The sequence below is a fragment of the Dama dama genome, chromosome 1 (genome assembly GCF_033118175.1).
Source record: "Dama dama isolate Ldn47 chromosome 1, ASM3311817v1, whole genome shotgun sequence".
Classification (NCBI taxonomy): domain Eukaryota; kingdom Metazoa; phylum Chordata; class Mammalia; order Artiodactyla; family Cervidae; genus Dama; species Dama dama.
Window position 1 is genome coordinate 37,200,219 of NC_083681.1, and position 72,089 is coordinate 37,272,307.

Below are 72,089 nucleotides of genomic sequence, written 5' to 3' on the forward strand. Positions count from 1 at the left end.
ATAAGCGTGAGCTTGGATTGCTGCAGCTTTGCCTTTGGCCTTTGGCAGGGCAGATGGTATGAGAGACATGGAAGGAACATTTCTTGGGATTCCCTGTTTGAGCTGACCCAATAGCAGCAAACATGGTCTCAGCAGAGTGTAGAAATCAATGTATGTTGAACCCAAATCAAAAGCATCTGAGGAGCAAAGACAGAAATAAGGACAGCACCTCTTAGTCAGTCATCCAGAGAAGGGTGCAAACCCAAGACCAAAGCTCACCTCCCATTCTTCCATGAGACAAGGGAACTGAGTCACTAATATAGTGGTGTGATTCTCAGTTATTTCCAACAAGTACAGAGAAAGAAAGCAAAGCCAGAATTCTCTAATTGTGGTTACACAAAACTCAAGCTCCTTGTCCACACCCTTTGGACACTTGTGTGACTGGAGAGAAAAAAAAAAAAATAGCCAGTGCTTCAGCTCATATTCCAAGGAAAAGATTTACACAGAGCTCAGGGCAGTAGTAAATCCACAGCTTGGAAAACGAACAGCTTGAGATACAATGGCTCTGTTCAAAGATGAGTAAAAAGAACTCCCTACAATAGGAAACCACAATAAGAATTAGCAAAAATAAATACATGAGTAAATGGAACATAACATGAAAAAATACAAGTAAGTTTTGAAAAATGTATTCCAGGAAATAGAAAATCAGTTGCTACTACTTTCTGCTCTCAAGGCAAATATAGACTTTATGGAATGAAAGACATATTGATAATTATGCAACTAGCTAAAATAAAAAGGAAGCTGATAAATTTAAGAAAATAAGTTAGAGTGAAAAAAATATGTTGGGAACATTAAAATATACTTTCAAAGACCAAAATAAATATTTGAAAATATTAAGTCAATGGTGTGTGGACACAGCACTGAGAAAAAAAAAACAGGATGTAGAACAAATAGGAAAAGATTAAAATATTTACAAATATAATAACATGATAGAACACACTGGAGAGCAGCATAGGACATTTGCAGAAAGGAAACACTGTAAATAAAACAGAACACCTAAGAGAATGAAATGCTTCAGATTTGAAGGAATGACTGATTTTCTAATTGGAAGTGTTTACTCTATTCCAGGAAACTTAACAGATAGCAAAAATTCCTCAAATATAATCTAGTGAAGCAACTAGATTTCAAAGAAAATGAAAAAAAAAAAAAAAAAGTAGCTTTTAAACTTCAAGTCATGTTACCTAAAGGGGAAAAATTAGGTTGAGCTCAGAATGCTGGAAAGCAATTGCACAAGAATTCTATAACTAGTTAAATGTGTAAGTAAAATCAACAGAAAGTTGTTCTCAAATACAAAAGGTCTTGGGAAATATTTTATCCATGAGAAATGGATTTCTCCTCCTGAGAAATGAACCAAAAATACAACTTAGCCAAGAAATTTTTAGGAATAGTAAAAGAGTTGAAGAATGGGAAAATCTGAGTATGAAAGGAAATTGAGAATTAAATATGATAGACATATAATTATACCTAAAGAACTGTGATAATTATAGTTAAAATGGTTTATAAATGTTATAATTTAAAAATAGAGCAATGTTGAATTAAAAACAAAGTGACAATAACAAGATCTTGAAAATAGCATGATAACAGATGTGGGGGGGGGGGATCCCAGAGTGATTATGTATTATATTTTATTTCATCATGAGGGTAGGGGTAGAACTAATGACTGTCAATAGATTTGGCTTGGAAGAACATACAGTTTGATCTAATTTACAAATATTGATATAAAAATCCAAAACGAATTGAATACTAACAAGATCTCTTCAAGAAAATTGGAGATACAAAGGGAACATTTCATGCAAAGGTGGGCACAATAAAGAACAGAAATGACAAGGACCTGACAGAAGCAGAAGAGTTTAAAAAGAGGCGGCAAGAATACACAGAAGAACTGTATAGGAAAGGTCTTCATGACCCAGATAACCACAGTGGTGTCATCACTCACCCAGAGCCAGACATCCTGGAGTGTTATGTCAAGGGGGCCTTAGGAAGCATTACTACAAACAAAGCTAGTGGAGGTGATGGAATTCCAGCTGAGCTATTTCAAATCCTAAAAGATGGTGCTGTTACAAGTACTGCAGTCAATATGCCAGCAAATTTGGAAAACTCAGCAGTGACCACAGGGCTGGAAAATGTCAGTTTTCATTCCAATCCCAAATAAAGGCAATGCAAAGAATGTTAAACTACCATACAATTGCACTCATTTCATATGCTAGAAAGATTACGCTCAAAATCCTTCAAGTTAGGCTTCAGTAGTACATGAACCAAGAATTTTCAGATGTACAAGCTGGATTTAGAAAAGGCAGAGGAGCCAGAGATCAAATTGCCCATATCTGTTGGATCATAGAAAAAGCAAGGGGATTCCAGAAAAAATACCTACTTCTGCTTCATCGACTTTGTGAAAGCCTTTGACTGTGTGGATCATAATAAACTGGAAAATTCTTAGAGATGGGAATATCAGCCCACTTTACCTGTCTCCTGAGAAAGCTGTATGCAGATCAGGAAGCAACAGTTAGAACCGGACATGGAAAAACAGACAGGTTCCAAATTGGGAAAGGAGTACATCAAGGCTGAATATCGTCACCCTGCTTACTTTACGTATATGCAGAGTACATCATGCGAAATGCTGGGCTGGATGAATCACAAGCTGGAATCAAGATTGTTCATCAATATCAATAACCTCATATATGCAGATGATACCACTCTAATGGCGGAAAATGAAGAGGAATTAAAAAGCCTCTTGATGAGGGTGAAAAAGGAGAGTGAAAAAACTGGCTTAAAACTCAACATTCAAAAAAACTTAAGATCAAGGCATCACGTCCCATCACTTCATTGCAAACAAATAGGGGAAAAGTGACAGATTTTCTTTTCTTGGTCTCCAAAATCACTGGGGACAGTGACTGCAGCCTTGAAATTAAAAGATTCTTGTTCCTTGGAAGAAAAGCTATGACAAACCTAGACAGCATATTAAAAAGCAGAGACATAACTTTGCTGACAAAGGTCTGTGTAGTCAAAGCTATGTTTTTTCCAGTAGTCATTATGGATGTGAGAGTTGGACCATAAAAAAGGCTGAGCGTTGAAGAATTTATGCTTTTGAATTGTGCTGGAGAAGACTTGAGGGTCTCTTGGATTTCAAGGCAATCAAATCACTCAGTCCTCATGGAAATCAACCCTGAATATTCCTTGGAAGGACTTATACTGAAGCTGAAGCTCCAATACTTTGGCTATCTGATGTGAAGAGCTGACTCATTGGAAAAAACCCTGATGCTGGGAAAGATTGAGTGCAGAAGGAGAAGGGGATGACAGAGGATGAGATAGTTGGATGGCATCATTGACACAATGACATGTGTTTGAGCACACTCTGGGAGATAGCGAAGGACAAGAAAGCCTGATGTGCTGCAGTCCATGGGGTCACAAAGAGTCAGACATGACTTAGGGACTGAATAACAACAAACTCAATTAGTTTAATTTATGAAATATTTATTGAGCTTCCATTGTAATTTTGTTCTAGAGATTTAACAATGATTATAAGATAAAAGGGCTTCCCAGGTGGTGCTAGTGGTAAAGAACCTACTTGGCAACGCAGGAGACTAAAAGAAGCAGGTGTATCTCTGGGTCAGGAAGATCCCCTGGAGGAGAGCACGGAAAAACCCACTCTAGTATTCTTGCCTGGAGAATCCCATGGACAGAGGAGCCTGGTGGGCTATGGTCCATACTGTAGTGGGTCACAAAGAGTCAGATATGACTGAAGCGACTTAGCACACACGCATGCCTGTAAGCATAAGATAAAATTCCTGTCTCTCCTGGATGTTACATTCTACACAATGATTAATAACGATTGATCCCAGGAAAGCAAATATGAGTTGGCACTACAGTATCTATTAATACAATTCAGAATCTTGGAAAGGTTTCTAGTTCCACATGCAAGAATTTCCAAAATCATCAACCTGTCCTAAGAATAAGGACAAAGCTGAACAGACTGAAAAATTTAAAAAATCTCCTAGAGTTTAAGAGAGGTGGGGACATAGGGCAAGCCACTATTTCCAAGATTGGATAGACAGACTGGGAAATATTAATACAAGAAATGACAGCTTACTGGAGCACAGACTCACAAGAGTAAGCCTCAGTGGGAACCAGCTTCAGGAACCAGTGCCAGGGAGGAAAACTCCAGTTGTAATTGATGAATTGCTAGAGGCTCACTGTGGACAGCTCTGAGAGTTAAAAACTAGGGGAATTAATCACAAGGGGCTCCCACAATTTTATGAGTTTTACCTCTAGGAGCTCAACCAGGTTCCCACAGTAAATATCACAGAAAAATCCCTTCGGCTGGGGAATAGGAAAAGGAAACAGCATTCTGTTCTGAACAGGGCCTGTCCTCAGAAGAAACTGGTTAATGAGAGCCTAGTCTATTGAGATATGATCAGAGCCTAACTGACCAGGGGGAGGGAAAATATCCACTCCAGGACACTCTAGCAATCATATCTCATCTAAGGAAGGAGGGGAAAAAATACTAGAAACTCCTGTGAAATCCACAGTTTGGAGACTCACTAAGTTGTTATTCAGTTGCCAATTCATGTCCGACTCTTCTTGACCCCTTGGACTGCAGCACATCAGGCCTCCCTGTGCCTCACCATCTCCCAGACTTTGCCCAAGTTCATGTCCATTACATCAGTGATGCCATCCAAGCTCTCATCCTTTAGACTCACTAAAAGACTAGCCGAAATCATAGGACTGTAGAACATTTCCCCTCTCCCACACCTCACCATCACATTACTAAAGGCCTACTTTTAGCACGTATTTTTATCTGGTACATCAAGTCTGCCTCTCAAGAAAAACTTACAATATATACTAAAAGGCAAAAAAACACAACATAAGTTATCAGAGCGAGCATCAGAAGCATACATGGCAGGGATATTGGAGTTATCAGACTGGGAATTAAAAACAACTATGGTACATATGCTAAGGGCTCTAATGGGTAAAGTGAATAGCATGCAAGAACAGGTGGACAATGTAAGCAGAGAGGTGGAAATCCTAAGAAAGAACCAAGAAAATCTGCTAGAGATCAAAAACACTAAGAGAAATGAAAACTGCCTTTGTTGCACCAACACCTTAAGTTTTTCCCCAGGAATACCACCTTTGGAAGTCTTACTTACAGATCTGTAAGGCAGCACATTTGTATAGTTTAAGTCACTGATGGTTATGGCAACCACAGGATACTAACACATCTACCATCTCCACAGTGATTATTGAATACTGTCAACATGAAAGGGAACAGCAAACATTGCTTGCAGATCATATGGTTGTATAGCTGGAAGACTTGAAATAATCAACAAACTATTGGAAAACAGCAAGTGTTCAGTCAAGAAGATCATTTAAAGATTAATGTAAAAAAAAAGACAATAGATTTCTTATATTTCAGCAACAAATAGCACATATAATCTGGTAAAGATTCCATTTATTGTAGAAAAAGTCTATGAAATACATAGCAAATTCATCAAGAAATGTGTTTGAAGAAAACTGATACACAATAATGAACAATATTAAAAAAATGAAAAAATGAAGTTAATTCGTTTTTCTGGTATTAGCAGTCTTAATATTGTAGTCTCTTTAAATTTAACAAAATCCAAAATAATTTATACACTGTCTTGGTAATAAAATGCTAAAATTACTCTAAAATTATTGGGAATCAAATATGCAAGATTAGGAAGAACAAAACCACACAAAATATTTTTTTAAATTATAAGCTCTATTATTAAAACAATGTAATATTACTTTAGGCTAGAAAGATAATTCAGCTGACTATAATTGATCAATTCTAAAGTAGATTTAAATAAATATGGGACTGTATTATATGACAGGATGCTATTGCAGATGTGTGATAAGAAATATAGATGTTTAATAAATAGTGTTAAGAATGGAAATAATAAATAGTGAAAACAATGAAGATCAATTAATACTTTGTTTTATACAAAAATAAATTTCAAATAGCTATAACATTGAAATGTAAAAAGTAGAGGCATGATTACTAAAAAATGGTGATGAATATTTTATATTCTTAAGGCTATGGAGGCCATAACTCATAAACCATAAAGGAAGAGACCAAAACATTTCTATATAAAGAAAAATACACAAAGTAAAAATTTTGAAATAAAAATATGAAAGTTTTTCAAGTAAGAAAAACATCATATAATCCAATGGCAATTTGGGTAAAAATTATAGGAAATAATAAATATGAACAGCCCATAAACATCAGAAGATATATTCAACTTAGCCTCCAATAAAGTAAATGCATGTATACCTGATGACTCGTTTCTGCTGTACCATATCAGATTGGTACAGAAAGAAAAGAGAGATAATATCCAGGGTTGTAAGGTTATAGGGAAACAGAAACATTAAATACAAGTTGATAGACGTGAAAGTTAGTACAGTCTTCCTGGATGACAGGATGCAGAGAGATTTAAAATGTATGTCCTGAGACCCTTTTAATATAACTTTAAAAAGATGGAGATAATTAAAAATGAATTTGATCACACAGGCATGTTCATTAAAGTGCTGTGTATAATAGTGAGATAGTAGAAACAGTCACAGACAATGGAATTGTTGTTAGTAGCTAAGTTGTGTTCAACTCTGCAACCCCATGAACTGCAGCCACACCAGGCTTCCATGTCCTCCACTATCTCCCGGAGTTTGCTCCAGTTCATGTCCGCTGAGTTGGTGATGCCATCCAACCGTCTCATCCTGTGTCACCCTCTTCTTCTCTTGCCCTAAATCTTTCCCAGCATCAGGGTCTTATCCAATGAGTCAGTTCTTCGCATCAGGTAGCCAGAGTATTGGAGCTTCAGCTTTAGCCTCAGTCTTCCCAATGGATATTCAGGGTTGACTTTCTTGAGGACTGGTGGGTTTCATCTCCTTGCTGTCCAAGGGACTTTCAAGAGTGTTCTCCAGCACCACACTTTGAAAGCATCAATTTTTTAGCACTCAGCCTTCTGGTCCAACTCTCACATCCCTACATGACTACTGGAAAAACCATAGCTTCAACTATATGGACTTTTGTCCACAAAGTGATGTCACTGATTTTAATATGCTCTCTAGATCTGTCATAGCTTTTCTTCTCAGAAGCAAACTGTCTGTTAATTTTGTGACTGCAGTCACTGTCTACAAGGATTTTGTAGCCCAAGAAAAGAAAAATCTGTCAGTTTCCACTTTTTTTCCATCTATCTGCCATGAAGAGGTGGGACCAGATTCCATGAACTTAGTTTTTTGAATGTTGGGTTTAAGTCAGCTGTTTCACTCTTCTCTTTCACCCTTGTCAAGAACTAAAGAGTTCCTCTTCACTTTCTGCCATTAAAGTACTATCATCTGCATATTTCAGATTGTTGATATTTCTCCCAGCAATCTTCATTCCAGCTTGTGCTTCATCCAGCCCAGCATTTTTCATGATGTACTCTGCATACAAGTTATGGTGACAATATTCAGCCTTGATGTACTCCTTTCCCAATTTTGATCCAATCAGTTGCTTCATGTCAGGTTCTAATTGTTGCTTCTTGTCCTGCATACAGGCTTCTGAGGAAACAGGTAAAGTCACCTGCTATTCCTATTTCTTTAAGAATTTCCCACAGTTTGTTGTGATCCACACGGTCAGAGGCTTTCACTGAGTCGAAGAAGCAGTAGATGTTTTTCTCAGATTCCCTTTCTTGCCTTCTCTATGATCCAATGGATGTTGGTGATTTGATCTTTGGCTCCTTTGCCTTTTCTAAATCCAGCTAGTACATATGAAAGTTCTCAGTTCACATACTCTTGAAGCTTAGCTTGAAGGATTTTGAGTGTAATCTTGTTAGCATGTGAAATGAGTGCAATTGTGAGGTAGTTTGTATATTCTTGGCTTTGAAGCCATTCTTTGGGATTGGAATGAAAACTGACTGACCTTTTCCAGTCCTATGGCCACTGCTGAGTTTTCCAAATTTGCTGGCATATTGACTGCAGCACTTTAACAGCATCATCTTTTAGGATTTGAAATAGCTCAGCTGGAATTCATTCACCTCCACTAGCTTTGTTCATAGTAATGCTTCCTAAGGTCCACTTAGGAAATTGGAGTGTATAAGTAAAATTTTGTATATCTGTACTATGGAATATAGATGAAAGATCCTGATACAGATTTATATCTATTTAATTCTCAAATTCCATTAAAACCTATATTATCCTTAAAACATATAAATGTCCATATGTTATTGTTGAATGAAAAATAGAGATTAGATATCGAGGGGCCTAATAAAATACTTATCAAAAGCCTGATGGTGATTTTTCTGGATAATGATGAATTTTGTTGCTTTGTCATATTTTTGTTGTCTGTTTATATTTTTATGTAATGTTGAATTTTCCACAATGAAGGTGCACTTCTTTGTGTAGACATACAATACAAGAACAACAAACTCATACCAAGTTTAATAAATTTGGTGAACATACAAAAATAAAATCTTCAGATGCCTTATTGCAAAATAATGATTCTGTTCAAATTATTTTGGAAGAAAACATTTCACTTACTTGTAATTCACTTAACAAGAAAAATGCTTAATTTTCCCCTAACAGATCCTATTATGCAAAGATTTTAAAGTAGAAACAATTGCTTCAAGTTGAGTTGTGTAAAGAATTCTTCCTTGGGCTGGTAAGATTGCTATGTAATTGAGAATCATCTGTTCTTTTTTTGTCCTTCTCAAATATTCTCATTGATATTATGGTGGTGAGATCATTCTGGTGGCCCCAAGTAATCACAAAAGGGTTAGTAGATGTAGTGATATAAGAAGGCATAGTGTTGTTGAGATGAAACAAGACGTATTTCTATTAACTTCACTTTATACTTCAGAAAAAAATCATGCTCAGAAGTATACATATAGCACATGCAACTCAATACACAACAAACAAACAACCCAATCACAAAATGGGCAGCAGATCTGAATAGACATTTCTTCAGAGAAGACATACAGATAACCAAAAAGCACATGAAAATATGCTCCACATCACTAATTATTACAGAAATGCAAATCAAAACTACAATGCGGTATCATCTCACACTGTTCAGTATGGCCATCATCAAGAAATCTACAAACAGTAAATGCTGGATAGAGTGTGGAGAAAAGGGAACCCTCCTGCACTGTTGGTGGGAATGTTAATTGGTACAGCCACTGTGAAGAACAGTATGGAGGTTCCTTAAAAAAACAACTAAGAACAGAGCTACCATATGATCCAGCAATCCTATTCATGGGCATATATCCAGAGAAAACATACTTTGAAAAGATACATACATCCCAATGTTATTGCAGCACTATTTACAATAACCAGGATGTGGAAGCAACCTAAATGTCCATTAATAGAGGAATATGGATAAAGAAGAGGTGGTATATGTATATAATGAAATACTATTCAGCAATTAAAAAAAAAAGAATGAAATAATGTCATTCTCAGCAACATGGATGGACCTATCTATGGATTAACACAGTGTGTGTGTGTGCGCTTAGTCACTCACTCATGTCCCACTCTGCGACCACATGGACTGTAGTCTGCCAGGCTCCTTTGTCCATCAGGATTCTCCAGGCAAGAATACTGGAGTGGGTTGCCTTGCCCCTCTTCAGGGGATCTTCCCAACCCAGGGATCAAACTCAGGTCTCTGTCATTGCGAGTGGATTCTTTTAGCATCTGAGCCACACAGGAAGCCCATGAATACTGGAGTGGGTAGCTTATCCCTTCTCCAGGGGAGGATTAACACACTACTACATATACAATAGGTCATCAGCAAGAATCTACTATATAGCACAGGGAACTCTACTCAAAATTCTGTAGTAACTTAAATGGGAAAAGAATCTGAAAAAGAATAAAACTTTTCTTTTTTTCAGTAAAACTGAATCACTTTGTTGTACGCCTAAAACTAATACAACATTGCAGATCAACTCTAAGACAAATAAAAATTGTTTAAAAAGTAATGTGACTTGAGCAGAGGCAGACAATGAGTCAATAGCAGCCCTGAGACTTGTCTGGCAGCCATGATTTGCAAATTGCTCCCTGATATGTTTCTCCTAGAGTGTCTCTGATTTGCTTAAGGTGCCTCATGGGTAGGGAGGGGTCCATGTAGATGGAATTCAATCAGAGCAGCTCTGCCTCAGTCTATTTTATATATCAGGCTCCCAGCCAAGTTTGAAAATCAATCTACTAGGTCACAGTATTTTTCCACAGCAATTTGTTGTATGAATATAAACTAATCCCACTAGTGATCCAGCCCAGAGCACTTTCAGACTGAGACTTATTGCTACCATTTGTCTATGGCCTGATTTCCTCGGAATCCAGCCTGAAGTCTTAGGCTGGTTGGCCAGTGCCAAATGATTAAATCTCCTTTTTTCTCTTAGTCTTTTTGAGTTGTTTGGGGAGATGCTGCTTCTGGGTATGGTATAATTCACAGATCTTTAGGAAGCATGCCCTGTGTATGTACATGAATTTCATACCTGGGTGAATTATTATACCCAAAGTGGCAGGAGGAGAGTGAGGGCAGGCAACAGACTCTGTCCATGGTTACTATTCAGGCTCATATTTTTGTTGAGGTCACTGATAAAGTCACAGATGTTGTGCTACTCAATTTGTGGATAATTAGAGATGGAAGTAATAGTAAATAGCTTGGTTTAACAAGAATCAGGGACTTAAAGGACTTTAACAGCATGGGCAATGGAAATGAACTACATAATTATCAACACTGTTCAAAACTGCTGATTTTTAAGGTAGTAAAGGAAAGCTATGACAAGCCTAGACAGCGTATTTAAAAGCAAAGACATCACTTTGCTGACAAAGGTCCATCTAGTCAAAGCTATGGCTTTTCCAGTAGTCATGTATGGATGTGAGAGTTGGACTACAAAGAAAGCTGAGCGCTGAAGAATTGATGCTTTCAAATTGTGGTACTAGAGAAGACTCTTGAGAGTCCCTTGGACTGCAAGGAGATCAAACCAGTCATTCCTAAAGGAAATCAATCCTGAATATTCATTGGAAGGACTGATGCTGAAGCTGAAACTCTAATGTTTTGGCCACTTGATGTGAAGAGCTGACTCACTGGAAAAGACCCTGATGCAGGGAAAAATTGAGGACAGGAAGAGAAGGGGTGACAGAGGATGAGATGGTTGGATGGAATCATCGATACAGTGGACATGAGTTTGAGCAGACTCTGGGCGATAGTAAAGAATAGGGAAGCCTGGTGTGCTGTAGTCCATGGGGTCCCAAAGATTTGGACGCTACTTAGCAACTGAACAACAACAACAAAGTAGTAAAGTTCCCACTGCTACAAATGTTAAGTCAGTGCCTATTTGTCATTTTCAGAGGAATTCTTGGACCTCTATCTCTAGTATTCTCCCCAACTATTGTATTCTAGTCCAGTATGTACAGTGAATTCTTCCTCAACATAACAGATGCTCTTCCATGTTGTTCCTAACAAAGAACCAATAGGAAAATTGTTGGTAAGATATTTTTGTGACTAAGGGCACTAGATTGATCTAAAGGAAACTTTTAAGGACCTTGCAAGCTATTACTTGGTGCATAGCCAAGCCCCTGGTTTGACAATCAGACCCCAGGCTTGTAGTGCAGTTATGGAGCTAGGTATGAAGAAAAGGAAGTCAGATCTTCTAAGAAGCCAGGGGGAGAGTCAGAGAGAAGTGACAGACTTGTGACAGTCAGGGTGACTGCAGGCCAGTTTCTCATCTTCCCACTTCTTACAACAGGCATCTTCAGGCTTCTTGAAAATTGCCCAGAAGTAAAGCAGCCACCATTTCCAGTTCACAGATCAGTCAAAATAGAGATGTGGGAGGCAGATTTTATACTTTTTGAACTTTGATTATGTGTCTGGTATATGCTAGATTCCCATATTAAAGAGATGGGAATACCAGACCACCTGACCTGCCTCCTGATAAATCTGTATGCAGGTCAAGAAGCAACAGTTAGAACTGGACATGGAACAACAGAGTGGTTCCAAATCAGGAACAGTACATCAAGGCTTTATATTGTCACCCTGCTTATTTAACTTATATGCAGAGTACATCATGAGAAATGCTGGAATGAATGAACCACAAGCTGGAATCAAGATTGCTGGGAGAAATATCAATAACCTTAGATATGCAGATGACACCACACTTATGGCTGAAAGCAAAGAAGAACTAAAGAGCCTCTTGATGAAAGTGAAAGAGGAGAGTGAATAAGTTCGCTTAAAACTCAACATTCAAAAAACTAAGATCATGGCATCTGGTCCCATCACTTCATGGCAAGTAGTTGGGGAAAAAGTGGAAACAGTGACAGACTATTTTTTTTTGGCTCCAAAATCACTGCACTGATTGCAGCCATGAAATTAAAAGATGCTTGCTCCTTGAAAGGTAAGTTATGACCAACCCAGACAGCATATTAAAAAACAGAGACATTACTTTGCCAACAAAGGTCCATCTAGTCAAGGCTATGGTTTTTCCAGTGGTCATGCATGGATGTGAGAGTTGGACTGTGAAGAAAGCTGAGTGCCAAAGAATTGATGCTTTTGAACTGTGGTACTGGAGAAGACTCTTGAGAGTCCCTCCGACAGCAAGGAGATCCAACAAGTCCATCTCAAAGGAAATCAGTCCTGAATATTCATTGGAGGGACTGATGCTGAAGCTGAAACTCCAATACTTTGCCCACCTGATGCAAAGAGCTGACTCATTTGAAAAGACCCTGATGCTGGGAAAGATCGAAGGAGGGAGGAGAAGGGGATGACAGAGGATGAGATGGTTGGATGGCATCGCCGACTTGATGGACATGAGTTTGAGAAAGCTCTTGGAGTTGGTGATGGACAGGGAAGCCTGACATGCTGCAGTCCATGAGGTCACAAAGAGTAAGACATGACTGAGTGACTGAATTGACTGACTGACATGCTAGATGTGTTATTTCATTTAACTTCTTATATTTTCATTCTTATTTGACACAAAAAGAAATTAAGACTCAGCAAATGTAGTAAAAATCCCCAGGACCCACAAACAATTAAGTGGCAGAACTTGAATCCTGATTTGTTTGATTTATTTTTATCTGAAATCAAAGACTATCAGAGGAGCATATAAATATATAAAGTAAATGTTAACAGACTTGAAGTGTGAAATAGACAATAATACAATAATATTAAGGGACTTTAATATTGTACTTTTGACAATAAATAGATCATCCAGACAGAAAACCAATAAGTAAATATTAAACTATGTTAGATCAGATAAACTTAACAGACTTTGACAGAATAAATCTTTCCAACAGCAGTAGAATATATATTTTTTCTCAAGCATACCTCAAGCATAACTGGAGCATTCTCCAAAATAGATTGTAGTCAGGCCACAAAATATGTCTTAATAAACTTAAGAAGACTAAAATAATATCATATTTTTGACTACCATGGTATGAAACTAGAAATCAGCTATAAGAAGAAAACTGGAAAATTCACAAGTATATGGAGATTAAAAAACATGCTACTGAACAACCAATGAGTAAGAAGAAATAAAAAATGTTTTGAGGCATGTGAAAATAGAAAAACTACATACCAAAACTTGTGGGATGCAGCAAAAAGCAGTTCTAAGAGGGAAATTCATAGTGATAAATGCCTATATTAAGAAGAAAGAAAGAGCACAAATAAACAACCAAAATTTATGCCTCAAGGAACTAGAGAAAAGAACAAATTAAGCCCAAAATTATTAGAAGGAAGGAAATGACAGAGATTAGAATGGAAGTTAATGAAATAGAGACCAGAAAAAAAATAGGGAAAAAATTTATAAAACTAAGAGCTGTTTTTTTAAAGACAAAAATCAACAAACCTTTACCAAGAAAAGAGAGAGAGGATTCAAATAAATAAAATTAGAAGTGAAAGAGGAGACATTACAACTGAAAGTACACTAATATAAGTGATCATTAAGAGACTATATGAGCAATTATACACCAATAAAAAGGACTACCTAGGAGAAATGGGTAACTTTCTAGAAACATACAGCCTACAAGACTGAATCATGAAGCAACAGAAAATCTGAGATCAATACTAGTAAGGATATTGAGTCAGTAATCCAAAACTTCCCAACAAAGAAAAGCCCAGGATCAGATGGCATCACAGGTAAATTCTACCAAACATTTAAAGAAGAATAAATAAAAATTCTTCTCAAAATCTTCCAAAAAAGAGGAGATGACACTTACAAACTCATTTTATGAGGCCAGCATTATTCTGACACCCAAACCAGATAAGGACGCTAAAAGAGAAGACACTTACAAGCCAATGTCTCTGATGTACATAGATGCAAACATCAATAACATATTAGCAAATCAAGTTCAACAACACTTTAAAAGGATCATACACCATGATCAAGTGAGATTTATTCAAGAGATTCCCTATAAAAATCTCAGTAACATTTTCCACAGAAATTGAAAAACAATACTAAAATTTATATGGAACTACAAAAGAATTTGAACAGCCAAAACAATCTTGAAAAAGAAGGGCGAAGCTGGAGACATCACACTTCCTGATTTTAAATTATATTACAAAGAAAATTGCCATAATCAAAACAGTATGGTATTGGCATAAAAACAGACACACAGATCAATGGAACAGAATAGAGAGCCCAGAAATAAATCTATACATATATGATTAATTTACGACAAAGGAATTAAGAATACATAATGGGGAAAGGATAGTCTCTTCAATAGAAGATGATGGGAAAACTAGACAGTCACATGCAAAAAATAAAACTGGCCTCCTATATTATACTGTACACAAAATCAACTCAAAATAGATTGAAGATGTGAATGTAAGAAGACCTGAAAGTATAAAACTCCTAGAAGAAAATGGGATAAATCCTTGATATTGGTATTGGCAAAGTATTTTTTAATTTGACACAGAAGCACAGTTAACAGAAGCAAAAATAAACAAACTACATCAAACTAAAGGCTTCTGCCAAACAAAGGAAACTGTCAATGAAATGAAAATGCAGTCTACAGAATGGGAGAAAATATTTGCCAACTATATATTAATAAGGGGTTAATACCCAAGATATATAAAGAATTCATAGAACTCAATATAAAAATAAAAATTCAAGCCATCATATTAAAAATAGGCAGAGAAACTGAATACACATTTTTCCAAAGATATAGGCTGACATGTACTTGAAAAGATACTCAACATCATAACCATCAGGGAAATGCAAATCAAACCCACAAAAAAATATCATCTCACAGCCTGGTAGAATGGTTGTCATTAAAGAGACATGGGATAACAAGTGTTGGAGAGGATGTAGAGAAAAAGAAACCCTTGTGCATGCTGGTGGGAATGTAAATTGGTGCAGCCACCATGGACAACACATGGAGGCTTCCCCCCAAATTAAAATAGATCCACCATATAAATAGCAATTCCACTTCTGAGTATATATCTAAAGGAAGTAAGAACAGGACCTCAAAGAAATGTCTATACTCCAGGTTTGTTGCAGCACTATTCACAATAGCGAAGATACGGAAACAACCTAAGTCTGTCAACAGATGAATGGACAAAGGAGATGTGGTACATATATACGGTAGGATACTATTCAGTCATGAGAAAGAAGGAAATTCTGCCATTTGTGACAATGTGGATGAAACTTGAGGGCATTATGCTTAGTGAAATAAGCCAGACAGTGAAAGATACTGCATGGTAATGCTTTTGTTGAAATCTAAACTCAAAAGCAAAATAAAAAATGTCAAAAACAGAGAATAGAAAAGTGGTTGTCAGGGGCTGGGGACTGAGGTGTGGGAAATAGAGTTTGGTTAAAAAGGTACAAACTTTTATTATAAGGTGCATAAGATTTCGGGATTTAGTGTAAAACATGATGACTGTAGTTAATAACACTGTATTGTATTAAAGAATGTTTTTAATTAAAAAATTGAGTGACATGCCCAAGATCAGACGCAGGGCTGATAACCCGATGAAGATAATCATGTTCTCCCTCCCCCAAATGGAATCAGCATTTTTTAAAAGATCTGTGAGAGATCAATAGATGAAGCACCTACTGTGTGTCAGGCAGTGTTCACAAAATTACGTATGTTTCATAACTCTCCATTTATGTGCAGCAAATCAAACATCAGATCTAGTGCCTTTGGAAGAAGCTTGAAAAGAAGTAAAACGAGAGATGCATCCTCAGGTTGCATGTGCCAGAAACTCTAAGAGTCTAAGAAACAGCAAACAGAGTCTTTAATGCATGGCAGCTTGTAAAGTTGTTTTTTTAGGGTCATTGTTCAAAGGTATAGCATGTCATTTCTGCTTCCATTTATAGCAGGGGTCCCCCAACCACAGTCTGTGGGCCAAATGCAGCCCTTGACCTGTTTTTGTAAATAAAAATTTTATTGGAATGTAGCCACATCCACTCATTTGCATATTATCTATGTCTGCTTTTGCATCACAATGAGTTTAATATTTGTGATGGAAAAATATGGCTTGCAAATCCTAAAATATTTACTATCTACAAGACTTTATAGAAAACGTTTGCTGACCCTGGTTTACTGTATTTTTCAGCTCACTTCAGCACTTTTTATTGAAATTTCTCACTTTCCCAAAGCCCAGGAATGAATATTAATTCTATTGCTGGTTTTTTAAACTTCTGGCAAGTTGGTTATTTGTAGACGTAAATATTCTGGCACGGTTTCTAGCACATGTGAACCCCTATGTATATACACCACAGTGATGGAATGATTTCTTAAGTTTCACACCCTTTTTATAAGATTTGCCTGTGGCTATGGGGGAGGGGTGGCATCCCGTTCCCTCACTACAAATTCTAATGTAGGGGAGAAAACAGAGCTGTGTGGTCCAGGGTCTGTTTCCTTTGCTTTAACTACTGGTGGACTCATTAAGGACTTGTTAGGCTGGGGAGCAGGTGCCCAGACAAGAATGAATCTTTGACTTTATTGTGTAGAAGCCCTGAGGTCTGAAAATATTAGGTTAAAGCAAAAGTCTTAGGCCTATATTAAGTGTTGCAAAAAGTTCCACATGAGTCTCCTTTTTAAATAGTGAAAACCAAAGACCTAGCTTTGTTTTCATTTTTGCCCTGGGTTGCAGGACAGTCTTGGTGAAATAAGATGCCCTTTCACGGCACTCATGTTGATCCTGATTGCATGTGTGTGCTTAGTTCAGTTCAGTTCAGTTCAGTTGCTGAGTAGTGTCCGACTCTGCGACCCCATGAATCGCAACATGCCAGGCCTCCCTGTCCATCACCAACTCCCGGAGTTTACTCAAACTCATGTCCATCAAGTCAGTGATGCCATTCAGCCATCTCATCCTCTGTTGTCCCCTTCTCCTCCTGCCCCCAATCCCTCCCAGCATCAGGGTCTTTTCCAGTGAGTCAACTCTTCGCATGAGGTGGCCAAAGTACTGGAGTTTCAGCTTCAGCATCAGTCCTTCCAATGAACACCCAGGACTGATCTCCTTCAGGATGGACTGGTTGGATCTCCTTGCAGTCCAAGGGACTCTCAAGAGTCTTCTCCAACACGACAGTTCAAAAGCATCAATTTTTCGGTGCTCAGCTCTCTTCACAGTTCAACTCTCACATCCATACATGACCACTGGTAAAACCATAGCCTTCACTAGACAGACCTTTGTTGGCAAAGTAATGTCTCTGCTTTTTAATATGCTATCTTAGGTTGGTCATAACTTTCCTTCCAGGGAGTAAACGTCTTTTAATTTCATGGCTGCAGTCACCATCTGCAGTGATTTTGGAGCCCCCCAAAATAAAGTCTGACACTGTTTCCTCTGTTTCCCCTCAGTTGTGTCCAAATCTTTGTGATCTATGGACTGTAGCCTGCCAGGCTTCTCTGTCCATGGGATTTTCCCAGCAAGAATACTGAAGTGGAGCGCCATTTCCTTCTCCAGTTGTTACATATTTCCAGTCTTTTTTTCTTGGTCTTGATTTTCCATGTATACTTGCATTTCCCAACTTTTTCATTTCATTTTATTTTTATTTCAATGTTTGTATTTTTGTTATACAGTCACTTCAGACACTTAGTGGGTAGAAATGGGGCATCAATATATACAAATATTCAGATAAATAAGGCTAATGGAAAAGGCACACTTGCCCCCAGTGAAGTCAAAGAGCCTATAAATATGTAAAGTGTCTGTGCTTTGGGATGGAATTTCTTTGACTGTGTCTGGTAATCCTGGATATCTCATGTGGAGAAGAAGTTCTGATTGTCTGCTGCTGCCATTGTAGGACTTTCTGAGGTCCCTGGGGGGAAACATGAAAGTGGTCGTTGGCAATGAAAAGCTTGAAAACCATGGTGTTAAAACACGTCTTCCAGACCCTGATGGTGACCACATTGTGGGTGTATTTTCTTTGGCACCGTCTATGAGCAATAACTTTGCAAATGCATGCAGGTGAGTGATACGGTTCCTTGGAGGAGTGAGCCAAGGCTCATGGAGAAAATTGGAGAGCTGAAAGGTCCTATTTAAGATTCGGGGCAGAAGAACATAGATCTAAAAATTACACATAGAACCGGCTTTGGGAAACAGGTGTGATGTTAACAAAGATGGTCCACAGTGCTCCTTGTTTCTTCATTAGCACTTTGTCCCTCTTCATTCTCTGGGTTTCTTGTCTAAATTGACTTCTTGTAGCTTTGACTTGTCCCTCCTTCTGTCCCCCTAATGAAAGCTTATCAATCCTTAGAATTTTGCTTTTTGCTAAGGCTAATCTGATAAATGAATTTAAGTCAGAAAGAAATGGGTTTCAATTGTATTAAACCAAGCCCTTTAATAGGGATCTACCCAGAGGTAACCCTTGGGATGTTGGGTTCCATTCCGAGAACCAAAATAAACGAGTGGAGTAAAAGTAAGAGGACAAAATCAGTCATCATAAGACCTGGGTTTTGTGCCAGCTCAGTCATTGATTATGTGGCTTTGAGCAAGTCCTCAGAACTCTTCAGATATTAGGTCTCTAATCTGTAATGTACGGTTAGGAATCCTAATGGACTGAGTTGCTGTGAGTAACAGAAGACTTGATTATGCATGCCAAAGGATAAGAATTCCCCAAATCTGCATGAATATAAGATGCCATTATTATTACAAATAGTTACATTTTAAACTCCACACCACTATGACAGTTGACACAGAGCCATTGTGAAAAAGTAAAGGACAGTTCACAGTGGTGTTTCAAGTATGTCTCTGAAGGGCATCCTATTACCCAGTATTTTGGGAGACTCTGAGCAGGGACCACAGGCAGGGCAGAGGAGCTTTCCTGCCAGACTTTTAGTCAAGTGTGGGTTACATTATGATATGGTTACATCGGTTCCCAACTATTTAAGCAATTCTACCAATGTGGAAAGTGAAGCTAATAATAAAGTGCACCTGTATGTGACAGATGTCTTTCAAGGCATCATCTTAAACTTACTTAATACTCACAACAATCCTGAAAAGAAGAAATTAAAAATCACAAAATGAGAAGACAGAGATTTTGATATGCTAATGGGCATCTCCTCTTGGTGTTTTGTTCCAGCATGGTCAGAATCACCTGTTGGCTTACAGGCCAGTCCCTCCAAGCGGTGAGTCTCCTCGCTCATCTTAGGCTCATTAGTTCACGAGCACCACATTCACAGGTGACATACAGCATAGAATGATCACTGAGGCTTACATAGTAGGACCAGGAATCAGAATAACATTGAAGGGTTAAAATAATGAGCCCAAAGTATAATAGGTAGTGTGACAAGATGGACGCAATGTCTTTTATTTAGCTTTGAAAAATCAACTGTTCAGTTTAAAGATAAAAAAAAAATTGGTTCATGAGTATGTGTTGGGAATGCCCTAAGCATTTTAGATGAATAAAAAGCCAATAGAAACCAAAAGTGTGTTACGATTGAAACTAAAAAGGCTGTATTTATAGAAGTAGTTGGCTCAAATTAAAGGAGATGATACTGCACTGATTTCTGCATTGAATAAAAGCACACTAGCTATACTTCATTCAGATCTAAACCACTATTAAACACTGCTGGTAGGCTAGAGACAATTCAGTATCTGACCAGGTTGGAGAAGGAATCAGAAACTATACGAAATGGGGAGCAGACCAAATGGTTACTTTTAGAAAGAACAGAATCAAGAACGTACTTGATACTTCAAGGTATATAAAGGGTTGTCACAGGAAGAGGAATTAGGCTCATTGATCAGATGTCAGAACAAAACCTATGAGGGAAAATGTTAGGGATGCAGAATTTGGCTTATATAGGAAATAACTTTCTTTTTCCTATTTTTAAAACAATTTAGCTTACTTCTTAAATTAAATTAAAATAAATTAAATTTGCTCATTGAAGAATTTTTATAACATACAAAAATAAAAGTATTAAGACAATGTAAAAATCAGCCACGACTCTACCATCTAGAGATGATTACTGTTAACACCAGGACTGATTTTGTAAGAAACAGAACTATGCAAAGCAGATGAGTTTTCCTTGGGGATTATGGTTATTTGAGCAGATAGAGCAAGCTACTCTGAGAGCCTGTTCTAAATGCTGAGATTCCATTCTTTACAATTCTATGTAAAACAATTTCAAGCTAATGCACATTTCCAGAAAGCTTACCTGCATCATTTTCACAAAGACCTTCCACAGGGTGAGCCAGGGTCAGAACAAGCGTTGAGGGTTCCAGACTCTAGGACATGATTAGTATTGGGGGGGAAGAGAGAAGAGAGGGCTATTTTGTGTCTTTCCAACCACACATGGTGATTGATGTCATCTGTCAACTTGTTTATAATATATAACACCCAAGATAAGCATCCTATGTCATTCTGGCTTAAGCAAAAATTGTGTACTTCTCTCTTAACATCAAAAGACTGAGAACTCCTGATGTTCCACCCTGACTAGAGCTGAGCATGGCTTCATAGGAAAAGTGGATTCTGAAGTCACAGCAGATGAATGGCACGGCTACTCAGGAGGGGCTGGGGAGGCAGCAGGAGAAGATACATCTGATGAACAACTTTAGGATCTGACAGTGCAGACCTGAGCTAGTGTTTGCATGAGAGCTGAGGCTGAAAACTAGTAGGAACTTAATAAAGCAGTAGCAAAAGACAGGGACTGGAGGAGAATATCGGGGCAGACCAGTTAGATTCCTACAGAATATGTTTTGTTAACATGAGACTGTTTTTTTTCTCCCTTCTCTCCCAATAACAGGACTTTCCATTAGGATCCCACATTCTAGTACTAATCTATAAATAGTAGATATGAAATGGGGAAACATGACTTGGAACAAGGATAGAAGACAGAAGTCCTTGTAAGTTGAACTGGTTTCACATGGCATTTTAATGATACAGGAACATATGTGCTCACCCCATCTGCTTGGGTGCCAAGCAAGAGTCTGACCTTTTATTAACTGAAGTTAATCCAGGTGCTGGGAGATCAGTTCAGTTCAGTTCAGTTGCTGAGTCATGTCCGACTCTTTGCGATCCCATGAATTGCAGCACGCCAGGCCTCCCTGTCCATCACCAACTCCCAGGGTCTACCCAAACCCATGCCCATCGAGTCGGTGATGCCATTCAGCCATCTCATCCTCTGTCGTCCCCTTCTCCTCCTGCCCCCAATCCCTCCCAGCATCAGGGTCTTTTCCAATGAGTCAATTCTTCGCATGAGGTGGCCAAAGTACTGGAGTTTCAGCTTCAGCATCAGTCCTTCCAATGAACACCCAGGACTGATCTCCTTCAGGATGGACTGGTTGGATCTCCTTGCAGTCCAAGGGACTCAAGAGTCTTCTCCAACACCATAGTTCAAAAGCATCAATTTTTCGACACTCAGCTTTTTTCAACAGTCCAACTCTCACATCCATACATGACCACTGGAAAAGCCATAGCCTTGACCAGACGGACCTTAGTTGTGCTGGGAGATGGTGGGCACTATATACCACTTTCCTCCTCCAAGACATACCATCATCAGTATCCAAACAGCCAGACAATCATGCTCATCCCAATTCAGTTTTCAAGCAGTAGTGAAGCTGACTAATTCAAACTAAAAGAAAAACAAAAGGAAAGACATTGGGAGAAGGGAAAGATCACCAAGGTTCTTTCTAGAGTTTAGAGTTTAAACCTTGACATGGCCTTGTTTTTACTGTTGCTGTTTACTTATAAGCAATTTGGGGTCAGAAATCCTTATAAGTGCTTCTCATTATACCTTTGATTTCCCCAGGAGTTGGCAGGATCACGGTCAATATTTGGATGCCTGCTTTGAAGGGGAAGTGACATTCACCCTGGTTCTCTGCTTCATCATGACCTGTTGGTTAGGAGTGCACCATAGGCAGTGCGCCCCAGTGACCTGCCATGACGTCTGACAGATAGGTAGGCAGAGAATTAGAGAAGTTCAGGTTTGCTGATTCAGAGTAGTTTCAGAATTAAGAAGTCCTGAAATCGTAGATTGGGAAGGGCATTGAAGGTCATGCAGTAACCACCTCCAGCCCCTTGCCTGAAAGGATTATAGTAGAAAAGAAAGGGACAGGGAGTCTAGCCAAATTGCAGTAGCTCTACTGAGAGAGATTTAATCCATTTCACTTAAATTTAATTTACGACTGCTTTAGATTGGTAACATTGTCAGTACAGAAAGCCTACAATATGACTTAGTCTTTGATTCCAAATAATATCAGATTTCTTTATCCTGCAGAGGCGTGGGTTTATTTTTGTTGTTGTTGAACTTTGTTCTAATGGCTAAAACAAAACATAGACCAAAAAAAAAAAGAGAAACATAGCTTTTTTTTCATTTTTAAACATCAATTGAAGGTTCAAAACACTTATGATAGATTTTAATAATGAAGAGAAAACTTCAGTAAGGTAGACTACTTAGCAACTCACTGGGAGCCACATGCCATTATAAAGAAGCACGTCTGGTTTGGCCGAAATCCTGCCTTTGTCTCCAGAGCTATTTTGCTGTAAATTTAGAACAGAAATACCCTTTCTGGAATAAAAATGTAGCTTTGTTGGCTACAAGTGCATGTTTGCTGCCTCACAATTTTAGAATTAGACGATGGACTTATTTAGTAGACATCGGAGGGTAAAAAGCAAAAGCCCATAATTTAAAACATTCCACTCCACCACAGTCCAAGAAAAACATGGACCGGTGAACAAAACCAGCAGTATTGTAATAAGAAAACAACTAGGTGCATTTTTTCCAAAACCTAAAAACCAAGAATCTAAATGTATGAGTTACTGGCTAAAAATTCCATTTTCATGTCTCAGTTTTGAGCTGGAAAAACAACGTAGACCCGATAAACATCGTTTTAAAAAATGCACAAGTTCGCCTGCAGCCCGAGGTGTGGACAGCAGCCTCACATCCATCTTTATGTACTCAAGGGCACTTTCTGTGGCCTGGAGGGAGCCTGGGCTAAAAGGATTTTACTTTGCAAAGATTCATAGGCTTCCAGTCAGGCCCGTGGTGACTTCTGAGGCTCCCTCCCCACAAGTTATTTGGCAATGCTGTTAAGGTATTTTATTTTCCCCCTAAACACTTTGAATATCTGTTCAAGGTCCATGGAGTTTTCCAGGGCAAATGATGTGGTAACTGTTAGTAATGCAGGTGGACTTACCCAGGCTGAAAGGCAGGAGGGATTGGCATTTCTTCAAGAAGAGAGCGGAGCAGGCCTCTGTTCTAAGAGAATTATAAAATGCCAGTCAACCAATCAGTGGCATGAATGGCATTTGTATTTGAGTGTGTGCGTGTGTGTGTGTGAGAGAGAGACAGAGAGAGAACGAGAGAGAGAGAGAAAGAGAGGAGAGTGCGCACAATTCCTGAAGATGGCTGAAAGTTACTTGGAAACCATCAATGACGAATACAGAAGTCTATTGGCAAGAAAGCAACCTACTTGAGAGTTAAAACTTCAATTCAGTCAAAACTGGTCTTAAGAGTTTTAGATGAGGCTGCAGTCAGTGAAGACAGAGGGGGTCTGGCTCTACTATAATGTGAAACATGGTAACGTTAAATGCTGAGGATGATAAAACTTTTGTGAGAGAAGAGGAACTTTCCAGAAGGAGCAAAACTTTCCCTCATCAGTGGTTGGTCACCCACCTGTGGTTGGTCACCCACCTGTGGGTACCTCAGGTCTCATCATGCAAGCAACAGGTGTGACACCTGAGTGGACACATCTATCATTTGAGTGTATGTGATGTCAGAACAAATGTACATGGTCCCTGAAGGTGTACACATATGGAGTTCAAGTCTATAAATTTTAACAGCAGAATCACTTAGCAATCATAATTTTGGTCACGTTCCCCTAAAGAAAATCTCCCGCTTAAAATTTTTGACAGGAGGAATGTGTAGGGACAATGAAAGTGAGGGGACCCGTTTGGGGACCTATCAATGGACTCTGTGTAAACATAGGCTGTCTCTTCTAATTCTTGCATCACTGCTCAAGGAACAAGTCGGGGTTATTTTTTTTTCCTTTTGAATCCTTTTCTTTTACACTTTTGTTGAAAGCAAAAATGAACAGTCCTAGTCACTTGCCATTTAAACGAGAGGGGGTTTATTACCTTTAACCAGTTGTTATGGCAAGAATGCTGTACATGTCAGTGGTGGCTAAGTTCCCAGGTGCCCGTTTGGCTTTTCTGGCCTCCAGAGAATTCCTTTTCTGTCTACGCTGCCTACATGTCTGGAGTCTGGCCCTCTGGAGCACGGCCAACTGAGAACCACAGGCTGACACGCTGCTGCCCAGAGATGTTTGCCGAGTCACGTGCTTCCTGACTCCGGGGTCCCCTACTGTTTTCTTCATCACTCAGCTATGGCTTCTTCAGGACTGAGTGTTGCATGCAGAGTAAGTCCTCTTCCTCTGTTAGCCACAGGCTGGTTTAGGTAGGGCTACACTCACTCCTTTGACTATTGTTATGCAGGAAAAATGGAGGAAGATCACCATTGGCTGAATTTAGGCAACTGGTACAGTCTTGGGCTACCTGATGATGTCATAAGCATGAGGGAGATGTAGGGATGTTGATGTATCATGTTCCCTCAAGATCTCCACCTTATCTCTTTTATTTGAAGACCAACCACAGCAATTTCTCTGCTTAAGGGCCAACCTACCAGGACATCATGTGGGCAACGTGCCATTCCGGGCATTCAGATAGGTGTACAGCAATTATTTTGGAATGTGTTTGTATGTAGTAAGGGCTTGAAAGTATTCTGCTAGACACTGCCTTCATACTCTTTTGAAAAGTTATAAAGAGACTTGGCAACTTCCACAGTTTTATTAAAACTGGTGATAAGAAAAGGAAATGCATCCAGAGAATAAACTAGAAAATGATCGTATCTGGCTGACCAAAGTTTTCTCAGAGACCTGCACCATTCTACTTCCAGACCTGCCTCCTTGTGACAAAAGCCATTTCCCCATCTAACTCCTATGGTGAAACATCCAGCAATCATTTTTCACATCTATATCCCCTAAAGAAAGTGGGGAGCCTTCTCCCACTTGCAAAAGAGTTCTTGTTTACTGCCTGAGGACCTGACTTTTCGCAGGAACCCTGATGACTGCTAGGCCACACCCACTGCCTGGTTTTCCAAACTTCAGGAAGATACCTTTGAGCACATTCACACTAGAGATGCATACAAACAGTAGTGGAGACAGGAGAGTTCTTTACTTGAAGTGAGTTACTTCTTTCGGCGTCTGATTGAATTGGACTTAGGATTGTGTAAGCACCTGTATTCTAGGGAGCTCATAAACTATTCTGCAAAGATTGTTTATCTGGATGCCTTAACAAATGGAGTTTATTTTTGTATTTTACTCACTTACCTTTACTGTAAAGAATAAAACAGTAAAATAATAAAATAATTTTATATGCACATCCCATTTACTCTTTTTTATTATGAAGAGAAGCTATTAATTATCCCTACATAGATTATGGAACTGAAGCTTGAAGCAATGGAGTGACTTGTTACAACTTACACAGCTAGCATTCAATATGTATATAAACCTGGGACTGGTTTTAATAGACAGGTGTGATCTGCTACCTCACACAAAACTTGTTGAAAGGATGGCAAGTGGACTATTCGCTATGACTATGACATGTGTGTGTGTGTATGTGTGTGTGTCTGTTGTTCAGCCTTGTCTGACTCTTTGCTACCCCATGGACTGTAGCCCACCAGGCTCCTCTGTCCATGGAATTCTCCAGGCAAGAATACTGGAGTGGGTAGCCCTTCTCTTCTCCAGGAAGCCATGATTATTATTGTGTTAATATACTGCTTCTTAGACTATAAGTTTCATGAGGGCAAGGGTTAGAATTGATTCATCACTGTATCCTCGGTGCCCAGAACAGTACCTAAAACAGAATAAGCAGATAAACTATCTACTGAATTGGTGAGCAAACAAATATTTGGCCTGGTATATCAATACATAAATTATATTTTATAGTGTTGTTCATAATTATGGACTTTCATGTTTCTATAGCACTTAAACTTTGTAAAGGCTTTCCTATTTCTTAATAAAGTTTGCCTTAGGAGGACAAAGTGAAAGTTAAGGACTCAGATACTGGGGATACACACTGGATTTCTAACCCATGAATAAGAAGATTAATTGTGAAGGAGACAAGCTTCACAAAATTGCTGCTGCAGCCTGTCTTTCTGGACCATATGTTCCAGGTTCTCTGGAACGGATCTGGTTGCTATATCTATTCCATTGTCCCCTTAAGGATATTCTTACTTGTCAACCATGTGTCCTGATTTTCCATTTAGAAAATATGGTCACCATATGCATGTTATAAAACTTGAGTCCCTAGACTAACTTCACCCTTCTGTGCAAGTATTACCAAATCCCATATTCGGCTAAATTTTCTACATGTGCTTCATATGAGTGCTGATTCCAGCTCTTTGCATTGATCATAAATAGATACATTAATAAGCCTATTTAAATTAATAACTTAGTTTTCCATAGAAAGATGCTTTCGATGACTAGAAAAATGCATTTTTCAAAATGTATTGAATTATTTATCTAATGTAATTAACTTATTCTTTTTAGTCAACTTGAGCATTTTCTAATTTTCCTAAAATAAAAGATTCTCATAGGGGTCCAATAAAATTTATTAAATATGTTGATTCTCATAGGTATCCAGTGAAATTTAATAATATATGGTTTGCCATTATATTGCATTTGTTATTTTACATATTGCTGAAATAAGATGGATCAAGTCAAATGGATATGTTTGAACAACTTCATTATTTGATTCCATGGATATCCTGGATAGATTTTAGAGAGAGAGAGAATACAGAAGCCTCCATGTATAAAGTCTGAGCAGACATTGTGTCTGGTTTAGTCTCTACACCAATTTATTCTGTGACTCTGGGCAAAATCCTTCCACTCTGAGGATTCAATGTGCCCTTTTGTAAATTAAGTAACTTAGTCTAGGTTAATGGCTCTCCTCCTTTGCTCTGGTAGCCCTGGAGTCTCTTGGAGGCTTAAGAATTTGCCTTGGAAGACCCCTTCCCCTGCCTTTCGTTCATTTGGAGCAGCTCAGCACATATCTGTTAAGTGCATAATGCCATTCCACTGTGGAAATATGGTTTGGAAAGAAAAAAATTACAACTAAAATACTTTTATGGTCCTTTGGTGTCTGTTTTAGAGAAGGAAATGGCAACCCACTCCAGTATTCTTGCCTGGAGAATCCCATGGACAGAGGAGCCTGGTGGTCTACAGTCCACGGGGTCACAAAGAGTCGGACAGTGTCTGTTTAGTCTGTACTTCTACCTCACTTTGTTCAAATATATCACTGTGAGGGATATGGGGTTTATCTGTGTGGAAAAAAGGTCTAGGTATGTATATAAGCAGTGAATAGAATAAGACATCTTTTTATGTAACTTGCTAGGGTAGAGTAAGGAGGGAATCATTGACCGGCTTGGACCCTCAAGGGGAGGATCAATGTAGTGAAGGAAAAGTTTCAATCTTGGAAGGGGTCTTTGGATCAAGCACTGGCCGCAGAGAGATGTTGGGTCATTAGCCACAGCACTGAAGTGGAATTTAAAGTGTATTAAATACAGAGATGTATATGTACAGAGAGCTGGTCACCATGGGTATGAGCCAAGCTTTGATACGGTTATATATATGCAGGGATTGAATGGGTCTAATAGGGAAATTTCCAGAAAACTGGAGGAAAAGAAGAGCACTCTCCATCACTGACACGATCAGTCCTTGACTTTCCAAGTTGTAGGTACTGGTGTTTTCCATCAAGCCCATGCTCCTGGTGAAATTCTGACCAAGACTTGGCAGAGCAATTGTAGGGTCAGCCCCTCTATTGAGTGGAGCCTAGAATTAGCCTTGTTGCATTTAGCCCATTAGTCAGGGGGCCTGGAAGTCCTTCATGGCCCCATGTGCTCTCTGCATTGCTGATTTCCTATTATTCCTGATACATGGATCCATTCCAGCTGGGTTTCTTGTTGTTATACTGACCCACTCAGTACACTTTCTTTGATAGGAATTCCAGCCTAAGTCAAGCCTGGGCTCACCACACTGATTTGGGTACCCTTCAATGTTCCTCTTGGAGCAGTTGGGGTTTTTCTTTCATATCCCATCAGTCTGCACTGCTGAGGTCCCAGAATGTCTTAAGATATGTCTGTTCAACCATGAGTACCACATGCTGAAAGCCTTAGAGAGCAGCCAGGTTTTGGCTAGAACCTTAAAGCTCTGCTTTCTTAGAATCCTGTGTGTCTAGAGGAGGACTGTTTCATAGAGCGGGGTCAACCACATGGGGCAGGGGTGGGGGGTGGGGGTGGTAGGGAATGACAAAGAATGCAGCCCAGGTTCAGCCCTGGCAGGTGTCCAGGACCCAGTTTAGTCGTTCTGGCGGCTTGTGGATCTGCCCTAATGCTGCTGTGGCCACTATAACTGAGAGTGAATTTGACTTAAGCTTATTTCCTTTCTAGTTCCTGGCCCCACACATGTTGAATCCATGGTGCTGTCTCCCTATTAGTGTGTCCCTCATCTTGCCCCTGTTGTGGCTCTTTTCCAGGAATTTTTGATCTCTCACCAAGGACTAGAAGGCATTTCCAAGAGCTGCAGTCTAATTCAGAGGGCAATTGGCTTCCAAAAGTTCCCTGTATTTCCCAGAGCAGGGTCGACCACAATTCCAGGACCTTGGGGACAGGGCTCCATCTTGTTTCTTTCTCCCCTCTAAGGTCCTGTGTCAAAATGAAGTTTCACCAGAGGAGGCCATGACAAGTTACTTGATTTCCCCAGAATGTGCCATGACTAATCTGCCTCCCCAAGGAGAGGAGGTGTGACTGTTCATTATGTGTTCTGACCTTCAGAGGCACATATCCTTCCACCCTGTCACCCACCAGTCGTCTTTGCTTTCCTCCCATCCCTGTGGCTCTGACAAGGGCTGAGAAGAATGTCTGAGCACACAGTGTCATCTTTGCTCACAAGTTTGTTTTGTTGTCTCCAGTGGAGGGTTCTCCAGGATAGGCTTGAAATCCCCTTCCCTATGCCACCCACCATAGTCTGGCTGAATTCAGTGCTCAGTGCACACTTACGGTTGATTGAATGTGTGATAACACAAACCTGTGTGCTCACGCAGAGATTAGACAGCACCTTTCCAACCATTTCTTCATCTGACCTTTCACCACGGCTGTGGAAATCAGGAAAGCTTGACTAGAAGGCTGAACTTAGCTGGGATGCTGAGATGGCTGAGTCTTTCTTTCTGTCTTCACGTAATCTGGGACCTTCTCTTCTCTGAGTGGCCTCTCCATCTGGTTTCTGCAAGTGTACCTTTCAACAGCTAGCATGCTTTCTTACATAGCAGCTCAGGGCTCCTAAAAGTGCAAAAGTAGTCATCAGGCATTCTTAAAGTCTATGATCAGAATTGGCACATTGTAATAATGTATTCTAGGCCTCCCTGGTGGCTCAGTGGTAAGGAATCCACCTGTCAATACAGGAGACATGGGTTCAATCCCTGGGTTGGGAATCTCCTGGAGGAGGGCATGGTTCAGTATTCTTGCCTAGAGAATTCCACTGAGAGAGGAGCCTGGTGGGCTACAGTACATGGGGTTGCAAAGAGTCGGACATGACTGAGTGAGCAAGCAACAACAAAAATACTGCATTCTACCCATAAAAGTAAGTTATAGACCAAGCCAGATCTAATGTGGGAGGAGGCTATATCAGGGCATGAATACTGGGATTACTGGGGTGGGGGGTCTTCTTATCTTTGAAGACTAGTTACTATGATTTTGTAATCATTTTCTTAGATATGATGCTCTCAGTGCTGTGTTTCTCTCATAATTTCCTAGCTAGTGAGAAGAATGACCAGGTAATTAAAGCAGCAACATAAAGCTCTCCCTCCTAGATAATCCTAGAGTTTACAGGGAGGTACTAATACTTCATGAAAAGATTCCCTTAAATAAAAGAAGTGCTCTGAAGTCTTTTGGATAAAGATAAATGTGACCCTGGACATGTATTGCCTTTTAGCCTTAATGAATAAGTAAGCCATGTTGCCTCTTGTAGACAGCATGTTTGAATGCACAGAGATAAGACAATGGCAAATGAGGATCTGCCTATGCTTGTTTTTATGAACCTCCAGTTAGCCCCAAAACAATGACTGTTGGAGGCAAAATTATAAGAGCAGAGGCATTTCAGTGAGACAGGCCTGGGTTTGGTTCCTTGTATTATCACTTACCAGCTATGGGAGTGATAGGCCCTACTTCAGAGTAGGAGTTTAATAAATATTAGATTTTCTTTTAATCAGATAATTTTGTATATTAACATAAACAACAACATTTAGAGATACCATACAATAAGTCAGGCAATGTTTTAGTTGCCAAGAATACTTGGAGGATGCAGGGGGTGAAGGAGAGGGAGAAGCAGAAGATTACTCATTTGTCTATTTGTAGCTTCAGGAAGCCAGATAGATGGTGAAGTCATTCACTGTATTAAGGAATACAGCAGGAGGAGGCAGTTTTCCCCCTCTTGCAGAACTTCTTATTACACCATCTCTGAAGCTTTGGAGCTTTTCCTTTGAGCCCACATTTCTAGTATAGAAGTATATAAGTCAATCTTCACTGGGTGTGAGGCTCACATTACACATGAACAAAAATAAACCACTGTTTTTGGAAGTCACTGAGATTTTGGGCTGTTACCATGGTCTTACCCAGTGAAAGCTGACTAATACAGAAATTGGTACCAGAAGTGGGGTGTTACCATAACAAAGCAAAATGAAACAAAAACAACCAAATTATGTGGCACTGGCTTCAGAGTCAAGCAGTGGGCAGGGAGGGAACTATTATTGAAGTTGACAACAAAGTGAGTCATGTTAGGCTGTGGCTAAACACTTTGGTAAAACCATTTCCTGAGATAACTTGGAAGATAATTTACCTAAGAAAGGTGCGGCTCTAGGTGAAGCTTTAGGCAAACAGAATGAGGCCTGTGGGCTTGTTTGTTCTTGGTTGTATGTGACAAGGTATTATAAGAAAGAGATGAGTTCAGAAGTAATTGTCCAGTTTTCAAGCATGAATAAAAAGGAAAAGAGAGAATTCAGAACTTTCAGGCATTGTAGGATTCAAGTGATTCTCATATACAAGCTATAAAAGTTAAACTGAAAAATATGTTGAACAACAAAAGCTAATTATATTATGGCCCCAGGCAAAGTCCAAATCAAGGGTGTAGCCTCCATACCCTTTGTTAAAACCTGTAAATGAATTAAGGTGATCCTGAGTAAATAATTTAAATTAGACAAAATGGTTCAAGGAAAGGAAGTGTTTGCTCTCTCATAAAAGCATGATAAGTTTGAAGCACCTCTAATTAATTCTAGAACAAGAAGCATATCTTCAAAGGAATTCTGGGTGTGGCTGTTGGCACATAATGTTTGTTGGTGAAGAGCCAAATGAGGGTTTGAGAGATTTATACTCCCAAAACAGCCACCAGCATGAATTAAGAGATTGTAACTGTTACATACATAACTAAATTTAAGGCCCCCAAATTTCTGCCATTCAGTTCCCAAGGATAGAATATCCCCTAATGTTCTCTATAGATATATCCAAAGTGGACAATGGCAAAGGGAGAAATTATCAAAGTATGAAGGCAAGAGCCATGGAGAGCAATGACTGCACCCAGGGAGCAGACCTGGTATCTAATCGAAGAATATTTCTTACACTAGGTTATGGGTTTGACAGAATTTGCCCATCTATATTTCAGAATTGCTATGGACCAGTGATCACCTGCTGCTTCCCCTTTACAAATGGAGAGTTCATTACAGTTATTCTGGCCTTGTTCTACCAACACATGTTGAATTTGGAGAAAGAAAAGGTAACTGTCTTTTGGTTTGATTTGGTTTTGGTTCATGGCTCTCTGGATCAAGAGAAGCCACAGTTTGACCACCTTTAATGTAGAGACTTTCCATTTACTATCATATCTCATTGGACTTTTGGCCTTCTCATTTGGGGAGTGGTATATATTGTGTGCAGAAGGGAGGGAGCAAATATTTATGAACAAGATACTTATCGTGGAATATTGTATCATTGTTTCCAACATTTGCTTCCTCTTTTCCAAGAAGATTATATATTCCTGCCTCTTATGGTGTGATTTGAAGAGCTTCCCTATGGGATGAGTATAGTTCTCTGCCCCATTTTCCACTTGGTCATGCAATTTCTCAGATTAATGAAATATGAGCAAAATTTTCACATGCCATGAGTGAACAGAAGTTTTCAGAACCACTGTGCTTTTCCAGTAGCTCTCTTGACCTTTTTTCTTTGCCATGATAACAGTATAGAGAATGCTTTTTCCAGTCTGATCTCCAGGGTAGGAAGACCATACGCAGAATGAAGTCAATCAACAGTCCACGGGTAACATGAGTAAGGAATAAGTTCAATAGGATATTATGTTTCTGTTGTAAGAAATCTTGGAAATTTGAGGATTTTTGTATTTGTAGGCTTACTGAAGTCACAAAGCTGACTGATACATCTGGTATCAGGGCCCAGCATGATCATGTCCCAGGCCTCTGGGTTACATCCTCAGAATTTCACTAAACAGTTTTTATCTGATTATAAATCATAACTTACCTTCACTGTTCAGAAGCTCAAGAAAGTGATGTTATTTTTCTGAAGGAAACAGTCATAATCTGTAGTACACGGGATATGTATTGCAGTTCAATGCATTAATGCACAATAATGTATAGCAGTACAAAAGATACAAAGTAAAATGAGAGTAGTATTAATAATATAAAAATCTTATTTCACATATGTATGAATGCACATATGTATCTATTTCACATATTAACTATAGAACATATGAGAATTACATGTGTGCATGCTGAATTGCTAAGTCATATTTAACTCTTTGTGACCATGTGGACTGCAGCCCTCCAGGTTCCTCTGTCCATGGAATTTTCCCAGTCAGGAATACTGGAAGGGGTTGCCTTTTCCTTCTCCAGAGGATCTTCTTGATCCAGGGATCAAACCTGCATCTTCTGCATTGACAGGCAGATCCTCTACTGCTGAGCCACTAGGGAAGCCCATTGTCTAATATATAATCTTAATCAAATATCTCTAATTGTCTCAAAAATGCCTTTTGTGGCAAAAGAAAAAAAATCTGCTCCAAGATCTAATCTATCATCATGCATTATATTTAGTTTTCATGCCTCTTTATTGTCTCAAACTGGAACAGTTAGCTTCCTCAGTCTTTATTTTCCTCCTTTTATAATCTGACATTCTTGAAGAGTGCAGGTCAGTTTTGTACACTATTCCTCAATTTGGTGTGACTTTTTTCACAATCAGGTTCAAATTATGCATTTTTGTCATGAACTTCAGAAAAATAAAATATAGTGTTCTTATCATTATATTATATCAGCCAAAGGATGTAGATTTGTCCCATTACTATGGATGTTAAGGTCTTCCCTGGTGGCTCAGTCGGTAAAGAGCCTGCCTGCAATGTGGGAGACCTGGGTTCCAATCCCTGGGTTGGGAAGACCCCCTGGAGAAGGAAATGGCAAACCACTCCAGTGTTCTTGCCTGGAAAATTCCATGGACAGAGGAGCCTGGTGGGCTACAATCCATGGGGTCACAAAGAGTCTGACATGACTGAGTGACTACACTTTCACTTTATGGATGTTAACTTAGGTCACTTGGCTAAGGTGATATCTGCAGGATACTTCATATATAGTTATTCTTTTTTGCTTTGAAATTAGAGGATATTTTGTGGGAAGATGGTTTGAGACAAAGTAGATACCATGTTTCTTATCAAAGTTTTGTTAGTTTTAGCATATACTGATAACTCTTGCTTGAGTAACTTAGTACTTTGGTTAGCAAACAGTTATATCTAATTTTATGACTTTTTATTCATTGATCAACAACAAATTCATTGTTGAAATTCTACCTAAGGAAGAACTTTCCATTCTTTTCAATTTTCATATTTAATTAAATTCATTAATTAACATATTTCCCTTATATATTATTTTTATAAACTTAAAACTGTCCCATGCTGAGATTAATTAATTTAAGCATGAGTTCATGGACTCTTACTTTATTTCATGGGTGATAATCCATTGTTACTGTTTTTCAGTTGCTAAGTCATGTTCAACTCTTTTCAATCCCATGGACTGCAGCATGTGAGGCTCCTCTGTCCTCCACTATCTCCCAGAGTTTGCTCAAATTCATGTCCATTGAGTCAGTGATGTTATCTAACCATTTTCACTCTCTGTTGCCCCCTTCTCCGTTTGCCTTCAGTCTTTTCTGGCATCAGGGTATTTTACAAGGAATAGGCTCTTTGCATCAAGTGGCCAAAGTATTGGAGCTTTAGCTTCAGCATCAGTCCTTCCAATGATTAGTCAGGGTTGATTTCCTTTAGGACTGACTGGTTTGATCTCCTTGCTGTCCAAGGGACTCTCAAGAGTCTTCTCCAGAACCACAATTTGAAAGTATCAGTTTTTCAGGGCTCAGCCCTCTTTATGGACCAACTCTCACATCAGTACATGACTACTGGAAAAACCATAGCTTTTACTATATGGACTTTTGTCAGCAAAGTGATGTCTCTGCTTTTTAATATGCTGTCTAGGTTTCTGTTAACTTTTCTTCTAAGCAAGCATCTTTTAATTTTATGGCTGCAGGTACCATCTGCAATGTTTTTGGAGTCCAAGAAGATAAAATCTGTCACTGCTTCCTCTTTTCCACCTTCTATTTGCCATGAAGTGATGGAACCAGATGACACGATCTTAATTTTTTGAATATTGAGTTTTAAGCCAACTTTTCCACTCTCCTCTTTCACTTTCATCAAGAGGCTCTTTAGTCCCTCTTCACTTTCTGCCATCAGAGTGGTATCATGTGCATATCTGAGGTTGTTGATATTTCTCCCAGCAATCTAGATTCCAGCTTGTGATTCATCCAGCCTGGCATTTCTCATGATGTATTCTGCATATAAGTTAAATAAGCAGGGCAACAATATACACCTTTCCCATTTTTGAAGCAGTTAGTTGTTTCATGTCCAGTTCTACTTATTGCTTCTTGACCCACATATAGGTTTCTCAGGAGGCAGGGAGGGTGGTCTGCTATTCTCATCTCTTTAGGAATTTTTCCAGTTTGTTGTGATCCATACAAAGGGTTTAGCATAGTCAATGAAGCAGAAGAATAATCTATTACCATCATTTATTCAGATTCTCAAACTATCCTCGACTTGGCCAGTGGGAGTTACTTCAATACGGGTTCTTTGTCCTTTTGAAACTCTCCTATCAGTCTTTGAGCACTTCATATTGTTTGAGATGAGACAATATTCCAAGCACATCTTAGGCTTTTCCAGTTTCAACCCTGAAACCAGCCATTTTTCTAAGGATTTCTGGTTCCTTCTAGTGGGGAATCGTATTTGGAAACTAAGATCTGGATGCTAGGCTGTCTTTTTGCTCCCAAAGAAGATGTCTAACATTTTGGTGTTTCTCTTTGCATTTTCCCCTATATATTAGTTTTACAAACTTGAAGTTCATCCATCCTGAAATTCTTGTTCCTGATTTTCATAACAGCATAACATGAATATTTTCTGGTTATTCCAAACATCTTTGTAGATGCTTAAAAAGTTTTCATGAATGCTGCTGCTGCTACTGCTGCTAAGTCACTTCAGTTGTGTCTGACTCTATCTGACCCCATAGATGGCAGCCCACCAGGCTCCCCTGTCGCTGGGATTCTCCAGGCAAGAATGCTGGAGTGGGTTGCCATTTCCTCCTCCAATGCATGAAAGTGAAAAGTGAAAGTGATGTTGCTCAGTCGTGTCCGACTCGTAGTGACCCCATGGACTGCAGCCTACCAGGCTCCTCCGTCCAGGGGATTTTCCAGGCAGGAGCACTGGAGTGGGGTGCCATTGCCTTCTCCTTTCATGAATAGTTAATGCCAAAAGTTACTTTTGCACTTGGTATCATTGGAAAATTAAGTTACTTCCAATTTACTTTTGTAAATCACAGTAAGTGATAGTAATAATGGATACATTTATTTTTAAGATGCTTTCCCAAGCAATCTCTATCTTAATTCTCACAATAGTCCTATGATGCCCTTTTACAGCGGAAGGTCGTGGCTCAGAGATATTCCGTGATCCTAAGCTCAGTGGAGCTGGAATGAAGCCTAGATCCTCTGGTTTGCACGCATTGTTGGTCACCTGCTTAAGTGTATGCATTCATCTTCCAGACTTAAGTCTAAGCTACTAGATGGCAGAGGCTGTGTTTTAATGAGCATTGTGTCCCCACAACTCCATATACCACTATTCCGTATGCCACTATAGAAGTTTAACACTTGCTTCAGGAAAGTCTGAAAAGTCTTTGACCCAAGCAAATTCTTGGGAAGCTATTCCACTGGGAGTTAGCTATTAAAGCACATCTCCCTCCTTTTTGGACACTGGTGACCAGATGTCTTAATTATTGCAGTTCTTTGCAGGGAATGTCATCAGTGAGGGAGGAAGAGAAGAGCAATCTGTTTGGATAGGGAGGGGTAAATCCAATATATTTGCCAGCTGCATTTGCTATCCTAGCAGTAAAACACACCATCCCACACTGCCTTCAACCTCAACAGGAGACAGAGGACATGGTGATAAACTATCCCGTGGTAGGGATCCTTATCTGCAGCAGATTAAGAGGCCCATAGATCACATGGGGACAAATGTGTAGTTAATGATATTGTTCCTATTAGGAACTGGTTCAGCTGAAAACTAAAAGCACAAAATCCCAAATCCCTCCATCCTTAGTCACTTCCTTGCAGACTTCCGGACCAAGAGGCTTTTTGATGTTGATTGTCTCCTTGTAGCTTTCAGTTGAGGATGAACCAAATTGCAGCACTTGTGCTAATTATCCCTCTCCTGAGATTGCAAATTCCTGGTTAATAGGGGAATCAGTCCAGCCTACTTACTGAGTTTTCAAGGTGGCAGCTCTGTGCTGGGGACCTGGGCCAGTACAGACCTCAGCTGCCAAGAGGCCACTGGCATGAATATTTCCACCTGAAGACATTTAACCAGGGGAGTGAAGGACCTCAAGGCTTTGAAGAAAGCGTAGGAATAATAGGTGCTCCTGTAAGCAAAGCGAAACCATTTCCTCCCCTGGATCCCCTAGCTCATTCATGGCTTTGCCATCTTCCTGGCATCTTCCACCTTATTTTTCCATACAGACCCCCAACCTGTAAGTATCCATCAAAACCTGTTGCTTGTGCTGTTTAAGTGTTTCTTCTCTCTTACTTCACCTGTCCTCATTGCACCTGGTTCATTCAGCTGTTAGCGTCATTCAGGTGGTAAGAAGTAGAACTGATACTTGAACTCAGAATTTAGGTGCCAAGTCTTTTATCTTTTGCAGTCTGGTGTGTGTCTAATTGCAACAAAACTCTAGTAGGATTTAATATTTTATAGAAAATACTGAATCGAAAAGTTTTTCACAAGCCACATTCTAGCTGAGAAGGCTTAAGGAGCAACCCTTATCCCCCTAATTATGGTTAGATTTGTTTTGCTATCATTGGTAAGTTTTCTGAAGGATATCATAGCAAAGTGAGAAGGGATCTTGTACTGGATCTTCTTTGCTCCTCCAGACTTTCCACCAGTCTCCATCCAGCTCTGCGCCCCGGGAGGCTCTCTCTGCCCTGCTTTGCCCAGACTCTCTTACTCTCTGGCTGTGGTTGGGTTTGGTCAATAGAAAGTATCAGCAGGAGGAAAGAGCACGAGGCTTGGCTCTTTCTCTGCCAGGGAACTGTGGATGGGTATATCTCTTTCTGAAGGTTGCAGCTCCTATCAGGTGACCCTCTGACAGTTCTTGCTCCCTCTTCTGGCTCCCCTGACCTCTCCCCCTCCACTTGTCCTTTCAGACCTTCCCACACCTCTACAAATAGTCCCTCCATTAAATTCTCCTTTGTTACCTGTTTGATTAGGCCATCTCTCTCTCTCTCTGGCTTTTTTTTTTTTTTTGCCTGGACCCTAATTGATTTAGGGGTTTGGATTACCCATATCTAGTCATGAGAACTAGAAATGTGTGGACAAGGATTATTTGTGGCATGCTTGATTCTGATCAAGTTCTAAGCCCTTAATATAGAGGTTAAGAACTTTGGCCATGCAAAATAACAATCTTGCTTACGATAATAATAGTAGCAAGCTTTGATTCTACTTTTAGCACATGCCAGGCACAGTTCTAATCATTTAATATGTATTAGCTCTTTTTATCCTCACAACAAGCTTATAAGATAGGTACTATTTTTATCACTATTTCCTAGATGAGGAAACAGAAGTATAGAAAAGTGAAGAATCCTGCTTAAGGCCCTGAACCTTAGCGTGTCAATCAAAATCAGGCAATCAGTTTCCAGAGTCCTTAATTTCTACACTAGACTTCTCCAAACAGCCAGGAAGTCAGTGTCAATGGACACATAATGAGATTGCATTTAATTGCCAAAATTATAGAATCATCTGAACATAACTTTTGAAGGAAATATCCATCATGTTGAAAAACTATTTTTAAGTTTGGGATTTCTAACGTAAATGCTAACACCCAGTAGTGCCATTTTTAGAAACTTGTCATTTACTTAGGCAGATGGAAATGGACATTGTTCTTAGGTTTAAATGTTCAACACTATGTAGGCAGCACAAGGCTGTGGAAAGGACTCAGAAGACATGGGTCCCCCCATTCATTAGCTGGATGACCTTGAGCCAGTCACTCATGCTCTTGGAAACCGGCTTCCCTTTCTCAGGTTGACAAGGGCTCTAGCCCATCCCCTCCTCTGATGGACATGTTCCCTATGTTGTTGTCCATAATGTGACTACCATCAACCCTAACATCAACAATTGATATCTGCTTCCTGTTTTGGCTTATAATGCCTAGATATGTGTTATTTATAATATTTCAAACAAGGGGATGTTCCCCTTTGGCTTAAATATTTATGGGAATTAGAGACTTGTTTCCGCCTTAGGGACTCAGTCTCAAAGGCTGGCTTGACCACTTGCAATGCAGTTAAAGCCCCTGTAGGGAGTCCAGGTGGAGATGGTGTTATAGTCATTACAGTAGAGGAAGAGAATGGAGAAAGTTTAGGAGGTAGGAAGTGACAGTTTGGAAGATACAAAGGATGCTTTAGGATGAAGTCTCTAGGAGACACCCTTGAAACAAGCATCTGTTACCTGTGACAGGTTTCATGATGGCTTGGCTCGCTGCTCTCTGAACCTTCTCCTCCTTTACCTTTCCATACATTTGTTCATGCCATGCGGTCTGTCTAAAAGGACCTCACCTATCCAGTGAAACCCTCAAGGACAGGTGAAACATCTGAGGCCTCATGAATTCAACCAGAGGTAATGTTTCTCCCTCCTGCCAGAATTCTGTGCTGTTCTGTTTGGACCGCACTCATGGCACTCCGGTTAGGCTGTGCGCCATCATTATCTGTATAGCTACTGAGTCTCCCTGACTAGGTGTGAACTCTGCGTATTATTTACATCTGTATGTCTGAGTGCATGAAACTGGCTGTATAATCTTTGCCAGGTAGATGGCAGGGAGGGGGCGGGGTCTACAAAGCCCATTTCTAATGCTAATTGTGTTTACCCACACACACATGCTCAAACATACCATCTGCACATTCATACATACAAGTCTGGCATTTAAAATACCTGGGATGGTATGCCCATCAGTGGGCCTTTGTAATCCAGAGCTTAATCTTAGTTCTCAGCCCTAAGAGATACTGGGAGATATCTTGGCAAACAGTAGAGGATAGGGTACACTTTTACTCATAAACCTGTGTGTGACACTTTCATCTTCAATCCATATTAGCTTTCAGGCCCACTGGTAATGCCATCCACTGTCAAAGGTAGCAGCCAGTCCCAAATGATGCTGTCTCCTCGAATCATGATAATTACCAGATTTGCATAACACCCTTGCTTGCCAGCTACCATTCAGGGTGCCTGCCTCCTTGGTTGGACTGACCATGTCCAGAGTAAAAATGTTCAGACGCTTTTAAAAATGGTGATTCTTCCTGCTCTGTAGAAATAGAAAAATTAACAAAAGCCAAAGAAACTTTGGAATTGTTGGGAGCCTAGAACTGAGGATTGTTTTTTTGCCTCGTTAGCAGAAATGAGCCTCCGAGTTATCTTTTCTGGCTCCACTCTGGGGAACAGGAGCCAGCACCTGACAACCTTATAACTGTGAGAGAAAAAAGGGTGGAATGTTTGTGTGAGTCTTGGTGGTACACTCAGCCTACACCTGGCAACTCATCTGTGCTTGATAAGCACAGAATTTTTGGTTAAAAGCAATCAATCTCCTCGTTTAAGTAAATTGTTACCTTTTCTGTTTTGGAAAAATTCATAAAGAGGAAAATAATGTGCACATCTTGGAGGGAAAGATTAATTTGGAGACTAAGACTGGGCCCTAGCCCTGATAACCTTATGACGGGAGACCCCTCTCTGGGCCCAGGACAGACAGGCGCAGTGGAGGGAGTCATGTGTCAGATCAGTGGCGATCAGGGCTGGACTTTGTGGGCTAACTGCAGAGTCTAGGGAGGTTCTGGAATCTGGCAGGAAGCCCAGGCCAGGGGTGGGGCACTGGGAAAGCTGCAGTGGCCTGAGCAAGCTGATCTGCCTCTGTACCTGGGCCCTTACTGGTGCGATGATTAGGATAGACTCAGGCTCCCCATGGGACCATCAGCTCCAGGAGGGTGGGACGATATAATTCAACTTGTATTTCTATCTCAGAACCTAGCACAGATGGGGAATGCAGTCCATCCACCATGACGACTAGAGTGCTAAATGAATCTGTCTCTGAATCAGGTCCATACCTCAACCTTTGCTCAGCCCTCAACATGTCCCAGTGCTCTCCGCTCCTCAGCTTGAGCCTAGCATCCTCTCTCCGCTGATCCATAGGAGCTGGGACCCATGGGGACCCAACTCGACCTTGTCCAGCCTGGTGTTGGAGTGTGGAAGGGCACAGGGCAGGGACTTGTGAACTGAGGGCTGGGAGTCACTGTGGGGGCCTCTCTGAGAGCGACTCACAGAGGGCCGCAGCCCCTCCTCTTGACACCTCTTCATCTGCACCAGGAGGTTTTTTTTTCCTTGGAGCCCTCAAATGCTCAAAGAGGGATGGGTGTGGTGCAGGACTACGCTTGCCAAGCCAGCTCCTCGGGTCCTGTAAAAGGTGCTGCAGAGGGCCTCTCCCTTCCCTCTGGCCCTCAGGTGCAAGATCAGAGGATCTGACAGTCATCTATTTATCAGGCGGCTTTCTGCCTTTAAAAGGGGAGCTGGGTGGCATGTACATGGATCTCTGAAAGGCAGGAATCTGCAAGCCATGGGCAGCTTCGGCCAAGCTGTTATCCTCTGGCCCCATCCTCTTGTGAGCTGTGAGCTGGGGGCTGCCTTCCCACCCCCATCAAGGCTGCTAACTTGAAATGGGAACGCTCCACCCTGAAGACTCAGCTGGCCAAAGGTGGTTCTTCCTGAGTTTTATAAACAGCTTCCGCCTTCCCACTTAAGTCTTTGTGATCAAGAAAGAGAATTCTGGCCATTTGTGACTTCAAATCCAAATAATAATACTAATAATAGTGATTATGCTAACATTTATTGAGAGCTCACGCTCTGTGCCAAGCATGGAGTTAATGATTGTTAACTCATTCCTTTCAACTCAAGAGGAACACATTATTTATTAAGCTTGTTTTCAGATGAGGAAAAGAGGCTCAGATCACAGCTTGCCCTCAGTCACCCAGCTACTCATGAGCAGAGCCAGAACCGAAAGCCCAGGAGTCAGGGCCCACACAGTTAAGCTGCTCTCTTCTGCCCCTTGCATGAAGCTTTTTGACCTGGGGACTTTGTCTTTCCTTGTTTCTAGAGATGTCAGCTTGTGGAGTGCATTGATGTCTCTGTGTGTGGCTGGTCCTACCTATAAGTCAGGTCTCAGCATAACTGTGATCGCTCAGATTCATGGGATGATACTTGTTTATTCTCTCAGAGTTCTGGAGGCCGCACTCTGTGCAGAGACGCTGGGGCAGGAATCTGTTCCACGCTTCTCTCCTTACTTCTGGCAGCTGGGGCCATCTTGGTTGTGAACACAGCCCTCCAGTCTCTGTATCCATCTTCACATGACTGTCACATCTGTGTGTCTGTCTCCTCTGCTGACTCAAATATCCTTCTGCCATTATCTTATAAAGATACTTCACTGAATTGAAGTTTCATCTAGACCATGCAGGGTGATCTTTCTATGTCAAGATCCTTAACTTGGTACATCTGCAAAGACCCTTTTCCCAAATAAGGTTGCATTCACAGGTTCTGGGCATTATGGCATGGAAATAGCATTCAACCTATATGTCATCTAATGCACAGTAGATCCCACTGGCCCCTCCATCTCATTACCCTGTTTCTTTCCCATATAGTATTTTTCACTATCTTAGAGTCTTCTTTTCCTTTATGTGTTTCCAACCAGGGTGCGTCTAGCATCTGGAGAAGGGCATACCTTCACCATTCATAAACAAGTCTTTCATTACAGCACACTTGTCATTGCCCATTCCTGGCCCAACCTGAATGCCAGAGTGAGGGTGAGGTGGGGAGGGAGAATCTTTATGACAGCCAAACATTCCCCCATTGCCCTTCTCCCTATAGCCAGCAGACATGAGATGTCCCACCTGGCCAGCAATACCAACCCAAGGTCAGAACCACCAATCCATGTGTTTATCATCTGTCTCCTTTAACAGGAACGAGACCCCCTATGGTAGGAACCTTTTCTGTCTTGCTTGTGCTTCTGCAGTCAACTTGGGTCTGTGGTCATCCTCGCAAGCCTCCTCCCAAGTCACTACTACAGAATTAAAGGTTGAGCATCAGGTCAGTGTTTTGTGATATTGCCATCTAGCTAAGATGCTGTTTCTCCACCCCTGCTGGCCACCAAAGCAGGTAAGTCATTCTACCTCTGTGATACTCAGAAACCTCATCTATCAATCAGAGATGATGCTTGGTGGATGTCTCAGCAACTGGGGCCTTTGGCAGATAGTAGTTATGCCATCAAAGCTTATTTTCTTTCCCTTGCCTTTGATAAGGAAAAGAGAGAGTGTCTTCCACCTCTGTCTGGACCTCAAAGACATCCCCAGTTCATTTGGCGAGAGTGGTGGCAGGGTGGGATGGAGGGATGTAAGCCAGGCCTACAGGTACAGATACATGTATGAAAAGAGGTTAGATTGGTGCAGAAAGGAGAAGGAACTATCACCCAGTGGCTAGATTGAAGTTTTGGAATCAGGAATCCCAAATGTGACCTTGGGCAAGGTTTCTGTAAAACACAGAAAATAAATAACTTGCCCAAGGTCATACAGCTGGACATGACAGAGCTGGGAATTGACACAGCACAAGTTTATGCTTTTTCTATCACACCATTCTGCTCCCTGATAGAGTCTCTCAGGAACAATTGCTGCTATAGGCCCCAAGGCTGGAAAAACAGCCAAGAATGGTTTTGCTCTGCCCAGTGTATGACTTATTTGAAGGAATGTTCTGTTTTTTTTTTTTTTTTTTTGATACGTTAGGAAGCAGAGGCACAGATGATAGAAATCAATATGCACTCCCCAGGCTGTGTATGAATTGGCTATGATAATCAGCTGGGAACACAGGATCGCGCCCCCCCCCTCCCTCCATGGCCCACCATGATCACCATCGTACAGACACCATCTCAGCTTGGGCCAGCTTGGGAAGTCAGCATGGGGCTGGACAACCACAGAAAAATCAACGCAGCTGAGCACAAGTTGTGGGCAGGTAATCGAGAGGTGATTGTGCAGGGATCATCGCCTCCATTTAGGTGTCAATTGTATAATTTCCAGCTGTTCCTCAGCTCAACAGCTGGAGTTCAATATGCTCAGGGCTTATCTGGAGGCCCCCAGCCAGGGAGCTCAATATTAAGCTGGCTTCCAGGACCTAGGAAAAGTAGCTACTATTGCAGCAAACCACAGAGGAGAGGCCTCTTTTTTCCATCCACTTAAGCAATGGCGGCTCTTTGGGAGCAATATTGGTGCTGCTTATAAATGGCTGGCCTGAAACAGAAGGGAGCTAGGGAGCAGATGATATCCTGACACAAAGATACAAAATGTGTTAATCCCTTTATAGGGATAATTTCATTTTGTCCTGGCCTGTGGTGCAGTGGTAGTGTTATTTTTTTCCATATTGCACAAAGAAGATACATAGTTTGTCCTATGTCAAGCAAGGCATAATTTGTAGAACTGGTCACTGAAGCCAGATCTGTTGATTTTGGATCCTAAGCTAGGTATCTCCTCGTAATCAGAGCCCGTCTCCAAGGGCTCCATTGTCTTTTGGAAATGTCACTGCCATGAGATCAGATTCTGCCACTTAGAGATCAGAGATACCAGAGGGCTGATGGGAGTGCTCAGCTAGGCCTCGAGCAAAAGTCAAATGTGAGCAGAAAGGAAATGTCACTTAGAACACAAGGATAATGTCTTCTCTTATGGGGTCGAAAAGCATCATCACTGGAGTCAGTAGGAGATGGAAGACAGTGGCTTTTAGTCTTCATCCCATATTTGCTTCTTGTTTTCATTCTCTGCCTTCTTCTGCAAAACCACAATGCACCCTTCCCTTATTCTCTCTTCTTCCCACCACTTAATTATCTTGCCTGGTGACAGAAAATACTGAAACCACACCATGTGTCCCTGAGCCCAGACCAGGCCTTACTAATTAATCACAACAATCTTTCCCAGAAAGCCCAGAAATTGCCCTAGAATTCTTCTTAAACAGAACTCGAGGAATTTATTTCTAATAGTTGTTGGCCCATAAGCTGAAACCTACTTGGATGCCTGGGTTATTCATTCACTTGCTCATTGACATTTATAAATCTTTGTGAAGAATGTACTATGTAATTGTACATTGTACAGTTGTAATTGTACAATCTGGGGATTCAGAAGCAAACAGAAGTCTATGGTCTTGGAACATATATTCAAGTGATGTAGCCCAATCGCTTCAAGTTACAGATGGTAAAAAACATACAAGGAGAGCAAAGGGACTTGACCTTGGATTCCTGTTGAGGCATATGTTGCAGGGCTTGGGATGATGGAGAGTATTGTGGGTGATGGAAGGGATGAGCCTGGCCCTCCACCATGTCATTCCTGACTGCAAGGCCTCCTGGGTTCATGGCTCTGGAAAGGTAAGTCTGGTGACCAGAACCAGGGATAAGGGCATCTGGGCTGGGGTATCTGGGTTCCACTGAGGACTCTGCCATTAACTTGATGAGCCCTTGGAGCTCTCTGGGTCTTGCTTCACTTTAGTTCATAGAACTGTCACTGAGCTTCCACGATGGGCCTACCACTGGGTTAGGCATTTGGGACAAAAAGACAAAAAGATGTGCACAGGGAGAAGAGGTGTTCGATTAGGAAACAGATACTTTTCAGTCTCAAGTTTCTCTTTTGTAAAAGAGGATCGGACTATCTATCCCTGAGGCTACTTTCATCTCTGATATTTTATACCAGGTAGGGCAGTCATCTCAGGAACATGACTCCTGACTCTGGCCAGGGAACCAGGCCATTTCATTCTGTATCTTGGGTTTTCATTGGTGCTGCTGACTGGGAAGGCTTGGTGGTCAGGATGGTTTGCCTGAGGGTGAATCCCATTCTCACACACCATCCTGCATGACATTGCTCAGTGTCTCAAGCACTGAGATGCTTGCTCATTTTTTTCTCCAACTGACCACCCAGAGGCACATGCCTTCTAACTTACTAAATGAGAGAAAACAGAAATAGTGTGTGTGCCTTCCCTGTCCTCTCCCTGATTCCAGGTCCCCTGTAGGTGAGCTGCTGAATGTACCATTCCACCCAGAATCATTCTAGAAAGAGTGACTCAAGAAGGAGCAAATTTCACTGGTAGAATAGGGTGGCAGATATAGAACCAGAGTTCAAGCAATCCTTCAATGAGATAAAAAGCTGCTTGCTGTGCCTATGACCAAGTTATAAGGAAGAAAATTAAGGAAAACACTGTGCAAATGTGTGTATTTAGAAGGTGTGTTTAAAATATAATGCAGAAGAGCCATAAATGCATGAAAATATTAATAAGAAAGTTCAGACCAGAATAAAAAAGAAGTAAGAAAAGAGAATGGAGAGCCTATATTAGACTGTATTTCCCCAGAGGGTGGAAAAATGATGTTGAAGGTTTTCTGCTGACAAAGTTCAATAGATTGGATTTGCAAGGTTCTCTTGGAGCTAAGTTATACCTCCTAAGCCATCATGCCTGTAACTTGATGAGCAATGTGCCTGCTAAAATAGTTTGGAAATGCAAACTATGAAGAGGCCCATCTAGACCTATGGGCTAGTTGCTGATTTTGTGCTAAAATATATCTTTATATTAAAATGATAGCACATGTAAAAAAAAATTATATATATATATATATGTTTGTGCTTATGTATATATATGTGTGTATATATATATATATATAATGTGTATATACTATATAACTAGAATCATGATCACATTATTATAGAATCTATATCTTTATCAGTCCTGTCCCACATAATAACCCAGAACAATTTCTGGCACTTAGTTGGGCCTCATTACTCACTGAACTTTTCTTAAATAAATGCAGTTGGAAACAAAGCTTCTTTTCTATAGTGCAGTGATTCCTCCTGTCCTCAGGGGGCAGCCTACTTAAAGGTTGTACAAATGTGTTTATGCTCTTCTGTCCCTATTCCAGATGTTTTTATTTCACTTGTGACTCCCTTATCTATTAACACATGGAATTCCAGAATCCACCTCTATTTTTGTGTTGATCTATTAAGGACAATAGTTGACCATTGCAAAAAATAAAAAAATGATTTTAACTTGTGACTTCAGGGGGCAAAAATTGTTTTCTACATAACAGGATTCATTGTGGAATAATATGCTTGTTACATCCTTAGAGGCTACCACCAGGTAGGAACTAGACATGTTTCCTACATGAAAAGTGGTACTCTTATTGTTAAAAGTATTATTGAACTAAGACACTGAGCTAATACTTGTTTTATCTCATTTAACTGTCACTATGAAATAATTGTTATTATTTACCTTAGGCAAATATTGAAATTGAGGCTCCAAGAGGGTTGAGAAACTCACTCTAAGTTACCCAGACAGTGAGAAGCAGAGCCAAAATTCACACCCAAGGAGAGCTGTCTCCAAAGTCAATGCACTTATTCATATGGGGCACTTATCAGGAAAGTGGTAGAAATCATGGAGGCATAAAAGTCACAGATTCTGGTGGGGAGATCACCGTAGTGGTCGCCTCCCAGGTGGCCATGCAGAGTGGAAGAGATCATGTGTGCCAAGCACCCAGACTGATGCTGGCTAACGGGAAAGACTCAAGAACAATGGCCTCCTGCCCTCTCCCTGTGAAGCAGAAAATGTGACTAATACAATGTATGAAATGCTTAGATTTTCCTTTTGAGTGAGATGCTGATATTCCTCCCAGTTTTGATGGGGCTTCATCTTCAGTGCCTATAGAAATACTCGTAGAAATGCTCCCATTAGACTTATGCCTCTGTTCATCTCACATGTTGATCCTCACGGCAGAGGTTACTATGATAGACCAACAAATAATAAAGCTGATAATAGTCAAGTGCCAAACCTCCAAACTTTGTAATACTGTACGCTTTCTGCCTGAAAGATGTCATTTCTTTCAACAGCTTTAAGTTTCTTCAAGGCAGAAAACCATTGAAGCTGCAGTGTAGCTGAACATCTGTCTTATCATGTGGGCAGATATTGGGATTAAATTAACTAGAAATGAATAGAATGATGTATGACAGGGTGCAGATGTCCCAGGCACAGTGTGATAATTTCATTGCAAAACTATGTAATGAATTCCATACATTATGGAAGTACAAATGTACCACTTTAGGTAATTGTGATGAAAAGGTATAATGTGCAGTGCATAAACAGAGTGTGTACCCAGGGGCGTTTCTCCTCTGCTATTTCTCTTTAGTCATTTCAAAATGACTTTATTTGGTTTAATGTAAGCCTATTATTATTATTAGAGCCTTATTTTTTTGGTTGGCCCCTTCAGCACTTATTGTCTGTTTGGTATAAGAAATATTTGGAATAGAAGAATAGAATTTGGGCAGGTCAGAGCTTTGGCCTCTTGCAGACTGACGGCTGGAGACAGCATTTAAAGAAATATTCTGTTGTGAGAACTTCAAAGCAGAAGCTGACTGTCTTTTCTCCCCTCCCTCCCACTCTCTCTCTCTCTCTTTTTCCCTCTCTTTCCTTTCTTCCTAATGCTGGGAAGAGTGTTTCAGCATCTCCAGCTACTCTGTGCAAGGGAATTCAGGATGATATAATGGGGAAATATGTGGATCTAAAGCCAGAAAACCAATTTTCTTCTCTTGACTCTACTCTGGAATGCTCTGTGTCCTTCGGCAAATCACTCCACCTCTCTGAGTTTCCAGTGTCTCATTTGTAAAATGCAGCTAATATACTATATCATGGTATTGTCACGTACAAAGAGGGGAGCTTGAACATAAACTCTGAAAGGAGAGGGAGGCATCTATCTTGCTTAGTGCTTTATCCCTATTGCTTAGCTAAATGATCATACAACATGGGCTACTCATAATTTTTAAAAAATAAATATATCAGTGATTAATGTGAAGGTACCTAGCACAATGCCTGGCACAAAGAAGACCTTTAATTAATATTTCTTGAATTTCAGTTGATGTGAAGGAGTTCCCTGAACAGCTCATCACACAAAGTCAAAGGCCAAGCACCTGGTTACAGCTGAAGCCAGAGATGGCCCAGGATCTCCCAGGACTGCACAGGTCAGTAAAGGCAGGGCCAGAACCCCTTTGAGATCAGCAGCCTCCTGTTTGCTAGCTGCACAAGTGGGAGCAGGGACCGGGACAGTGGGAGCCATGGTCAGCACTCGCAAGAAGTCTGCACTCCTGAGACAAGCAATCTTTGCTAGCATATTTTTGATCAAGGAACAAGAGGAAAGTTTCATTCCACGGCAAATGGCTGGCCCACACTCCTGCTTCCCAAGTGAGGGTGAGATCCCCATGGTCACAGCTGGGGCCAGTCCCAGCCCTGCTTTCTCTCCATTTCACTGCTCTGTTCACACAGTCCCTCTCTTTCCCTTTAAGCCTCCTCTCCACCAATTATTTGCCTGGGGTGACATCAGTGGAAAATGTGAGGAGATGGCAGTAGAGCCGAAACCCTAGCCTTCCCTGGGAGGCCAGAAAAGCCTGTTTTTAATGCTCCGATTGGTCCCTGATTTCCCCAGCTCGTTTGTGCCATGTAATGCTTTCGGCACAGTGAAGCAGGATGCCTGGGGTGACTCGAGGCCACCGGGGGCCTGGGTCTGCCTGCCCACTGGACAGATGCTCTGCTGTCTGGCCTCCTTTTCTCGCTGGGAACACCCTGAAACCAGCCCAAAGAGTGCTCCCATGGTGGAAAAGCCACGTGGTAGAGCTTCTTGCGTCCCCCAAGCAAATGTTGCTCCATTAGAAGCTGCGGGTTTGGGGTTTGTCACCATATATCTTCTCTCCCCTGCTCTATTCCTCCCACCCTTCTCCTCTCCCCACAAGCTTCAGGGCTGTCTGCAGGGTCTGGATTTTCTGCCAAATTTGGATGCCTTGAAAGGAACATTGTTCGAAATAGAGACTTGAGGAAGGTGCTAATCTTCTGCTGCTTATCAAATTTGAGCAAAAAATGTTGACATCCCACTTTCCCAAGTGCTAGCTCAGCTCTTTTGTGTTCAACAGCGAGAGGGACCAGCTGTGTATCTAGTTAGGGATTAAAAACTCTACTCTGACTCCCAGCCCTTCTCACCTGGCCCTGCCAGACCCAGAGGCGAGCAGGGGTGGTGGGTGGCTTGGTTTGGGAGTTTCTTCATCCCTGAGAGCCCAGCCCCATCACAGTCTAGGAGAGGCCACCCATGGATCATTTCTGCCACTGCTTTGCTTAAACTTTCAAGAGAAAAAAAAAAAAAATGCTACTGAGAAGTCACTGCTCTAAACGTGGAGAGAGCTCTTCATTTTCTCACGATGAAAGACGTATTTGGGATCATCTGGTTTTCCAAGCAGATGCCCAGTTTATCTCACTTTAAATCAACCCTTTCTGACTGGACCCTTTTCTGGATGAATTAATTGAGCGTGGCTAAAACCAAAATGCTCTCGCGGTTAAGGAGCTAGGCAAGGGGCGCTGAGTCAAGGATGTCAGCTTGCGAGGAGGGTGGCGGCGAGTTGCTTACTTCCATTCTCATAACAGAAGGAACAGGCAGGCTCAGCCCACTGGAAATAATTTTGAATAATCTCACTCTATTACTCGAAGCGAAATTGAGTCTGTTCAAGCTACCCTAGTGATCTGACATTTCAGCGAAACGGGAAAACTAATATCCAATTCATACAGCATAAAATAAGTGACATAAGGAAAAGCAGGATGAAATCTGGAAGTTTTTAGTTTTCAATTTGTATGGCTTGTCTTCTATTACTGGATCAACTCACTAATGCTCACACAGAAGAGGGGGCTTCATTAAGCTGCTGGTCATTAGTGGTGGTGGGCGTATGTGTGTGTGTGTGTGTGTGTGAGCTATTGATGCCTGACATGGATATTGGATATATATTACCCTGCATCAATCAAAGCTACAAAGAGAATTTGTCTAAGCCATGGAAGTGGAGCCCTGATTTATCAACTGGATCTCTCCTGGCTGAAGTGGCAGATGGCCTGGAATTTAGATTTGAGCCTTTAGAAGATGCTCTCAGTGTGAGGGGATCGACTCATTAGCTTCGCTCACCCACCAGCCATGACACGGTCTGCACTCCCACGTACATGCTTTCTGCTAAGGGAACTGTCATCCGTGAGTCTGGAGAAAAAACCTTAACATCTCTCTTAACTCCTTCCTCCATCACGGCCCTCACAACTTACCCAGAGGTAAATAATAGTTTCTGGCTTCAAATCATTGATGACTTCCATTCTCTCTTCTCTCTACCTGGTTAAGAGCCTGAGCCCATTTTTTTTTTTTTTTTTTAGTAATCCTAATTGCTCTTTATTTTGCCCCATCTCCCTTCCTTCAGCTATCCTCTTTCTGAATGCAAAGTCATCCTAAGCACAGATCTAATACATCACTCCCTGCTCAAAAGTATTCAATGGCTCCCTATTGCCTAGTAATTCCATCCAAGCCTCCAGGCTTATCATTCAAAACTCTCTGCAGTCTGGCTCCCGTCCCTGTCTTCCTTCCTGACTGAACCTCAGACATTCCTCTTCATTCATCCTGAGTTGCAGCCAAGTGAAAAGAACTCTGATTTTTCTCGCACGTGCAGCAGTGTTCTGCCTGTGTGTTTGCTCACACTGTTTCCTCTGCATGTAATCCCCACCCTGCAGAGGCAGCTCTAGGCCACATGCTGCCTCCTCCAGAATGACTTCCTTGATCCTGTGGTTGAAAGGCATACCTTCCTCCTTAGAGGCATGTTCATTGTCCTGCCTCCTTCCCCTGTGGCCTATTCTAGCCCAGAGCAGTACATGAGATCATAATTAAGTGCAGTAATTAATTAATTGGGGCTTCCCTGGTGGTTCAGATGGTAAAGAATCTGCCTGCAATGTAGGAGACCCAGGTTCAGTCCCTGAGTCAGGAAGATCCCCTGCAGAAGGGAATGGCTACCCATTATGGTATTCTTGCTTGGAGAATTCCACTTACAGAGGAGCCTGATGGGCTACAGTCCATGGGGTTGCAAAGATTTGGACATGACTGAGCAGGCACACACACACAATTAAGTGCATGGGCAATGTCAAATGTCTAAATGAGTATCATAGCTGTGGGGTCTTGTGTATGCCACTTATATGCTCTGTGCCCCAGTTTCTCTTCTGCAAAAGCGGGCTAATAAGAGTATTTACTTCTCAGAGAATTCTAAGGAATTAAGGGGGAAAATAAATGCAATGTTCTTGGCAAGATGCTATTTAACGGCAAGAGTTCAACAAATATTCTTTTTTCCTAGTTACCTTTCTCCTCTGCAGTAATACAAGCTTTATAAGGTTTGCTTAAACTCAGTTTTCAACTCAGCAACGATGAGTTGAATGATGAGCACCTACTAGAAGTCATATTTTTTAAGACATAGTGTTGGCCTTCAAGGAATTCATAATCAAGGGCAGAAGAGATAATGGCAGCACACTGGTTTTAGAGCTCTGATAGAGGTAAGAATGGGTGAAGTAGTGTGGTGAGATGGTTTAGCTCTCAGTGCTGGAGCCAGACTCCTTGGATTTGAATCCTAGTGTGGTCACTTCCTAGCTGTGTGACTTCAGGCTTTGTCATCTGTGTTAGTCTATCTGTGCTTTGGTCTCCATATTTGCAAAATGAGGATGGTAAATGGTACTTACCACAGAGGGTGGTTGTATGGATTCCATGGCTTAGGAACCAAATCATACCTGGAATGGGGCCTGGCATGTTGTAAGAGCTCAGTAAGGCTAGTTATTATCTCAGAGCTCTTCAAGTTCTAATTGGTGTTTTGACTTTGGGCCATTTCTTTCTCCATCTGAGTGGTGAGCTTTTACGAGGATGAAGATAGCGTGGTTCACAGAAGCCACCATGGGAGGGTGGGGCATAAGGCTTTAGGTAGTGCACTCTGAAGCAGGTTTGGATATCCCCTTCCCAGACACACCCCCTCCCTCTTTTAGAACCACACACACTCCAGTCTGTGTCTTGGACAGAGACTCCCTTCCTTCTGCTGACTGTGGTTAGTACATGTCATTGCCCAGAGTCTTTCACTTAATCACTTGAAGTTTCCTAGTGCCAAGAAGTCCAATTCTGCCCTCCTGGGCTTCTGTCCAAAAAATTTCCACTCAAAGAATCCTACTCCCACCCTGCATTATGCACAGATATTGAGATCTTAGAAGGCAGGGAAGGGGTGTAATTTTATCAGGCAGGTTTAGCTGGCCTTAACTCTGATACTGCTTTTGTGGCTTTGCTAATTGGTCCTTCTGAAAAACAGAAACTCCTCCATAGTCCAGAGATTCATTTTCACAAAACCTCATCTCCCTATGGGGTACCTGTATTTCACCCATTTCCCTCATAACCCCAGCAGAGACCCACGTGACTCACTGGCACTCCTTGGTGAGCATTTGGGTTCTGCAGCTCCTGTCTTGGATACTGAGCTCCTGTTTGGGCCTCTCTTGCTCTCATGAAGCAATGCCAATCCATCATTGCTGCTACATTTAGTCTGTGCTGCCCAGATCCTGCCCCAGCCTAGATGGAAAGGATTTCCTCCCACTAGTGTCCCTATTCATTTTTTAGGCTTCCCAGCGGAGGACTAAAACCCTTCTCATACATCCTTTTTTGAATCAGGGATCTTGGGAATGAGTGATAGATTAGAAGGCCATTGGAAGGATTCTACCCAAAGCAAACTATAAATTTAATGCAATCCCTATCAAATTACCCAGGACATTTTTCACATAGTACAAATAATCCTAAAGTTTATATGGAACCATAAAAGACCCAGAATTGCCAAAGAAATCATGAGGGAAAAGAACAAAGCAGGAGACATAATCTTCCTAGACTTCAGACAATACTACAAAGCTACAGTAATCAAAACAGTGTGGAATTGGCACAAAAACAGATATATGGATCAATGGAACAGAATAGCCCAGAAATAAACCCACATATCTATGGTCAACTAATCTTTGATAAAGGAGACAAGAATATAAAATGGGGAAAAGTCAGTCTCTTCAGCAAATGGTGTTGAGAAAGTTGGATAGCTGCATGTAAATCAATGAAATTAGAGCATCACCCTCACACCATGCACAAAAATAAATTAAAAATGGCTTAAAGACTTATATATAGGACATAACATCATAAAACTCCTAGAAGAGAACATAGATAAAATGTTCTCCTACATAAATTGTACCAACGTTTTCTTAGGTCAGTCTCCCAAGGCAATAGAAATAAAAGCAAAAACAAACAAATGTGAATTAATCAAACTTAAAAGCTTTCACACATAAAAGGAAATCTTAAGCAAAATGAAAAGACAACCTATGGATTAGGAGAAAATACTTGCAAATGACGTGACCAACAAAGGCTTAATTTCCAAGATAGCTCATACAACTTAGCAACAAAAAACCAAACAACCGAATAAAATGAGGGGAAAACCTAAACTGACATTCTCCAAAGAAGATACACAGATGGCCAACAGACACATGAAAAGATGCTCAACATAGTTAATTATTAGAGAAATGCAAAGTAAAACTACCATGAGATAGCGCCTCAACCAGTCAGAATGGCCCTCATTAAAAGCTCTGCAAATAACAAATGCTGGAGAGGGTGTGAAGAAAAGGGAACTCTCCTATACTGTTGGTGGGAATATAAACTGGCTCAGCCACTTTGAAGAACAATACGGAGATTCCTCAAAAAACTAAAAGTAAAGTTTCCATATGATCTAGCAACTTCACTCCTGGGCATACATCTGGACAAAACTACAACTGGAAAAGACACATGCACCCCTATGTTCAGCAGCACTACTTACAATAGCCAAGACATGGAAACAATGTAAGTGTCCACCAACAGATGAATGGATAAAGAGGATGTGAGATACACATATATGTGTGTGTGTGTGTGTGGTGTGTGTGTGTGTGTGTATAAAATGGAATATTACTCAGTCATAAAATATAATGAAATAATGCCATTTGAAGCTACATGGAAGGACCTAGAGATTATCATACAAAGTAAAGTAAGTCAGAAATGGAAAGACAAATACCATATGATATCACTTATATGTAGAATCTAAAATATGACACAAATGAACTTTAAACATAAAGTTTAGTTTGTGTCTGGGTCTATGTCTATGAGTCTGTCTATGAAACATAAACAGACTCACAGAGAGAACAGATTTGTGGTTGCCAGGATGCGAGGGAGGGGAAGGATGGGTTGAGAGCTTGGGACTAGCAGCTACCAACTATTATATACAGAATGGAGAAACAACAATGTACTATTGTATAGCACAGGGAACTATATTCAATATCCTGTAATAAACCATTATGGAAAAGAAAAAAAAGCTCATTTATTAATACTGTGAAAGAATTAGATCATCAGAGCTTATTCCTAAATTTTGGGAGCAAAGCTGAATATCAATAAGTAAATAGACAATTCAAAACAAAAGGAAGACCCTTGAGGGAATACGGATTAGTGTCACAGTTCAATGTCCACAGGCCCCTGAATTCTTTCTACATCATGCCTGTCTGCCTGGGTAGCCTTTAGAGACACCAAGTGAATTTGGACTTCTGCTCACTGCCTGGGATCCCAGAAGTGATGGAAGCCCCCCCAGTTCAGGGAAACCCCAGCCAGCCTGTCAACAGAGCAAACACCTACCTAACTGAGCAAACACCTACCTACCTACCCTTCTCATGTGATGTCTGAGTGCCTAGAAACAGGCAACTTAGGTTCAAACCCCACCTCTCAACTCTTCGAAGCATGGGGCTTTGGCCAAATCACTGAATCATTCCAAGTTTTACTAAATACAAAATAGAAATAATAATCTGTCATATAGGACTTACAAATAATAACTCATTGTCTTGCAAGATTTCTTGCAAGATTGTTGGGGGAGTCAGAGGTGATGCATGTCAAATGAGTGGCCTGGTGTCTAGCTGGCCAGGACAGTGCTAATATCAGCTGTCATTTACTTCATTGCTTACTGAGTGCCAGACACTAATACATCCTCCACATGTTTGAGTAGGGGTGGTTTTCATAGGCTACACATTCTGCAAGTCAAATAAATATGTGTATTTTTAAAATAATCTTTATTATTTTATTAATTACTTATTTGTTTATAAAACTTTATTTCAAGCTCCCATTGTGCACAATGGCAAACAGTCAACTCTAGTCCTGGCTGGGGCTCAGTCACCCCAGTGTTTTCTAAGTTACACTGGGCTTAAGCTCAGTAAATTCAGAATGTTTCCCTTTCTCGCCTTCCCCTTGGTGTGGTGTTTGCATTCTGGTGCTGAGTATTATTCTGGCATGCATGTAGGTGGAGGAAAGGCTGAGGCTTCTGGCTGCAAGTCATTCTTTTTCCAATGATGGCAGCTGCCAAGATGCATCTCCTAGTCTTTGGTCTCTGGTATCCTTGCCCCAGGCATGTAGGCACTTTGTGTCCCACCTTGTCCCTGGCTGCGCGATCTCTGCTGTTTCCTGCGTGGCATCTTTCTCTCATAATTCTAACACAGTTCTATGGGGTACATGAAACCCTGGCTCTTTTCCAGTTCCATGCTGATGCGACTGGAGAGTTATCAGTGCACACAGACTCTGCCTGAGTATACTGATGACTTTTCCTCTTTTGCAACTGCTACTCGGGGGCAGGAGGGTGGTGTAGCAAGGAAGAGCAACTTCTGAGAGCACCATTGCTTCCCGTCACATTCTCTCTCCCCACCTTGGAAGATTTTGTGGAGACTTTTATTGAGAAGATTTTATGGTGATGAGACAGGAAAACCTGGTTCCACTTGGTCACAGATTTTCCTAAATATTTTCTGTTGTAGTTCTGGACTGAGAGTTTTGAACTTAAAACCCAAGAATGTGAGGTCAGTTTTCTCTGGTTCTACCAAGACAGTTTTCTCAGAGCGGTAGAGGTGTCTGTTTAACTGACTCAGTTTGGGGTGGGAGTTTGAGATGGAAGCAAGGAATGCAGGATGACTGAGCAAGGGGACGCTCACCCTCCTACACACAAATAATTTTATTTAATTTTTCACACAATCTTATCCTGTAGCCATTATTATTAACCTCATTTTACAGTCAATGAGCTAAGGCTCAAAGAAAGAACTTGGGTGTCAGACGCAGTTCATTTAACTACCAGATATTTATAGAATATCCACCATGTGTTGGGCACTCTTCTGGGCTTTTGGGGAATACAGCAATAACCTATACAGACAAAGCTCCTGCTCCCATGGAGCTTACCTCCAAGTGGAGTGGGAAGGGAAAAGAATAAGGAAAAAGATCAACAGGTAAACTATATAGGTTATCCTGTGATGATGAGTTCTAGGAAGAAACATTAATCAGGATGGGGTCTCGGGAATTTGAGGGAGGATATATTGAACAGCATGACTTACCAAGACAGTAAGACAGGTGAAGAACCCCATATTGGAGAGAAGCGAAACTCAAAGAAAGGGACAAGAGGGAACCAAAAGTCTTGAGGTAGGAATCTACTTGGCTGAATAGCCTAGGAAAGGAGGGGCTGGGGTTCAAACCCACTTAGTCTGACCAGAGTCTATATTCCTTATTACCATCTAGTGGGGTCCAAAGTATTGACTATGATAGTCATTATTGCTCTTATTTTATTGCATATATATGCCTATCATTGCATTGTATTGTTGATATCAAGCCCCTCTTCTACTTAGGAGTCCTAGCTTTCTCTGTAACTGTGAAACGGTTATGTGACCCAGGTGTAGAAGTACCACCTGGCTGCCAAATCATTTCTAGTGATATGGGGAACAGGGCCCAGAAGGAAGCATCTCTTGTGGCCTGGTGGTGTAGGAGTGGAGCATCACTCGTGGCTGTATGCGAGTGGTGATGGACCTTGACCAGGGTGGCTGTGTCATTGATGTAAGATGCAAGGTCAGGGCAAGGTGAAGCAGGACTTGTGCTGTGCGTGACCTTGGGCTGTGGCCCTGAGCCAGGTTCCTGAGACCTCATGGCCATTCACTGAATTAGCTATTATCCCTCTGTTTTCTCCTTCAAAAGTAACATAGGTTTATTTTTAGTTTAATAATTAAAAAAAAAAGACTAGATGACAGAAACATTTTCTTTTTCATCTTGCAACCTATCCCTCCAAATTTGGAGTTTGCAATTTTTATAAGGTTTGTATGATGATAAATAAGAAATAGAGATGTTATTAAAATTGAAGTGAATTTCCTTTTGGGATGTGGAAAATAATGAAAAAGCTATTTCATCTGCTTTCTTTCCTATTTCAGAATATAAAGTGGAAGATGAGGCTGCTTGCTGTTTTGACACTGTCAGGCATGCCTCAAATGCCCTCTGTGTTCTCACATTTCTCCAACAAGGTCTCCCAGCCACTGGAAGAAAGGGTGAAAGGGTTCCTGTTCCTCTCCCTTACTTCGTCTTCCCAAAGCAGTCAAAAGACCAACTAGTCCATGTAACATTTCATTTTACCTGCAAAACAGCCTTTTCCTCCCCTCTAAAAATATATTTACTAAAATGAACTGGTTTAAGTAGGAAAAGGTCCATCTAGGTTAAAGCTATGGTTTTTCCAGTAGTCACGTATGGATGTGAGAGTTGGACCATAAATAAAGCTGAGCACTGAAGAATTGATGCTTTTGAACTGTGGTGTTGGAGAACTCTCAAGAGTCCCTTGGACTGCAAGGAGATCAAACCAGTCAATCGTCATATTGAATATTACAATTCAATATTGTCCTGAATATTCATTGGAAGGACTGATGCTGAAGCTGAAGCTCCAGTGTTTTGGCCATCTGATGTGAAGAACTGACTCATTGGAAAAGACCCTGATGCTGAGACAGACTGAAGGCAGGAGAAGGGGATGAGAGGATGAGATGGTTGGATGGCATCACTGACTTGATGGACATGAGTTTGAGCAAGCTCCAGGAGTTGGTGATGGACAGGGAAGCCTGACATGCTGCAGTCCATGGGGTTGCAAAGAGTTGGACACAACTCAGGGACAGTACTGAACTAAACTGAAGTAGGAAAAACATTAACACAACTTCTTGGGATACCTCATCCCCAGAAGATTATAATACTTTAGGTAAAGTCCTAACCCAAATCACAAGCCTTTATTTGAGCTAAGTTTTCCCCTTTAAATTTTTCTTTTGTTTTTAAATCAAGTTAATTATGGACAAAATTTGGAGAATTCAACAACTCTATAATATCAGTTACATCAAAGGAAGCATTCTGTCCCCATGTGGTCACCCCTCCTTCCCAGAGGCAAACACTTCACCCTAAAAGCAGACAGTTTTGTCATTTACCTCATACCTCTCAGCAACATATTCCTACCACTGTTTTTTAAGGGTTCAGCATGAGCATCATCTAAGCACTTCCCACAGAAAGGAGAATTTAGCAATCTTTGCTCCCCCAACCCACTTCACACTCTTCCCATGTGCCACATCCTTCTGATTACAACACAGTAGTACTATAATTTTGAGAGATAAATTTTCACTGCGTTATATTCTTATATCTATGCAATGATCTTTACAGGTGATTCATTTAGGAAACTGATTATTTTTCCTTTCCCTCACCTTTGGTTTTTCCTAGAGCTAATATTTGTCATATTTTTCATTTGCTCAGGATTGTATGTACAAATCAGTAAATAAATCCCAAATTCTTTGCCAAATGTTTAGCTCTTCTTTTGAGAATTCCACTTATATCAAGTTTTCCAGCATTTTCTTTCCAGGAGGCTCCTGACCTTCTTCAATCAGCTTTGCCTGGTTCACAGAAGTCTTCCTGGGACTTGCCTTCTCATCATCTTAGGGGCTGCCTTCACCTCCATCCTCCTCTGCTCTCCCTGTTACTGTGTCCCATGTCATCATCTTATTCAATTATTCCCTCATTTTGTTGGAATACATCATCCAGTGGCTTCCTGAGAAATCTGAATGCAAGATAATTTTTTTGAGAATGTACTGGTCTAAAAATGTTTTATTTTACCTCTGTACTTTAATTTTTTAATATGTTTATAGTTTGTCTGGGAATGGAATTTGAGGTCGGAAATTATTTTCCCTTGGAATTTTGAAGGCATTGCTTCATTGTCTTCCAACTTCCAGTTTGATATTGGCCTGTTAGTCATTCTGATTCCCAAGGCTGGGGATTTTTTTTGTGGTCCCTATTTTTGGAAATTTCACAATAATATGCCCTGTTTTGGGTCTTTTTTTTTTTTTTTTAATCAATTGTTCTGTTGTACTCTATTAGTCAAGAAACCCACACTCTTTAGTCCTGGGAAACTTTTTTGAATTACATTTTTGCTGACTGCATTCATCTCATTTCCTCAAATTTCCTAGAAATTCTATTTGGTTATTAGATCTCTTAGACTTATGTTTTAATTTACTTTATATTTTGCTCTCATTTTTCCTCTGCTTTCTTGGAAATCTTACTTTTAAAATTTTCTGTTGTGTTTTTCATTTCTGTTATCTTATTTTTATTTTATTTTATTTTTTTTTAATTATTTTTTTTTATTATTATTATTTTTTTTTGGTCATACATTGATATGAATCAGCCATAGATTTACACGTATTCATTTCTGTTATCTTATTTTTAATTTCTAAGATTTCCCTTTTATTCCTTGAATATTCTCAGTTTCCATTTTTTTTTTTTTAAATCCTCCTACCTCTATTACTGTTTTGGAAATTTTTCATTCTATGTTTAGTCTTTCGGTTATCATTCTTAATTTTTTTTAATAAGCTTGCCTGATGTCACCAGAATGTAAACAAAATAATAGCAAAAAGGTAATCTAAGAGTGCTTTAGTGCCAATCATACTTCTCTCACGTCACACGTCTTTAGTGGTAATTCTCTCTTAGTTTTAGTGTATCCAGAGATGTTTTGTCCTCAGTCTTGTGACTGAGAAATGATATTTTGCTGGACATAGAATTTTAGGTTGATAATTATTTTACCTTGGCACTTTGAAGATGTTATTCTACTGTATTCTGTTTTCTCATGTTCATATAGAGAAACATTCTGTCAGTTAACCTATTCCTTTTCTTGCTGCTTTTGAAAAATGTTTTTGAGTTCCACAGTTCATTATAGTGTATCTCTGTGGATATCTAGCTCTCCTGTCTATCTGATCTGCTCCTTATGCCTTTTATTAATTATAGAATATTCTCAGCCATTAGCTATTCAGGTGTTACCTCTCCATTAGTCTCAATATTGTCTCCTTTTAGAATTCGTAATAGATGTGTGTTGGACAGTTTCATTCTGATCTTTACATCTTTCAACTTTCCTTTATATTTTTTCCATTTATTTTTCTCTTTGTATTGCATTCTCTGTTATTTTCTCAGCCATACCTTCAAGTTACACTAATTCTTCCTTTCTGCATATTTAGTTATTTAACTCATTCATTGGAGTTTTTTGTTTGTTTCAATGATTTTGTTTTTAATTTCTACTATTATTAATGGTTCTTTAAAAAATCAGCCTGTTTTCCTTCATGTCTTACTTTTTTAATCTACAGCCTATTTCTTCTTTTATGCTTCTAATGATGTAGACAATTATTTTGTAATCACTTTCCAATATTTATATCATCTAATTTGTTTGAGAACAATCTTGTTGTTTATTTCACCTGCTGACTTGACTTCCCCCTCATTGTGTTAGGGTATGGTTTTACTGTGAGTAACACAAATAAGGAAAATAATGACTCATACAATAGACATCTTTTCTCTCTCATATAAAAGTACTGTGATATAAATCCACGTGGTACCATTTCACAGTCATCCTCATGGTCCAAGATGGAGCAATAGCCGTCATAGCCACGCTCCAAGTAGCAGAATGGGTAAAAAGAAGGAACAGGCACATAGCAGCTGTCTTTTGAAGAAATTTACTGGATGCTCTCACAGAATGCTTTTACTTATAATCTACAGACCAGAATTTAGTCATATGGCTATTTCCAGTTGCCAGGGATCTAAGCAAGGAAGGATGGAAATTCTTGGGATAAGCAATAGAGAGTCTCCTCCATACCCAGATATTTCATACTGAATTGTGTACCCACCCTTAGTGAGGTTTTATTTGTATAATTACCTGGATTGAAGGCCCAATCTTCCAGAAAGTTTTTGAGTCCTTCTTCTAATACCAGGTGCCCCAAAGTGTCCCTTCTTTGCGATCTAACTTTTTTGCTAGTGTCTTCAGTTGGAAGGGCAGCATTACCAAGCAACATTTGAACTCTAACGTGTGAGAGTTCCTGAGGGCTCAGTGGTAAAGAATCTATGCCACGGCTGTTGAGCCTGTGCTCTAAAACCTGGGAGCCACTGAAGCACAAGTGCTTTAGAGCCTGTGGTCTGCAACAAGAGAAGCCTCCTTAATGAGAAACCTGCAGAGAGTAGCTCTCGTTGGGTGCGACTAGAGAAAAGTTGGCACGACAAGGAAGACCCAGCACAGTCATAAATAAATAAAATTATTTAAAAAATATATGGGGCTTCCCAGGTGGTGCAGTGGTAAAGAGTCTGCCTGCCAATGCAGGAGATACAGGAAGGAGATGTGGATTCGATCCCTGGGTTGGGAAGATTCCTAGAGGAGGAAATGGCAACCAGCTCCAATATTCTTGATATTCTTGCCTGGACAGTTCCATGAGCAGAGAAGTCTAATGGGCTTTAGTCCGTGGGGTCTCAAAGAGACAGGACTGAGTGACTGAGCAACTGAGCATGCATGCAAGTGTGATTTATATCCTTATGATTACATGTTCTTAAAAAAGATCTTATTTTCTCTCTTAGAGCTCTATAAAGATGAGCAATCTTGTACACAGAAATTGGGTATATTTTTAAGTCACTTCTTTTACTCATGGTGTAACACCTTGAAGGTCCTGGCTTTATGCAAGGGCCTTTGTTCAAGTGTCAAATTGTCCAGGACCAAGGTTGGTCTTTTTGTTCCAATGTAGTCATTAAATCCAGGTCTTTAGCTCAATGAGACTGACACCCCAGGCCCCTTCTGACCTGCCTACCTATTTACCAAGGCAGTTATAAGGGTATAGTTTCTTCATTTTAATCCCCTTTGGGATTTCTTTTACATTCTCACAAACTCTTACAAGCTCATATACACTGTGTTTATCATTTCTTTCCAACATGTCTAGATATTTTATAGCAGGAAGATTTTGGATTACCATTCTACACTTTCACACTTTTAATTTTTGAGTATAAAAGCTAGAATTTTATTTCTATTGCTTGCCACCAAGACTACCAGCAGACAATTATCTGTGTTTTAGGATATACCCCCACTGGGACTGGGCCTGGTTCATGTTGATTCCTGAGGTTTAACATCTTGCTGGAGAGCTCTAACCAAAGAATGACAGATGCATACTTTCAGGTTCCTGATATGATTCCCCTTAATAGTGTAACTCACCAAGGGGAACCTATCCCAAGCTGAGTCAGGAACTCACTGCTCTCACATGCAAGCACTGGGGATCTCTGGCTCTAGCCCTCTCTCTGTCTGAATCTAGCAGCTTGGGAATTCAGAAAACCATACCAAGAAGCATACTTGTTGCCTTGGAGGGACTGAAATTCAACCCATTGTTGCCAATTGCACTGAATAATCTTGCCTGGAAAATCCCATGGATGGAGGAGCCTGGTAGGCTGCAGTCCATGGGGTCGCAGAGTCAGACACGACTGAACGACTTCACTTTGACTTTTCACTTTCACTCATTGGAGAAGGAAATGGCAACCCACTCCAGTGTTCTTGCCTGGAGAATCCCAGGGATGGAGGAGCCTGGTGGGCTGCCGTCTATGGGGTCGCACAGAGTCGGACAAGAATGAAGTGACTTAGCAGCAGCAGCACTGAATAAACAGAATTTTGCAGTAAGTCTTTGGAGCATAGGGATGAAGACATATTTGTTCCATCAGGGTGGGTCGGGCAGACCCCTAAATGCCTACAGCTGGGACCAGGTGCTCTCTTAGCAGGCCCTGAGCAGCCATGGAGCAACAAGAAGGTACTGAAGTGGGAGGAGGGTCCCTGGGTGCCTTGGCAGGGGAGTTAGGCTCACCTGCTCTTTGGCCCTGGGTCTGCCTCTCATCTGATAAGTCCCTTTAAGCTCACTCTGCCCCAGGATAGCATCAGCTTTTTTTTAATGAAGGAAATGGAGATAAAGTTGCTGGCCATGCCTACCATGAAGCCTTGCAAGGACCAGACACTTCGCAGATGTTACATATAGTGGGAGAGGTAATGTTACCATCTTAACCTTACAAATGAAGAAACTGAGGCTCTGAGAGAGGAAATGAGTTCTCTGAGGTCACACAGCTAGTGAGTGGCAGAGCTGGGGCTTAGATCTGAAGCTTCTAACCCCAGAACTCATTCGCTTCCACAATGTTACCACTGTGTAAATGTAAGATAAAACCAAGAAGAGGAGGATTCACAGCTCATGAGTGCCTCCTCTCTGCCAGCTGCTTTAGGCACAGCATATTATTTACTAAGGTTAGAGGTTAATTATCTTACATCTGTTTTACAGTTGAGAAAACTGGGTATCCAAGACTTCCCATGAACTACGCAGGGCGACAGAGTCATTTCAAGAATGAGGTTTTGAATCTGGCAGCGTCTGATTGCAAAGCCTGTGCTCATTCTCTCTCTCAGTTCCTTTTAAACATACTCTCCAGACATTGGCATGCTCTCCTAAAATCCATATGCATTTAGACAAGGTTCAAATCAATTAGTTCACACTTTGCGGCTGAGGCTCCTTTGTGCCAAAGGTGATCAAGGTGCTTCCAGTTTTATGCATTCAAACCCAATGAGGCCTCTTTCTCTACTTCTTGCATGACAGCCCAGAATTGAGAACCACGATGCATATGGTGTTTGCAAAATGCTAGTTGTGTATGGGTGTTTAAACTTTAGTTTTGCAGCTTTTAATTTATTTATGCAAGCAAGCCTCCTTTCATGAATTTTAATCTGCTCTGCCTTAAAGAAGTGCTTGCCAAATGGGACAGCATTTGTGATCACCACTAAGCCATTCTAACTGCTTGCAGGCCTGGGGAGAGAGGCAGCGGAGAATATTAGCAAGCTCTGAGCAGTCCCTGTGTCATCCCGGGCATTGTGGCGTAAAATGCGCTTCGTGTCTAGGAAAAAAAAAAAGCCCTGTGACTTGAGTCTTTGGTTATTTTTAATGCTGAGCGGCAGAGCCACAGGGAATATTACAAGTTCCAAGATTTCTGACAGAAGGGACCTGCAGCCGAAGTGCTTTCTTCAGTAGAGAGAGAGACACTGCTACAAGTCTTTATTCATTTATTTATCACGCTTCAGTTCCCTAAAAAAGAAAACACTTCTCCTGTGCAGGGGAAATTGCTTCAATGGATAGATTGCATTTAAATAATTTAAGTATAAAATTACTCGAACAGGCCGACTGATATTTCGAAAACGAAGCCGTCACAATCACTTAAGAGCGCCGGCAAAGTTCGTGATTCGGTGTGTAGATGAGGTACAAGGAGAGGCTTCTGTCTGATTTGGGGAGGGGGTCCCTGTCCTGCCCACTGGCTGCCCCAGGTAAATGTGGTTTCTGCTCAGGTCCTGCAGGAGAGGATGGGTCTTGCAGATACCAGTCTCCTGAAAAGAGAGATGCCTGTGTGTGCTAAGTTGTTTGTCGTGTCCGACTCTGCGACGCCGTGGACTGTAGCTCGCCAGGCTCCTCTGTCCATGGGATTCTCCAGGCAAGAATACTGGAGTGGCTTGCCATGGTCTCCTCCAGGGGATTTTCCCAACCCAGGGATAGAACCTGTGTCCCTTATGTCTCCTGCGTTGGCAGGCGGGTTCTTTACCACTAGCTCTACCTGGGAAGCCTCGAAAGAGAGGTAATTGTTTCTAAATTTGGCCCAACCTTTTGGGTTTTACTTTTTAAGTGAGCAATGAGGAGAAGTAGAGAAGGCTAAATTGGTGTCCAGAAGATTCTTACATTGCCTGCTTGAGCTCACTGCCCAGCCTCTGTGGTCGTTGAGTTCCTTTTTTGTGCAATAGGATGATAATGACAACCTCACAGGGTTCTCGGGGGCTAAATTAGCTTTCTGAGAGGACCCAGCATGATGCCTGGCACATAACTGTCCATTGCATTCTGTCTATAGCTCATTTCTCCATGTATCTGGGAGGCTGTTCCTACAGAGATGCCATTTGGGCCTAGAGAGAGTCTTTCTGTTCTCAGGAAGACTTCATTTGTGCCAATGGTAGGCTCCCTGTGGTTTGCCCATTCACACCTATGCAAAATACTGTTAGACAGTGGAGGTTCTCTGCTGGCCTGTGCAGATGGCATTTCTTCAGTTGGTTTTATGTCCATTAGGACCCTGAAGAATCTGGCAAAGACATGCCTATGTGGTCAAATGCATTTGCAAAATGCTACACTTAGCATGGCCTTGTTGGAGAATTGACCATGCACACTGGCTTACCAAAGGCTCTGAAAAGTCCTGCAGGTGAGAAATCCTTTTACTTTAAATTCAGTTTAACTACACATTTATCAATCTTATTTGGCAATGAGAGCCTCCTCCCTGACCACCCCCCACCCCCCTCCCAACACACACACACGAAATGTTTTATTAATATCCTTTGGGGTAGGACTTACAGAAACATACTTTGGGAAACTCTCCTTCCATCTAGTTCTATTGCCTTCTGTCTTATTTCCCTCTGGACATATTAAAGGACCAGCTTCAGGGGCTTTCAAGGTCTTCTTCCATTTACTATTAACTAATTAATTAAGCAAGGCACTAAGTGCTGAGCTTAAGATCAATAAAGCATCATCCGTATCATGCAGAGTCAAGACAGGAAATAGACACATCACAGGGAAGGGTTAACCCCTCTGCCTGCTGTTATTAGTAACAGGAGTAAATGCTTGGTTGAGGGGAGACAGAGATGGGGATGATGAGAGACAACTCAGGACTGGTCTGGAAGTGGCAGGTGAGGCCACCTGGAGAAGTCCACATCCTCTTGTATGTTGCCATCGGTTCTTGTGGGGAATTTGCCTTGGAGGCGTTCGAAATTCTAAGGAAGCAGCATGGATGGGTGTGGGTGGCAGTGTCTCAGCGGCACCAATGTTTACTTTGAAGAGAAAATGTCTGCTTTGTAGGCAAATGTTTTCAGCATGGAAATGATCATTGCAATTGCTGTGGTTGTCACAAATGTTTCATCAGAGCCGATAAAGCAGCTGAGTGTTGGCAAAATCGATGAAAACATCTTGAGAAGTGTTCGCTGCCTACTTAGCCGTCTGTGGCTCATCTGGCGAGAGGGAGGAGGGGAAGGAGGCGGTGAGCTGAGGCCACACAGGAGACTCTGAGAGGCAGTGGGGTGTGCTAGATGGGCATGCAGGCTTTGCAGTCAGATTGCCTTGTTTGTTTTCAACTCAGTGACCTTGGACAGATTGCCTGACTTCTCTGTGCCTCCATTTCCTCACTTGGAAACCATGGATAATAATTGTACTGGTTCATGGTATTGGGGCTCAGATGGTAAAGAATCCGCCTGCAATGCAGGAGACCCAGGTTTAATCCTTAGGTTGGGAAGATCCCCTGAAGAAGGGAATGACAACCCACTCCAGTATTCTTGCCTGGAAAATTCCATGGACAGAGAAGCCTGGCAGGCTACAGTCCATGGGGTTGCAAAGAGTTGGACATGACTGAGTGACTAACACTTTGCTTCATTTCATGGTATTGTTACAAGTACTTAAATGATTCAATAGATACTTAGCACTTAATAAATATCAGTTAATATAATAACTTAAGGTTCAAAACCCTTATACCTATTCACCTGATAAAGACCACTATTTATTTAACAAGAATTAATTCAGCACCTTTAATGTTTTTGAGTTCTCTTCCTGCTAGGCTAGACAGACTAATCAGACAAATAAATAAGGTGCCTTCAGAGAATGAAAAATGTTATAAAGAACACACATTACAGTAATTGAATGGAGAATGCAGTGGAGTCACAAATTGCCCACTCTGCTCAAATGGGCAGAAACGTATTTTACCTAAAACCTTTGTCATTTTTCTTGTGTTTCCTGATGTTTAGCATGGAAAATAGTTGACTTTCTTAGTCCAATCTATAATTTTGATCTGATAATTCTGAAATTTTGAATATCTGAAAATATCTGGTAATTCAAAACCTTGAAAATTCTGTAGGATTTTGCTGCCCTACCTTTGACTGCAAAATCAAAGTGAAAACTAGGAGGAATGTATCTTATCTGGAACCTTGTGCTAGTCTAAGAGAAGAGCTCATTAGATCCTTGAGGCATTCTTTTATTGTCCTCCAGCTTTCACTAGTCTTTGAAGCAATGTCTTCTTCTCTCCAATAATATGTATCCCATTTGTGCCTGAGTGTTTTCTTAGCTTTGCTTCTCTGTCGCAACTCAATCTGGACTTGCTAGCCCTCTCTGGCTAAATGATCTTCATCTCAGATATCCTGGTAGACCCATCTAGGGCTCTGCCTCTGCTAAGATACCACAGCCCTGGCCTCCATCCTATGTCCTCTGCTGGGAGTCATCCCTACCATTGTTATGGTGGACTCAGTGGCAGGTCTTCGGCTTCCAAATTGACTGCATTTTGAGTTTCAGGAACTTGTGAGTTTTTAAAAAACACTCTGTAGAAACCAAGAGAAACCTAGCAGTGCTATAAGCTAGCACCTCCTTCTGCCTTGCACCTTGCACAGTCAGAGTGGTAGGGGAGGGGACAGCTGCCAGCAGGTGTCGTCTGAAGCAGGGCAGAAAACTCCCTGTCCATGCTCCCCTCCCCCTAGTCTCTTTCTAAGCCACTTCTCTTTAAGCGTCAGCCTTCAGATGAGGTGAGGGGTAGGGAACACATGTAAACCTTGACATCAGACCTTTTCTTTCTCTTGCTCTGTCTCCATGCTTTCTCTCAAAATCCTTTAGGTAGAGGAGAATAGAATTCTCCTTCTTCTGTCATAACCTCCTTGTAGTCTAAGTTTAAAAGTCTCATGACTGGGCTCCCAGTGTCTGCTCTGATATGTAAAGAGCTTACAAGTCATCACTTCCATCCTTACAACTAGAAAAGCTGAGAAAGCCAATAATCAATGACTTTTCTTGGCCCATCAGAGAACTAAAATAACAAGGTAAACCAATACCCCAAGATCTGGAAAGACCAGTGAATTCAGAGAGATAAAGGTGCGATCTATTACCCAAAGCCAAAGCTCCTGGAGCCCTGGAGCCATAGAGTTGTAGGAATAGTAAAACGGTAATGTTGATGATTTGCTTGAGACTGACTATGAGCTAGCAAGAGGGTGGAAAACTCTTGAGGGATGCAGTCTTAGGGGAGACACATTTTCATGGTTTTTTCCTTTAGAAACCCTACTAAGTTCTCATGGTGAAGATCCAAGAATTTGCTGTTGGCTCTGGCAGGGAAAGGGGAAGAGTAAGCATTGGGAAGCATATTCAGAGCATTCTCCATAACAGACACCAATTTCCAGGAGGGATCCAGAATTTGATCCCACCTAGGAGAAAGGTAGGAGAAGGCAATGGCAACCCACTCCAGTGTTCTTGCCTGGAGAATCCCAGGGACGGGGGAGCCTGGTGGGCTGCTGTCTATGGGGTCGCAGGGTCGGACACGACTGAAGTGACTTAGCAACAGCAGCAGGAGAAAGGTAAAGTAGCTAGCTCCAGCCCTCTCTAGTTTTCCTATCCCACCTAAAGGGGCAAAAAGCCATACCAGTACAAAAGCACTGTAAATGTGACAGCCCAGCCCTTGTGGTCCACTGGTTAAGACTTCATGCTCCCAATGCAGGGGCCCCAGGTTCTATCCCTGGTCAGGGAACTAGATCCTACATGGCACAACTACAAGTCTGTGTGTGGCAATGAAAATTCCCGAGGGCTGCAACTAAAAGCTGTGCAGAAAAAGAAAAGAAAAAAGAAAAAAAAAGACAGAAATTCTTTAAAAAGAGACCAAAATTTTATCATAAACTTACACCTTGCTTCCCCTCCTACCTACCTGGACACCACACCCACAGAGCTCCAGCAAAATAATGATGAATTTTGGTTGGAAGAACTGCAAGATTCTCTCTGAGGAAGAGTACTTAGGGAAGCCCAAAGACATAGGAGTCAAAGCCAAAGACACGGAAAGTGAAAGTGTTAGTAGCTCAGTCATGTCCAACTCGTTGTGACTTCATGGACTGTAGCCTACTAGGCTCCTCTGTCGATTGAATTCTCCAGGCAAGAATACTGGAGTGAGTTGCCATTCCCTTCTTTAGGGGATCTTCCTGACCCAAGGATCAAACCCAGGTTTCCTGCATTGCAGGCAGATTCTTTACTGTCTGAGCCACTCTAGCACCTACAGCAAACATTAAACACAGTCAAATCCTAGCCAAATTAACATAAATTCTAAATAAAGGTCTATTTGCTTTAGTTCCTACTACTCAGTACAACATGTCTGGCTTTCAACAACAAATATTACAAGGCATAATAAAAGTCAAGAAAAAGCATGGTCCAAAGAGACAAACTGAGCATGAGAATCAAACTTAGATATGACACAGATGTTACAGTTAAGAGGCAGTGCATTTAAAATAATTATGATTAATATGTTAAAGGTCTAATGGAAAAAGCAGATAGCATGAAAGAAAGGATGGGTAATATAAATAGGGATCTGGAAATTCTAAAAAATAATCAAAAGGAAATGCTAGAAATTCAATAGACTTTAACAGGAATGAAGAATGTCCTGATGAGGTTATCAGCAGACTGGACACAGCCAAGAAAAATATTAGTGAGCTTCAACAGAAACTTCTGAAAGTGAAATGCAAAGAGAAAAATGAATGAAAAAAGCAAAAGAACAGTGGAATAACCAAGAATTTCTGGGAAATTTCAAGAGTTATGCCATATGATTATTGGAACACGAGAAGGAGAAGAAGGAGAGAATGAAACAGAAGAAATATTTGAAGAAATAATGACTGGGAATGTTCCAAGATTTGGGACAAATACCAAATCACAGATCCAGAAAGCTCAGAGAATGTCAATAAACACCAACAGTCTACACCTGGGCATATCATATTCAAGCTACAAAAAAAAAAAAAGAAGAAGAGAAAATAAAGAAACCACAACAGCAGATGGTTGTGGGAAGAATATTAGCTATTAAGGAACAAGATGAGAATTATAGCCGATTTCTATGAGAAACCACAGGAGTAAGAAGAGAATGGAGCAGAATATTTTAAGTTTTAAAGAAAAAAAAAATACCAAACTATATTTCTGTATCCAATAAAACTATCCCTCAAAGGCGAAACAGAAATAAGGACATTTTCTGATAGACAAAATCTGAGAGAATTCATTACCAACAAATCTCATCACAAGAAATGTTAAAATAAGTTTTTAAGGTAGAGGGAACATTTTATAAGTAAGAATTTGGAACTTGTAGAAGAAGAAATGAAAGTAGATGAAAAATTTTCACATTTATTTTACTTTTGATTGATAGCTGTTTACTCTAATAATAGTAACAATGTATTTGGTGATTATAGCATAGCGATAAATGAAATGAGTAATGACAATGCATAAGGGAAGGAAGGGAGGAACTGGGAATATTCTGTATCTCTCTCTGTGAAGCAGTATATTGTTATTTGAAGGTGCAATTAGACTAGGTAAAATGTATATTGGAAACTCCAGGGAAATTACTTTTTAAAGAAGTATAATTGATATGCTAAGAGAGGAGATAAATGGGATCATATAAAGTGCTATTCTAATTACGAGATGTTTTAAAAAGGAAAACTACAAAGACAATGAAAAGCTCAGTGGTCAACAGAGGCCTGGGGGGGAGACAGGAAGGGTTGAATAGATGATATCCAAGGGGTTTTTAAAGAGCAGCGAACTTATTCTGTGTGATGTTGTAATGGTGAGTACATTACACTGTACATTTGTAAAGACCCTTTATAGGTTTTACAGCAAAAGAGTAGTCCTTAATTATGCAAATTAAAAATCATCTAGGAGATCAGGGATCCCAGGATGGAATGTAGAATGTGACAAAACAATATGACTGTTTTACAAATGTATGAAACAACTTCATTGAAAACATCAGAGTAAAAAGGTGCTGACATAAGTAACTTTGGAAATAAGAGGATTCTGGAAGACTAAAGTCAAATGAAAC